Below are 71534 nucleotides of genomic sequence, written 5' to 3'. Positions count from 1 at the left end.
CCCAATCTAAAAATCCAGGTCACAGGACGTAAAAAAAAAAGGAATGGAACAGAGACAGACAGACAGAAAAAATACTTTAATTCCCCTTTCCGGCTTCCTCAGGATATCCTGTCAGATGATTTGGTCGCTATTTAACCCTTTCGTTCTCGGTGGCCATATCAAACCACTACACATGCTAGAAAATAGCTTCACAGCAGTTGGAGGGGTAAAGCATACATTAAAAAAAAAAAAAATTAAACCGGGGGCGGAGGACGCTTCCCATGGAGATCAGTGGACGCGAACTCCCAGCCAGGGAAGCGTGCCCAGGAGCGCTCCGACACAGAGCGAGCCGACGCCTTCTCGCGAATTGTGCTGCGTAGGATCGCCCCCCTGTCCGATCTCGTTTCCCCTAAAACGAGTCCCGCCAGACAGTGGCGCTTGCGCTAGGCGGGCGCTCACGGCTCTGCCAACGTGCATCACGAGCTTTCTGCACGGGCCTTCCCCCACCACGTCCTCCCAAAATAGACGAGCTGGCACCACCCATAATTCCCAGGGATGCGAATTACAGGACTTGTAGTACGACGTAGGAGTTATGGGAGTTGAAGTGCGACGCGGGACTTAAGCGAGCCTTAATCCAAAGCATTTTCAGGGCCTTAAGTTGCAGGAAAGCAGTTTTGCACAATTCCTCGTAAATCAGCGTTTAGTAGTATTTGCAGCTTTGCACTCCACGCCAGGTGTGCTTTCTCATAAGTCCGTGAATATGCACAGCGGGACTCCAAAGCATGCAAGCCTAATCTTCACCCAGTTTTTGTTTTTGCAAATGGAGCCTTCCAAACTTCCGCCTTGAGTTTTTGTCCGCTGTGGCAGCAAGTGAGTTAATCAGATTATACTTTTTTAAAAAAGGCAGCCTTGCAATGTGCATTTTCCATTATTGGGATTCACGTCGATTCTTGCACCCCGATCGTAAATACCACCTCGTTGGAACTTTTTGCAAAGTGCAAAAGAAATCGTCATGAGAATCTTGCAGGAGACCGCGGCCGCCTCGCAATCTACCCGCCGCGCTTTGCTCGTCCGACGGCTGAACTGCGGGGAGGATTCAAACAAAGGGAAGGGGCCTTGCGGGGCGACTCCACACTGAGCGAGCTAATTGCAGACGTGTTGCGCTGTGCAACCATGTGTTAAGAGGTTCCCCCTTCCCCCTGTGCACAATGCTAGGTTGACTCGCTTGCTTAAAGCGCGTAAACGCCGCTGGATACAACGCGGGTCCTTCTCAGCCGAGCGGGACAAGTTGGATCGGGCATGTCTCGCGGTCGCAGACAAATAAAAGCATGGCTTCAGTACTCACCTGTTGCATTTCGTTGGTGAAATAAATGAAAGTGATCGCCACGCATATGGACTGCAGCAGGACCGCGAAGATGAGAACAAGCCCGCAAGTCTGCCCCGTGCTGGGCCCGCTGGAGCTCAGCATCATACCCGCTTGCAAAGAAAGGAGGCTTCCCCGCACGAGCAACCCGAGCTGCGGACCCGGTTCTGTTTGTGCGTTGGTGTGAGATCGTGCAGCCAGGCAGAGGAAGGGCGGTTGTTATAGCCTGGGAGGTTTTTTGAAAGGTGGAGCTACAGCCGAGCTCCGTGTTTTCAAACCAGGCCACTTCCTCTTTCTCCACTTCACGAGCCCCCGTCCGAGTATTTAAATAGGATTTTATCAAAGGCTAGCAATTTGACCATCGGAAGAGCGACCACCCACACGCATGCACCCCCTGACTAGCCATTAGCTGCTCCAACTCGTTCTTTTGTTTCCCCTTTCTCCTAAAAAGAGATCGTCCCCCATGCAAGGAAGAGCTTTCCTGAAAGGGGCGCAAGCCTACACAAGTTCACAGGGGGAGAAGGCCTGCAACGCCCAGGATGCGCCAGACGCCTGGGCGGAGAAAAGGAGACAAAGAGGGCACTCCAAGCATGAAACACGCAATATTGCACCACTGGCTCTCAGTTGCTTCCAAGTTTTGTTTGCTTAAGCAGGAGCCTTTGGAAATGCACCAAAGGAGTGTTCAGCACCTTCAAGCGTAACAATTGTGCGTGCAATCCTGTGCACATTTAGGCAGATACAAAGGTCTTCAACTCCCAGCATTCCACAGCCATGTCTGGAATTTCCATTCTGTCTGAAAAATGCATAGGACTGTGTCCTTAGTTCTTAAAATGACTCAAACACTTGGTCTGTCTGGTGGCCTGTGGTGATTTTTGGTTATCAACTGCCATCATCCCCAGCCACCACGGCCAATGACCAGGAACACATCTGAAGAGCAACAGACTGGAGAAGTCTGCTCTGCTGTGTTGTTCCTGCAACTGACTAAATGAACTACTTTTTCAGTTTAAGACAGGTGGGTGAGCAGGGGTATGATAAAGGTGTGTAAAACAAGATGTGCTATGGAGAAAGGGGGATAGGGTGGGGTTTCCTCCCTCTCTATAACACTGGAACCCAAAGGGTTCATCTCCTGAAGCTGGGAGATTCAAGCCAAAAGGAAGGAAGTACAGCTTTGCACCAAGGGTGACCATGGCTGGCCTGGGATGCCCAGAGTTGTTGGATGTTTTTCTTGCATCAAAATGCTCATAAGCTGCATACGACTAACATCAACCTTTCTGAAAGGGAAGACATTATTTCTTTGTTAGAGGATGACAAGCATCTGCCACAGCCAACAATATCTTAGAGAATTTTCTCTTCTGTGGAAAAGAGATGTCTCTTCTAAAATTAGACTTGCCATCTGCAGATAATCCTCACTATTTTTAACAAAACTACTTCCAGTTCCCCAGGGCACCATTTTAGCCAGTTAACATGGTTTTACATCATTGAATTTAATAGATTCATCAATTAAACAATGCAGCCCCATCTGTTTAAACTCCAGATTTTTCTGACTGGCAATATTGTGCATTGACACATGCTTTGGATCCATCCACAACTCTCTATTCAAATCAATAGCTCTTCCCTATCAAATAGACACATTTGCACCCTCCAGAAGTCCCTACTCTCCATGCTAGGTCCTTTAAGTTTCTATATCAGGTATCTGTAGGAATTCTTGAACACGATGGAAGAAACCAGATCATGATTTGATCCAAATTATATATGGCAGAGATGGTTACCTTGTTTCTAAGAAGACAGGTAAAGATTGTGCTCTTAAACATATTTAGGACTGTGTGGAGTTAGCAGGTATCTCTAGCGTAGGTCATCATCAAAGCCCATCTTATATGTCCCACCACCTATAGAGGCTACATTAGAGGGTACATTTGGCGAGGTCTTTTTTATGGCACCCCAGTTGTGGACCTCCTAAGCGCTAAGTGTGTTGGAATGGGGCTTGGGGAATCTGGATTCTAGCTCCTGCTCAGCCATGAAGCTCATAGGGAGACTTCAGGCCAGCCACTAATCTTCAGCCTAACCTACGTCTCAAAGCTGTTGCAAAGATCAAATGGAGAGGAGATTTATTGGTGCCCTTGGGAAAAAGGCAGGCCATAATGTGACACATTTGAACAGATATAGATAGGAGGCCATTTATGCATCATTAAAATGTCTAGTTCTACCACAAGGATGTGTCTGGACTTGAGTTTGCCCTGAAAACAACTGATGTGAACTCATCTCTTATGCCAGCCTAGTCTTGCTTAGAAGCTGGGTCAAACTTGTCAGTGAGTGGCTTATGAATGTACCATGATTCAGGCATGGAGATTTTTTTTTTTTAAATGCACCTGCTTATTTTGCTCAGCATTCTCCATTCCTCAGCAGTCAAATGGATTTAGTCAGAAGTTGGCCCAAAGAAGTTGTTTAAAGACACTGGGTGAAATGGGGAAACAGAAATGCAGGTTTTGAAGAGAAGAATCCTTCAAGATAAAGTGGGACCATTTAAAAATACAGGAATTCTGTTCCATTAAAGTAGCCCTACTCACTGACAATAGTCATAGGAATGTCAGCAGTTGTCTTTGGTCCATCTAGTTCAGTACTACCTACTCTGGTTGGTAGTGGCTGTCCAAGGTTCCAGGCAGCAAGCAGCTTTGTATTTCTTCTAAGAGCAGAAAATGAGATATATTTTCCAGGGGCCTGGAAAGGGGGACACAGTGCAGAGAGGACACTGTTTCCAATGCTTCATAAATTCCTAGTGGGTTTCCAGAAAAATGAAGCTGTTGACAAGAACAGCTCTAGAAAATAGAAACAAAAGTCAAGCATTTCCAGAAAAATGAAACTATGTTGACAAGAACAGCTCGAGAAAATAGAAACAAAAGTCAAGCAAGAGTACTGAACTAGAAACTGAAAGTAAAGGCATTATCGGCTTCACCATTAGTCACTGATTTTATCCTGTTAGCGACTGTGTTTTGTTTTTTGCTCTTTTTAAATCTTTATCTCAAGATTATTCTTGAGATTCTTTAGATTTTACATGTATCTATCATATTTCAACACTCATGTCTTTTGTCAGCAACAGAAGAATGTACCTGATGCATGCAACATAAAATCAAAACATACACAAACACTTCTTTTGTAGTCCAATACTGGGAGAGCACTGAGTCCAGACAGCACAATAATCTACACTCAGAGGTTGAGTATAGATTGGGTGTAGTTGTGTGTTTTCTGGGCCCAGTTGTGACAACAAGCTGTGTGGCACAGAGGAGGGCCAAGATCTCTTCTTAACCTTCCCAGAGTGCAGGACATGGAATAAAAAGCCAAGCTACAGGAAGCCAGATTCTGACTGGACATCAAGAAAAATTTCCTGGCTGTTAAAGCAATATGGCAAAGGAAACAATTCTCTAGGCAGGTTGTGAGATTTACCACACGGGATGCCATTCAGCATGCAGCTGGACAGCCATATGTTAGGGCAGGGGACCCTGACCCCTGGGCTATGGACCCCCCCTGGGCTATGGCCTGTTAGGAACCAGGCTGCACAGCAGGAGGTGAGCAGTGGGCGAATCAGTGAAGTTTCACCTGTGTGCGTATCTTCCACAATTCCCTTCCTCCTTTCGCTCGCGGGTTGCCAGTGCCAAGGTGCAAGAGAAGGAGGTGGGATGTCAAGAGTCCTCTGAACAGCCAGATCCAATCTTTTTGAGATGGGCTAAAGCGCATCTGACAGACACCTTGTTTGTCCAGTAAGATGACGATGCAAGCTGCCTTTCAGCCAACAGTTTCCAATAGCACGTGTGGACCGTGACTCAGGCATGGGGCAGGCACTCCAATAAAAAGGGTGGAACAACTGAGTCTTAGACCAATGGGAGCAGGCAGATTGAAGGTGAGGTGGTGGAGCAGACCTATCCATTTTTTTCAGGTTTTTCCTATGAGAGCACAAACCCTACAATAGCCCATGCTTCAATGACAACCCATGATTCAGTGGCAACCTTGATTATGGCTTATTAGCTGTCTAAACCTAGCCTGGATGTGAAAACAGCCTTGTACTTTGTTTTTTTCTGGCCTGGGCAAACTTATCATGGTCTCACCACAAAATGTGCATCCCTGGAGGGCTGACTTCTGAATTCAGGACATTGCTGCTGCTTTCATTCCCCGCTTTGTATGTTAGAGGTGCATTAGGACAGGATGGGATTAAGTTGTGATGAGTGCATGCATGTGCACTTGCAGAAAGCCATGGTTAAGAATGGGGCAAATCTTCCTTCTCGCTCAGTATACAATTGGATTGGAAGAAAAGGTGACCGATAAATCATGTCAAGTGTCTCAAGGAAATCCAGCGGTGTCCTGGAATCACACCCTCCAATTCAATGTAGTGCAGTTCATCACAGAGGTGTATCTGAGCTTGGTGGTATATGCTAAATGTCTATCAAGTATTACAGCCTATATTTAGAAGTAATTATTTGAATGGCTTATCCTAGATATTTTGTTTGCATTTATAATCAGTGGAGAATGTTGGCTGAAGAAAATGAGTGATTAATGAGGAAGTCCTCTGCAGAAATTCTACAATAGGCATGAACTGATTTGTCATTTACTTTACTAAAGCTTACTGTGGTCACCTATGCATTGCAGGGCAAGAGGGAGGGGAGGAAATGTATCACCAAAAAAGGATATGAATGGATTTCCCCAAATATTTGAATGCACCAATTCATATTTTACAGAAATGTTTAGAATAATTAGTATAAGTTGGAATCAGACATAGTCATCCTGAGAGAAGAACTACTGAAATGAAAGTTTGCTGCGTTTCTTCCTGAATCTGGGACTTTTTATATTAACTTGCTACATTCTGTATTACCTAGCCTGATTAAGAGTTCTAGAGAACTCAGAAATGTGCACAGATCTGTGGAATATTGGTTGGTCCCCTTAATACAGGTTCCTACAAATTCCCTCTTTCTCCTGCCACTTTCAGCACTGCCTCTCATGCTGTTGCAAAGGATCCCTGGGAACAGATTTGGGTGTGCAGCAGGATGCCTAGGGAACAGAGAATCAGCAGAAATGGCTTTTCTCCCCAGCATCCTGCTTCCATTCATGGAAGGCAAAACATTATCAGAGAGCTTCCTGGGACTGGAGGATCATGGTGTGGATTGTTTATTTTAGACCACGGACTTAACAGTCTCAAGGGGGGTGTCTGTTTAGATGGCCCATGTACATTATGTCAGTTGTGAACATTTCTCCACCACCACTTAGTCAGCTGTTCCATACTTCCACACTGCTTCTGAATTTCTGATATGTTAGAGCAACAACCACAACACTATTTTCCAACCCTGATTTAAGAAATAAAATTAAACTCTGAGCAGGTGCAGTTTGCTTCAGATGCCCTTCTCACGTCCAGTTGTTGGGGTGATGTTTGCCACTGCCCTGGGCTGTGGGGCCCCAGATTTGGCCTCAAGGTCCAGTTCTAATAGCACTGCTAGTGGAGAGACCTAACTAGGCATGCACTATCAATGCCAAACTTGCAGAAACGCCTTTACTCTTTCCCACAGTTCTCCACAGACCCTAAAAACTGCTCCGTGTCCAGCAGACCCAAACCTCTGTTTTCTTAAGATTGTGAGACACTGCAAACATCACGTCTTTCATGTTCTCTCCTTGTGAACACTCAGCAAGGTTGTGTTAAGCTCATTAGCACTATCTGTATTGTAGTCTCAGGGTTTACCATCCCCACCCCCACCCCGAGTCCAGACATTTGAGAACCAGTGTGACATACTGGTTAGAGTGTTGTGTAAGTTGTCTTGGGTTCCTTGCAGGAAAAAACAGTGGGATATAAGGTTAACTCAGCATGCACCTGATGGAGTGGAATGTGTTCACAAAAGATGATCCATATTAAATGTTTTAGTTTTTAAGTTGTCACAGGACTCTTGCATTAATTGGAATAAGATGCAAGGTGCAGAAGTGTATTGTTCTCTACAGTCTTTCCTTGTCTGAAATAAAACATTTTTATTCCTATGCAATGCACCTTTTCAAATGTTTGTGAAAAAATATGTTAATATAAGCCTTCTCCCATGCAGATTTTTTAGACTTCAACTCCCATCCAAACCCATTTAGTCAATTGTCAGGAATCCTTGGCATTGTAGTCCAAAGCAACTGGAAGGCTAAACTGCTCCCACACGCACACATACACACCCTGTGGTTACAAAGGGACCCGGGGTGAGCAGTTAGAATACATACAAGAGTAATACATTTAGATGAAGGGTCTTTTTTTCTTTATCCTCCTATACTGAATCCACAATGTCTATGGAAAATGCATTTCAAAGTTTCTTTTCTGTGCTGCTCATTGCATCCTGGACATGTTTTTGCAAGGCACATGGCCCAAAAGGATGAGTCACTGCATGAGTTTATATTGGTGGAGTAATTTGTGCTTATGTTGTTAAATGACAAGGGATTTTTGCAGCTGCTTGAAAAACTCTGCCAAATGAAGCAAAGATGCCCGCCTACCACAGCAATGAGGGCTGACCTACATTTTGAAGGCTCTATTAGGGATTTGGGTTCCTCGGTTGCTTTCTGTTGTCATAATAGCCCAGTTCACACCAAGAGCTGATGAGGTAGCGAAAGGTAGTACTCCTTTGGGTACTACTTCAGAGTGAATGAAGTTAGGAAATGGCATTATTATTCTATTCCTATGCTGCTGAATAGCTGGAGCTCACTGGGCACATTAAATACAATGAGAATGTGAAATAAAAATACAAATAATGGTAAAACAACATCAAAATGTAAAAGTTGGATTTCATAGAGTCATAGAATAGTAGAGTTGGAAGAGGCCAGAAGGCCATTGGGTCCAATCCCCCGCAGGACACTAAATTACACCATCCCCTTTAGATGACTGTCCAAATGCTTTTTGAATGTCTCCAGCAAGGAAGAGCCCACAACTTCTCCAGGTGATAGGTTCCATCACCATACTGCTCTGACAGCCAGGAAGTTCTTCCAGGTATCTAGTCTAAATGTGGTTTTTTTAAACTTAAGTCCATTATTCCATGTTCTGCACTCTGGAATGAACTAGAAGAGATCTTGTCTTTCCTCTTTCTGACAGCCTTTCAGGTACTTGTGGAGTGCTATCATATCACCCCCTCAGTCTTCTTCTCTTGGAGCTAAACATGCCCAGTTCTCTTAATCTTTCCTCATAGTGCTTTGCTTCCAGTCCCTGTGTTGCCCTTCTCTGTACCTTCTCTAGTTTTCCCGCATCTCTTTAAAACTCAGGTGCCCAGAACTGGACACAGTACTCCCGGTGAGGTTTAACTGGTGCTGACTATAGTGGAACTAGTACTTCACTTGAAAACTGAATATAAACAAGTACAATAACTAGTACAGATTAAGACACGGAACCTATTAGATACCCTAATGCTCCAATATACTTTATGGGCTGATTGAATGGCCGTTCAAAGAGGATAATCTTAACCCAGTGTGAAGATGATAGCAGAGCTGGAGGCAGGTGGGACTCACTGGGAAACTTGTTCCATACCTACAGGGCCACCACCAAGAAGGCCCTCCTCTTAGGTTTCACCAACTGAGCCTCTCTCAGAGGTGGCAGCTGGAGGCAGGCCCCAAATCTTGCCTGTAGCATCAGGGTGGACTGAGGCTGGGAGAAGCATTCCAGCAAGTAATGCAGCCCCAACCCCTGCACAGCTTTAATGATTAAATGGCCTTCCATGAACAAGTGCTCCCTGCAGGTACCTACCAAATAGCTGGAAGAAGAATTCTAGCCTAACCATCTCCCTTGTCAGGACAATCAAGTGCTGAAGCACACCATTGTCTTTTATACAAAAATCTGATATGATTTTGGAGATACAAAGCAATGCATGGCAGTTTGGTCAATCTAGCCCAACCTTGGTGACTCTGACCAAGAGCTGCTTTCCAGGGTTCAATTCTTCCTAGCCCTACTTGGAGATACTGGGCAATTGACCAGAGAGTTTCATATGCAGAGTTAGTTCTCTAACATTGAGCTATGGCAAACCCGTGTTCTGTTCTTGGGGTGGGTGGAGTACACATTTCCTTCTTTTAGTGATACCTAAGCGGCCACTTCAGCCAGCATCAAATAACCTGGTCCCACATTGCCTTTGTGTTTTCAGGGTCATTGCCAGAAATTCGAAATGGCAGGTAGTTTGCTAGCTTCGGCTGTTGCCAGATATGAGCACAGTTGTGGCCCCAAACAAGCATTCATTTAGACTAGAGTTACGCCTAGCACAAATGCCTCTACTAGTGGGAAAATCAGGTCAGAGAAAAGGACATACCTCTTCACATAGCATTTATGGAAATTATGCAATTCACTTCCACAAGGTGTGGAATCAATTTCAGTGGTTTTTTTTTTAAAGGGATTGGGCAAATTCATGAAGGATAAATCTATCAGTGGCCACTAGTCCTGATGATAATAATCTATCTCCAGTATCAGAAGCAGTAAGTCCATGTATAGCAGTTGCTGGAGAACAGGGACAGGAGGGTGGTGTTGCACTTGTATCTTGCTTGTGGACTTCCTGCTGGCGACTGGTTGGCCCTGCTGTGAACAGAACACTGGACCAGATGGACTGCCGTCTGATCAGCGGGGCCCTTCTTAAGTTGTTACAGAGCCCTTTACAGCTATCTGCTCACCTCAAAGAAGTGTTTGGCATCTTCCAGACCATCCCACAGGGTTGTTCTTCCAAGCCTACAATAAACATGCAGATATTACTCATTTTCTGAGAAGTGTATCTCACAATTGCTGTGTTTTTCGAACTGTGTTTCGAGTAAACTTCAGCAAGAAACAGATTATACCTTCATGGCATGCGGGGGGTGGCAGTTCAGTTTTCTGAGAAGGAGCCCAGTAGAGATAAAAGCAATATTTACACTCATGTAGACAGGGTGAACAGTAAGGCTGGAATTCAGAGCCAACAGATTAATTCCCCATGAGATTTCTAGGGGGGTAGAGAGTTGCATAGAATTTTCTGTGGGAAGAAAAGATTTCTGTATCCTTTTCTGTTCCTGAATAGAAATGATTTCCTGCTATATACCTTGACATTGCTTGCCCTGTTGAACAAAGGCTGGGAAAATGTCCTCTTCACCCATTCAGAAAGATGATAACAAGGCAGCAGAGTGCAAAGCATTAATGGTTTCAACAGTTATGGCTGCACAATGGTGCAGGCTAGAAAGGTGGCTCTTCAAAAATTAAATAATGCAAGCCAGTATTTGGAACATGAATGGAAGCAGGGTGCTTCTGTGTTTTGTTCCAAATTCCAGCTGTGCAGCAAATTGACATCTCTGATTACAGAAAAGTCTTATGCTCAGATGCTTTGCCAGAAGTGTGAGAGATCAGATGTGATGGATATTGATTGCATGCAAAGCGGGAGGCAGGGTATTGTAAGGAAGGGCAAAAAAACCTTTATGAACTGAGGCAGGAGGTCTGATTATACTCTTATCTGAGAGGAGAAGTCTCTGCCTTTCACCAACTAAAGAAACACTTATATTGTATAGAATTCCTGATAAAGCCAAAAAGATTAAATTCCTTGCTGCAACTTAAGACCTTTGCGGAAGATCAGTGGGACACAGGGGACTGTATAGACACAGCTGTTCCTTCTTCTGCAAGCCCAGAATATCTGCCCCTAGCTAGTCTGTTGCCCCTAGCTAATTTTTTCTCATAGCAATCAAGCTGCAAGGTATCTTTCAGGGCAACATGCATTGTCTGTGTCCTCACAGTCCACTGCATCACTTCCTAAGGTTGCCTTCAGGACAGGGCTGAAGTGTTAACTGGAACAGCAGGTGTCAGCTCAGATTTGCTATTCTTCTTCTGTATTTCGCTTGCACTGACTGCGTGTGGAGTTCCGAGCCCTAAATGCTTTGGGGCCGAGCCATCTGAAGGACTGCAAACACCTCTATGAGACTGCCCAACCATCTGTGGAAGGTGGTAGTTGCTCCAGTGTCAGTAAGGAGGTATAACCACTGTGGCTTGCAGATCTCTGTGATCTTCTGAGGTTGTTCTCTCCTACCATGTTTAAGCAAGCGGACAAAGAAGAGGATGTGCTTCTTGGCCCGTCCTTCTAGCATGTGTTTCTGCTGCTGGTACCACAGCCCTGACCTGAATACAGGGGAGCTGAATCAGCCTGCTCTAGTTGGTAATTTAGAACTCCAGTCTTCTCAAATCCATAGTTAGGGAATATCTTTACTGGGGTCAACTGAAATTCCACAAAACTGCAAGATTCCAAGTTCTCCTGAACTTTAATTCAGGCTAGGAGACATCAGAAGCAGGGGATGGGAAAAGAAATGGAAAGGTCAAATGTTTGGACCAGTGTTGTAGCCATGAGGTCTGCAGTTTAAACAAACCCCATCTCAAAAAAGGAGATTAGAGATCTCAGTGAATTAATCAGGGGTTGGTAGTATCAGGTGCTGGTATCAAATTACACACCTTGTCTGATAAAGAGTTCTGGAGAACCCAAAAGCCTGGAACTTCTGTAGAATTCTAGTTGGTCCTGAGAGAACTATTGCTAAACTCTGATTTTCTGTTCTTGCAGACCAGCTTGGCTGCCTTCTTTTAAAAATACTTTAGAAAATGCTTATCTTCTAAGGCTTTCAAGGTCTGGGGACCCTGCACCAATACAGCAGGGTCTGCACTGCCAATGTTACTCCTCCGGCACATGGAGAACAGTGAAGCTTGTGAAGGAATCATGGGCCGGATGGGAGAGAAGTTTGTCCCAGCTTTACTGCTTACCTGATTGATTGTGCAGTGGGAAGGCTCCTGCTCCGTTTCATTTTAAACATTTTGTTACTGAATAGCTAATACCGAAGTCAAGCCCTGAGTAACCTGGGAGCTTGTCACTTTTAAAGGCTGCGTGGTTCCCTGCCTCAAAGTCAGCTTTTATCTTTTCTTCTCAGGAACCCCTGGATCTCTTTGGACTGTTTTTGGAGTGATCTTCCCACAGCCACCCAAGGGATGACTAATGGTGGAAGCATTGCTCTGAAAGATGGGCATCTGTCTAGCATGGATGTCGCTGTAGTGCAAGTTGGATGCTTTAGGTTGCCCTCTGTCATACAATGGGGAATGGGACAGGATAGCTAACTTCTGATACTCCAGATTTTTTGTGCCTACGACTCCCATCAACCCTCACCACTGGCTATACTGACTGGGTTGATAGGAATTGTAGTCTAAAACATTTAGAGGGCCACAAGCTGCCTTTCCTCAGTCTAGGCCCTAGGTACCTCAAAAACCATTATTCTATGAATCAAGATCAGATTCACACATCTACCGTGCTTGTGACATAGAAGCCATGCTGCCATGGGAGAAGCCAGCCTACATTAATCTTGCACTGGCTCCCTCTGTTAGCCATGTGGGTTGATAGGTGTAATGGAGGGTCAGGGTAGATGAGCAGACACTCAGACATACGCACAGTCCAGAAGAATCCTGTCAACACAGCAGCGGTGTGTTGCTTGGGGTGTAATCCTATGCATATTAGATGGAAAAAGGTCTACCAACTCCCAGCATGCCCCCAGAGTCAGGCAACTCCCAGCACATCTCACGGTTGGGGTATGCTGGGAACTGAATGGCCTCTGCTGTGTCAAAATGCGTAGGATTGCACCTTTAATATCCTTTGGAATGGTGCTCTGCCAAGCTTGTGTTGGGAAGATTCAGAAAGATCCTGGCAGAGAAGGTTGCTTGTGTGCCTTTGTGTTATAAAATGCCTGCACCGCTTTCTCAGGAACCACCAAAATTCCAGGCCAGGTTGCTGCTTAGCATTTGCTGTTATTTAATAACTGGGACCTGATGTCTTCCCCAAGAAGCTGCCATGACTATTGTTTTTGCCGATCAGTAAGAAGTGATAATGCTTAAGGTTAACAGGGTTAACAACCCTCATCTGCATGCCAAGACCCACAGTAATCCCTGTGTCTCAGTGATGGTTATGTTAATCTCCTGAAACTAAATGCCATTGTATTGAGCCCCCTCAGCAGACCTCTCACCTTCTTCTGACTGTGATTACCTTATTTCATCATCAATGGGCCCATGAGACTCAGAATCTATAAAACACTCTGTGTATGTTCTAAAAGCTTGTAGTTGGCAGTGGAGACCACTACCAGATAGCATGCTGCCCTAAGTAACTGCAGGCGCCTGGACGATCTCACCAGTAAGAACGCTGATGTTTGAGGTGATTCAGTCTTCCCTGCAGGTCCTGGTAATTCGTTCTTGCCAAGTCTGACACTTGCAAGTTGCATGTGCACCTGAGTAGCCAGGTGCTCTACTTTGCAGAGGAAAGTCCCCTATCTTGGACAGGTGGTGGATGACCATCTTTTACTGGGAAGTGTCCTCTTTGAAGAATTGTCTGGCTCAAATATGATTTCGAGTCAAAGATCTACAAAGGATGCAGGGGTCTTAAAGCTGTCCAGCTACACTTAGCACCAGGGCAGCAAATGAGTGGGCATGCAGGTGAGAAAGCAAATGAGTGAGAAAGGCCTCTCCCGCCAATCTCAGGGGGCGGGAGGGCATATATGGACGCAAGCGTTCCTTTAGATAACCAGGTCCCAAGCCGTTGAGGGCTTTATAGGTGATGACCAACACCTTGAATTGTGCCCGGACTTCAATGGGAAGCCAGTGAAGCTGACGGAGGACTGGGGTTATATGAGAACAATGCCCAGTCCCCGTCAGCAACCTGGCAGCTCTCTTTTGCACCAATTGAAGTATCCGGACCGTCTTCAAGGACAGCCCCACGTAGAGCGCGTTACAGAAGTCAAATCGGGAAGTTACCAATGCATGTGTCACTGTCACCAGGCAATCATTCTCCAGGTAGGAGCACAGCTGATGGATCAGCCGAAGCTGAAGGAAAGCGCTCCTCACCACCGCTGTCACCTGAGCTTCAAGTGAAAGCTCTGGGTCGAGGAGCACTCCCAAGCTGCGAACCCTGTCCCTAAGAGGGAGTGCAACCCCATTCAGGACAAGGTCCAAGTCCCCCATCCCGAAGCCCGACCCACCTACCAACAGGACCTCCTTCTTGTCTGGATTGAGCTTCAGTTTATTGGCCCTCTTCCAGCTCATTTATCCACACAACAACCCTGTGAGGTAGGTTAGGCTGAGAGGCAGTGACTGGCCCAGAGTCATCCAATGAGTTTCATGACTGAATAGGGACTAGAACCCAAATCTTCCAAGTCCCAGTCTTAACTAGAACTCTTAACCACTTCACCACACTGGGTCCCAATGAGTGTGAGTGTGATATTGTGAGTGCATATAGGGAGTGCATGCCACAAAGATTTTAGCTGTTTTCAGCATATCTCTCAACCGTTTCAACAATTACGTCCTGCGTTGGGCCAGCAAGACTACAGGAACAAACAAGTTACTACAAAACACGCACATTACAAGCCAGGTGTCTGGTGGCAAGCTGGATATTCTATGCTGAACTCCTTGAAAGACAAGGAGGCATGTAAATGAAATGTAATTCATAACTGCAATTAACAAACAGCTCCCTGAGTATGAACTCAGGTACTTCTAGTCTAGACATGCACAATAAATCTGCAGCTAAACTGGTATGGGAAAAAATTCTGGAAAGCATACTTGAAAATAAGATGCTGGCATTTTTGACCTAATGAAGTTTTCTGGATGTCTGTGGGTTAATAAATTAATAAATAACCGCTAGAGTAGATCAAGGCTTTCAGAACATATGAACTTGGGTACATTCAGACAGACATGTCAATTAATCTATAACCTAGGATAATATTTGAATAAAAACTTGGAGGATGTATTTGAAAACAGATGCTGGCATTTTTTATTCAGAATCTGAACTATATTAACCTTCATTTTCCTTCTTGTGTTGGTTTCTTCTTGTGTTTTTCTCCCACTTTTCCCCCCTCTTTAAACAGAAAACTTCACAGGATAAGATTAACCATCCCAAAACGACAAAACTTGAGGATGTAATAACAAAAACAGACCCAACCTCATCTTGTTCCAAACAGGGTTTCCTTATTCAGCAAGCCACTGTGCGGGGAACAAACATAACAGAGAATTATCTGTGTTTTGTGTGGGACAAAGCAAATTATCAGTATTTTGTGTGGGGCAAAGCAAAAACAAATAGCTGCTGCTGTGAAACTCAAGATCCTCCCAATGTACTCATTGACTTGGCTGAGGAATCCGTATTTACACAGGGGTCCAACGGGCATGTTTTTGATGTGCATGTCCATAGGACACTCACCAAAACTTCACAGGGAAAAATACAGTCTCCTGTGTCCTTCCACCCTGGTGGTGGATTGAAGGTAGATTAGGGTTTATAAATACAAAATGCTTTGCAGTAAATCAGCAAACGGGTGCTGAGTCACAAGTGTTGAATTATGATAACAGCAGCCAAATCTGCTGCTATCCCCACCTAAGTTAAGCAACAGAAATGAAGGGAGTTTAGGATATCTTCTTTCCAGATGTTGGACTAAAACACTCAGTGTCCCTTATCAGCATCACAGTCTGTTGTGTTGTTATGCGAGATCAGACAAGAGTATGAGAGCAACACTTGTAAAAGGCATAACTGGTGGGAGATGACAGAAGCTGTCCAAAGGTATATGTGGAGAGTGTCAGGTTGGGCAAGGCTGAGTTAGTGTCACCCGAAAAGACTTCTGTAAAAAGAAAAAGGTGGGGAGGGCTGTGAGTTCAGGAACTAGAAACAAATTACTCAGTTCAGAATACTTTCAGAGTCCATTAAATGGCTGCTCGCTCTCCGAGTATGTTCTATGCATCCATCTTGGGATTCTACCCATTGAAGTCAACCTAACAAGTCTGATGTCTGTCTGCTCTAGTTTTACCTCCCCCGCCCCGCCTTCTCCAACCAAAGGAAATTGCCTAAGCATACCCCGGTACCCCAGTCACCCCAGATTACTGAAAGCCAGTGGCCTAACATAGACAAGATCCCAGATGCATACCTTTGCTTTCCCAGCATGAAAGCCAGTGTGGTGTAGTGGTGAAGAGCATGGGACTGGGACTCAGAGGATCTGGGTTCTAGTCCCCGCTCAGCCATGGAGCCAACTGGGTGACTTTGGGCCAGTCACAGACTCTCAGCCCAACCTACCTCACAGGGTTGTTGTTGTGGGGATAAGATGGAGGAGGAGAATGATGTAAGCTGCCTTGAGCCCTTTGTAGGAAAAAGGCAGGATATAAATCACAATATAAATAAATAAAGCATGGGAGCCTGACTGGGCCAGCTGTGGAACCTCAGTTCATCATTCACTGTGGGGCATCAGGCCTGCTCAGGGGGCACAGGGCAGGCCGTGGGGCACAGACCTCTGGTGCCATGTGCCACGACTTGCTCGCTGCTTCCATTCCCTGCTCAAACAAGTCCTGCAGTGTGGTACCAGAGGCGCTGGCATGCACAGCTGAAGCAGAGCAATGCATGAGCATGCAAAACGCACTGCGGGATGCATGCCCTGGACTGGCAGACTGCCAGATTGGGTGGGCCTTTCCCAGTAGTGCCGCCTCACCCTTTGGGCAACAGTTAGGCAGCCCAGGGCAGTGCAGAGTAAGCACTGCCTCAGCAGGGTGCTGGCTCAGGAGGGGGGAATCACTGGGGCCGGGGAGGAAGAGCCAGGGACTGCTCCCTCCCCAGGAGCAGCCAAACCTGCAGAGATGCCTTATTCCACCGACTGATAGAGCTGCTAAACAGTACATTTCTCCATTCTGCAGCATCCTGTCCTATTCCAGCATCACAAGCAGGGTGTATGGAAGATTTTTACACAGCCTTAACGGTATTAAAATGATCTCATCTTGCAGGATACTCAGACTTCTTGTAGGAGAACTGCAATTCAAACACATTCAGATAGGTAAGGTAGTGAATCGTTCTGGTCTTTTGATTCTAGTGCTGCATTTATAAGCCTGTGCACCAGAGTTATGCAGAGGTTAAAGCTCTAAGGTGGGGTTTGTCTGTACATTTTGACTTTTAACCGAAGCAGCCTGTAACATAGCCAGGCTTGGAAGAGCGTAAAATAACACTTACGTCCCATTTGAATTCCAGGATGTTCGTTTATTTCCCTGTTTGGCCCCTCTTTTCCATCAACAGGATACCGCCTTTGGGTGATGTGCCAAAGTTAAATAACTTTGTTTTTTCCCTTCAAATGCACCAAAACAAATAGGCCAAGGACTTCACTCAGTGTTTTAAAGCAGAGGGTCAATCTTCTCATTACTAATCTAGAGACAAGTGCCACTCTAGAGAATTGGCACTCCTGCTCCACAAGGGAAATGTTGAAATACAGGACACAGTCCTACAACTGAGACCCTCGGTGCCACCTTTGAAGCCTGATTTCTCACATTTATTGTGGACCTGCCAAGTTGCACCCCAGAAATCGACCCTGTATCTTCAGGCGTACAGACGTGCAAGGAGACGTAGCTTCTGCTATTCCTTCTTTCCCAAGTCCTGGAAATATTCTGCATGCTTCAGCAGAAAAGAAACAAGGTTGAGCAGCAGCAGCAGCGATCAGTTCACAGTGCCAACCTTGGTTGTTGTAAGTAGGTTGCTAGCAGTAGGTTCTCTGGATTGCAAAGAGAACCCTAGACCTGGATCTGTAAGCAAAGTCTTTGCCATCTCATTTTCCTGCAAAGGAGAGTCGTTCGTGTGTAGGATTGCCAGGCTGCAATCCAGAGAACCTAATTTTAGCAAGAGCAGTGAAGAATGCAGTGGGATATGGCACAGCTGCAGCGTGTCCTTGGTCTTCCATTCACTTCTCACCAGCCCGCTCTGGGGCAATAGTAGAAGCCCATTGGCTTCAACAGCAAGTAAGGGAGATGGGTTGAAGAGCCAGCTATAGTGCATGGTATCTGATCAATCCACTGCTGCAGCCTTAACATTCAGGATCAAGCCTATTGCCCTGGATTGTAGAAACCTGCAAACCTATTTCTGTGGGTAATTTCTACATGGAAAAGCACCAAGTGCCAATTTTATTTATTTTATTTATTTCCTGGCATGGCACACTGTCTGTTTGCAGTTTTTGACTGTTTACAAACTTTACCACTTCAAATAAAACAGGTGAACCAGGCCTAACTGAGAGATACCTTTAATTTGTGACTTCGTTTTACAAAATTTTCACAAAATGGTACTGGAACTTTGGTACTCCCATAACGATGTCTTGTTGCTATATTGTACAGCAAAGGAGGGCAGAATGTAGAACTGAACCTCTGGTGATCTATGGTAGCTCTGCAAGGTTTTATGACTCTACATCATTGAGCAATAAGAGCATCAGAATGACTCCCCTCCCCTTATATCAGGCAAAAGTCACCGTATTTAGCCAGGGGGATGGGCCCATCAAACTATCAAAACTCAGTCTTCCTTTTAAAGTGGCATTTTCACAGGAGTAATCAAGTTTTTTTTCTACCTATGTGCATATGCCCCTGACCAAATCCATGGAGGAACACTGAGAAAGCCAGATGGGGCAGCACATTTTAAGCTCCAGAAGTATGCAGATTTCAGGGAAGTAATACCAGCCCAGTAAAACAGAAGGCGGAGGGAAGAAGTAGCAGCATCAAGTTACAGCATTTCTGATAATCCCTGGTACAGGCCCTGCTGCTGATGGATAATGGGAGTTGTAGTACAATGGAGAAAATGGGAGCCGAAGAACAATGTATATGAAGGTCATTAGATTTTGAAAGGCCGAAAGAAATGCAAGGGGTGGTGGTGGTGGTGGTGGTGGTGGTGGTGGTGATGACGGGTTACCAATTAAAAAGCAGGAAGGGAAAAGTTGATACTCTCATCCATTTCTCTACTGCAAACTGAACTCTCTTCAGCTGGTTTGCTTTCTTTTCCTGAGCGATCTCAGTTTGGTTCCCAGCTCCTTGCAAAACATGTCATTTTTGGAGAATTTATGGAGCATACACTCATTCTAGCTATTTTCTGGCAAACTTGAATTCATAGTCTCCACCCACAGTCCTAAGTTTTGCAACTCCAACATGTGCTTGGAAGACAAGTCTGTTTTGCCTTGTGGTTTTCTCCTGTCTCTTCCCATAACATGCTATTTGGGTAAGGAAAGATAAATATAAATGCAGCTTTCAGCCCACCATACTCTAAATATCTCCTTAGGCCAACTCCCTTTGTGTATCTGTCTGGGCCTTTGATATGCGAACATCCACAGTCCCTGTGCCTCCCCTGCTCTCAGTTTGGTGTTTTGTATCTCTGCTCCGGCTTTCCACTTTATCCTGCGGGAAACCTGCCTAGCATTGTTGATGTGGTTCTTGCTGCCAGGTCCAGAATTAAGGGCAGTTTCAAGAGAGAGTGAACCCAGATATGCCGGGAGTGTGCAATCAAAAGAACATTATGCTTATTCGGCCATACAGGGAATGCATGTGTTAGGTAGCCCCGCAATGGAGGATGAAGAAGGATCACTCCAGGATGCCTTTAAAATCTGTGAGTTATGTAGACAGATTGGAGGAGGGTGGGCATCAGGTAGGCAGTTTCCAAGGGGCACATGAGAGTGGAAACGTGTGGGTGGAACGGAGAAGGGGACAAGCGCTTGGAGGAAAAAGTTATCTGCCCTGACAGAGAGAAGAGCCCCAACAGTGCCCCCAGACAGTCTTCCCAATAACTGAGGGAAGAAGCCAAACCAGAAAACACATGGGCTTCAATGTCTATATGCCAATGCCCAGGGAAACACACAGAATGAATTTTAACTCTTAATATCTGAAGGCGAATATGACTTGATGGTGTTACTGAAACTTGCTTGGACAACTCCATGACTAGGGCTAGTCTTGAAGCTCCACAGTTGTTCCGAAGTTGCTACCATCAGACCGGCTTTTGCTCCAGCTCTTCCTCAACACCACCACTCAGCATCCTTCACCCCAGTCCTAACCAGACTGAGGCCTGACCTCCTGCAGAATCCTTTCCATGCAGAGTAATGAATACTGTGTTGCCTGGACAAATTCCAGCCCTAGCTGTGTCTTCTCCTCGTACATCAGTTAAGCAGCTAGAGCTGATCCAGACCGGGAGCTGTGGTGATAAGGAAAGTTTTCCTTTCCTGATTGTCCTACACTTCTAAATACTCACACATCCTGCCAGAAAACCAGCTGGCACCCTGTTTTTTCTCCTTCACCTGCATACTGACGCCATTCCTTTTTACTGCAACGTCTTACAAAAGCGCCCCTCCAATCCACCTGAGGAACATTTGGTCAAGTGCTCCTTCCCAGGCTCGTCTGAGACCTTTTCCACTCAGCTGTTTTATAGTTGCTTCTTCACCTTTTCAGAAGCTTTTACTGAAATTACACATGCAAGGTGCACCTCTCTCTCCTTGCAATCCCCTTCCTTTGTCTGCTGCCTTTCTTGTCTAAGAGAGAGAGAACTGCCCTCCCCTTTGGGCAGGTTCATCTTTTAAATTCTGTGCTTGTTCGGTGCCAGACATGCTGTTCATAGCGCGTTAGGGATAATAAATCACAGGGAGCACAAAAAGAGGCATCTGAAAGGCTAATAGATTTATTGGGGTATAAGATTTTGCAAAGCAGACTGTAAGGAGCCACAAGCTCTTCTGTTTTGGTATAACACACTAATATAGTCTCCCAGAATATGTATGGCCCTGAACTTGGGACCCTGGTGCTGCCCTGATGTTTTGGACTACAATTCCCAGCAGACCCAACCAGTATGGCCAAAGAGCAGGGATTCTGGGAATTACCATCCGAAAGCACCAAGTTGTCATAGAAGTCCCATGCATCTGACATCCTTGGCAATAGTGTTCTGTACGTCCATGGTGTGGCCATGTGTCCTTTTTTACCAGACAGTCCCCTGTCCAATTGCAGTTTAAAGATAAATTCCACTTTAAAGTGAAGGATCCCTAAGTAATGGACTGTATGGACAAGCACGTTGACCTGCTTGCAACATCCCATATTCCTAATGTAGCCATCTTACCATTATGCAGGTGCACTTGCCTGAAAACTGCTAGAACTGGCCCTGGATGTTCTGCTTCCGGCATCAAATTTTACAGATCTTCTTGAGTGGAGCCACTGGCCCATCTATACCCCCCTGGGATAGCAGCTGGATTTTTTTTTCATCCCACACTAAAAATGTCCCGATCTTTCTCAAGTAGGCTTAACCCTACCTGGTATCAGGTTGTTGAAGATGCTGACAACCATTGCCAGCTTCAGGTTTGGGGGTCCCCAGGCAAACACGCCCTCCCTCGAGCCATCTCGGTCTCACTGCCATTGTCACCAGTGGCTCTTGCTCATTGTCCTTTTTCTCATCACTTGCTTGGGCAGAAAGCAAGTTGGCCATGGCATTTGGAGCACCACCATGTTGCATGACTGAGAGTGATAGGCAATGTGGTATAGTGGTCAGGAGTGTGGGACTAGGGATCCAGGAGCTCCAGGTTCCAGTCCTCACTCAACCAAGGAGCTGACCAGGTGACTTTGGGCCAGTCACAGACTCTCAGCCCAACCTATCCAACAGGGTTGCTGTTGTGAGGATCAGTTTGAGAGGAGGAGGATTATGCAAACTGCCTTGAATTCCTTGGAAAGGAAAAATGGTGGGATATAAATATAATGAATGAATCTACTCTACTGTTTGGAACATAACACAAGAGGCTCTTGGTCCGCAAGCGAGTTGTTGGCTGCCTCTCCCCCTCAATGCCTACATTTATCCCAACAGAGAAACTTGGCAAAAGATGTTCGTTTTGGGTGTGTGTGGTTTCTGTTCCTCTGCAGTCTCTTCACTCCCAAGCGGTTTCATATTTATTTAATCTTCTGCCAGAAGATAGCAGGAGACAGACGGCATAGGGAGAGCCAGTGAACCGGATGCTCACAACAGCCTGTTGGGAAGAAAGTTGACTTCATCTTCAGCACCAGCACCAGCACCATCATTATCCAGGGTGGCTTTTATGTCCTGCTGTATGCAATTAATTTTGGCAAAGCCTTCAGCAAATGAAATGCCTTCCTGATGATCTCCTCGCTCAGGTCATATTTAAAGTGCATGCTTTCTTTGATTGATATTAAAAACAAAGGCATCCGACGGCAGCGCAATTATCTGAAGCCTTTGGCTTCCAGAATTGCATTAGAAAATCCCATTAAGGGAATAACTGTAGCAGACATACAAAACAAAACATTGTTAGAGGCCCACAATATTTCCCCCCAGCTCCCACTACAATGTCTCCCTCAGTTCTTTCAAATGCAGTTAGATTGGACGGATGGCTTACGTTTTCTCCTCAAGACACCATTTGGAAAAGAATATAGCCATCCACAGTGGGAAAATTTAAAGAGCAGAGAGTTCAAAATACAGGGCACCGAGAAAATGAATGTGCCCTGCTTTTGCACCAGGGTTATTAACTTTTACACCAGCTCCTGTTGAGCAGCCATTGGATCTGCAGCAAAGAGGCAGTGATTGTGTTTAGCTCCTTAGTCTGAACATTTTCGCCTCCTGATTTCTGCAAAGCAAACCACTATAAAAGACATGGACACTGCCCCACTAGGTCCCCCTCCTTTTGCTGGTGAGTTGGTAATACTTCTTGGAACTTTTAAAGAAGCAGCATCAAACAGAAACAGCCTAATATTCAGTCTGCCTGAACTTAGCTTAGCATGACCCTGGACCAATCATTCTCTCTTAAGCTGGCCCACCTCACAGGGTTTCTGTGACTATAACAATTGAAGGGAATCACATTTACCTCTCTGAAAGTCTTGGCAAAAAGCAGGATAAAAATGCTATCAGCTTAGCGAAGGGGTAATCAGATCCATGAGGTGTTGTTCCAAATTACAGGTCAATACACATGTTTTTAGGGCAGGAGATGGTAAACACTGAGGTCAGAAGGAAATGAAATAGAGACAGGACAGATAGTGACCATCATGTTACTATGTTTGGCTATTTGCAAACAGCATGGAAATGGATAAGCCATTTAATAAATATCTTGACATTGCAAAAGCCAATTAACACATGTAGTGTTAACTGGATTAAAAACACTTTATCCAGTTACAGGCCAGGAGAGATTTATTCCCTTGTTATTCCCTTGCTCTCATTCACAACTCTGTTGGAGTTTCTTTGCTCAGGAACAGACTCTTTGGCCTTCATTTTGTATAGATACTGGTCTGTTTGTCCCATGCAGAACACAGAAGGGTTTTGCTTGCAGTTGAAAGCATTAGTTGTAGGAAGGGGGAACCCTGAGGTTTTGGGTGGAAAATGAGACCTTCTAATAGTGTCACTGGAGTAAATGTGAGGAAAGGGGTTGGCAATGATGGGGCTAAAGAAGTCACTGCTTTTAAGATCCCCCAAGTGAAAACAGCTGGTAGAAATTCATTTGGTGTATTCTGCAGCTACTAGAAAATTAGAGGAAATCCTTACCCCTATAAATTTCTTTTTGAAATTTCATCAACTCAGAAAATGCTTACATGATACTGACATGAACGTGCTGACATGTCATGAGCAGTGAGAAACTCAAACAGATTGGCTCTTTGTTAGGGACTTCTGTAAATCCACAGCCTTGAAAGCCAGGAATGACCCTCATCTTAAGCAATGTTGTTTTATGTAATCTAAGCAAACAAAAAGTTCACTCAGCAAACTCTTTTTCTAAATTATATAGCTTTCCCCAAAGTGGTGTAGAAACAAGATAGTTAAGGTTGGAGCTTTTGTTGGTTTTAAGAGGAAGGTGTTAAAAGACACCTTAGTGAGCTGATCCTATTGAAGGATTTCACTGATGCCAGAAGCATGTATTAGGAAATTAAAGAGGATGATGTCATACTTAAAATAGTGACTCCAATAAAATACCAGATTGAGATTATTTCTCTCTCCTGAGAGCCATTGTGGCTCAGTGAACAGTTAGTTGGGCTAGACAGGAGGACATGCGTCAGATCCTGCCTTTGAGCTTCTCTACATAAGGCTGCTAATCACACGTTCATTTGTTATACCTGCTGTCACTTTTGTGTCAGAACTGAGATTCCGGCACTCCAGAAGGAGGTTTCCCTTCCTCCATTCTCACTATGTAATCTCTAGGTGGCACTGTGGGCATAATGGAATAGCACAAATACTGGAGAGGAAATTGTGCCTTTTTTCTTTCACAAGTAAATGCCTCTTTTTCGCTGTTCTTAAAACAAGCTCCCTGAATATGCTAGTTAGATACAAAAGTGAACATGGAGGGTCAGAATGTCATCTAAAAAGTAAATGACCGTGAGTTGGGAATGATGAGTGCACAATGAACAAGTTGTGTAGAAAAGCCCCTTTTCAAAGAGCTCATGAGAAGACAGGACTCTCTGGAGAAGGAAATCATGCTAGGGAAGGCAGAAGAAGAAAAGGAAGACTGGAGATAGATGGATGGACTCCGTAAAGGAAGCCACACTCTTGAATTTACATGACTTGAGCGGGGCTGCCATGGATGGGACATTTTCATGGGCCTCATTCATAGGTTTGCCATGGGTTGGAGATGACTTGATGGCACCACAGAATCACAAAGTTGGTGCTAACCTGGTCTCTTTTTTGCCTTATTTGTTTGGGGTGTGCATGTGGCCACTGTAAAAAGATGTGTATGTGTGTGTATGCACATATGAATAGTTGTGCACAAATGGCCCACACATTCATATATGTACATATGACCCACATATGCGGCCACTCACATATAGCTGCATATCTGTGTAGGGTCATATGCAGAAAGGCCTGATTATGCATACATGGCTCTTCCGCATTCAGAGAAGTTCCTGTTTGGCTCAGGATTTCCTCCTCGCATGGATGAGGTCCACATATTGAATCATGACTCCATCATCCATCACAGACTGATAGGAGTTACAGTCCATCTTGAGGGCCATGCAGTTGTCACCCTGCTCTACAACTTTGTTGTGGACAAATGTATATTTTGAAAAGGAGTGTTCAGAACTTCATATTATTGTAATGGGTACCATTACATCTTCACTCTGGGGAGGTCAGAGTTTCATACTAAGTTATATAATGACTAAGTAGACAATGCAATAACCCACACTCAGGGACCGAGTATGACTTGTCATTGAACCATGGGCTTGCTATTGCAATCTGAGTTCCTAAATGGTTTGCATCCAGCAGAAAGAACAAATCATGGTGAACAACCCACAACAAATGTTGGGTTCTCTTCCTGGGTTGTTTGTGGTTAACAAGTCATGGCTTGCTAGGACAGCTGGGCTTGTTTCAACAAAAACCCATGGTTCATTTGGTCTCAGCCAAGGTGTGCATCATGCAGGAATGGACTGTGACTCAGTGCTACACAAGCAGAAGGTCCCATATTTGATTCTGAGCATCTGCAGCTAGATCTGGGAAGGACCCCTGCCTGAGATCTACTGCTAACTGGGTTTGACAATACTAAGCTGGATTTAATGGAGCTTCCAGTATTCCTATAGGCTGAAAGCTTCGATGGAAAAAATGCCCACAGTTTCCTTTGGTCTGTTATGCAAATGTCAGGAGCAAAGAACTACTGTCAATAAATGAGTTGCCAACTCTCTAGTTCAGGAGGTTGAATTATAAGCTTAAAGGTTACCACTAAATTCTGAATGTCAAGCTTTCCACTCAGTGCCCAGCTGTATTTAAGAATAGATCATTCCACTGAGCAAATTTCAGCATGGATTGAATATATGTTGGAATGTGCATCCCACAGGAAGCAATCAATTCAAGAGAAATGGCATTCATGCTTTGATGTACACACATCTGATGAACAACTGTGGTTCTCTTCTAGAAAGTGAAAACCTGCAAAGAAATGTCCATCAGTTTTGCTGCAGTGGAGTATTTCAGCCTTTTAGATATGATGTTGAACCATAGTTTGGTGGTATGTGGAGAAATGTTGCAGAACCTGGGGTTATCCCCCAACTGCACTGGTATTTCCCTCTTACTTTTCCTGGATTGCCTGCAGTTTCATCCAAACAAGGAAACCATGGTTTGCTTTACTGGTGTAAATGTTATCAAACCATGGTTTCTAATCCTGGTTAGTATAACAAGCACAAACTGTAACTTTCCTGCTCAGGAAGAATGGTAAATGATGGTTTGCCTTGAACCAGGAAGTGAGAGGGGGTTTCTCAGCATTCTGGGGAATGAAAAAGAGTTTGTAAGTCCTTGCATCCTTCAAATGTCAAATCAGCTGGTGTCAGAACTTTGGTGTTCTTGAAAGTTTAGGTATGCTTTAGGATCAATAAACATGGTTAACCAAAAGAACTTGGACCTATCATACTTGTGTAAGACTTGCCCAGAGGGATTAGGCAGAAAAACTGCTTAGCTCAAAAATTTTAATCTTCTGTCAAATAGTTTTGCCTTGAATTGCTTTTAAAAATTCCAGTTTGCTGATAAGTAACACTGGTAATATCTAAATTGTATAGAATGAATCATTTTAAAGGCTATTAAATAACTACAGGGAATCTTTGACATTTGATGCAGCAAAAGCAAAATTGAAAGCAAGGGGAGCATTCAGGAAATTCAAGCCTGTTTGAATTATTTTGTTTGACAAAGAGAACATGCTGGGGAGAGGGATTTCCACATTTCAACTGGTGGAAATGAGCTTATTGTCTACTGTGAATTTCCAGGTTATTTTTAAAACTTAGATGTGTGCTTATTAAACGGTGAAACAAAGTGCTTCTCCTCTCCTCTCCTCCCCTCTCCTCTCCTCCCATCTCCTCCATGAAAAAGCATGAGTCTCCTCTTCCTCTCTCCCTCCCTCTCTCAGAAAGGAGCACAAAGATGAGCTTCCTCCCTTGCCAAAACAATTTCTTTTATTTGGGAATGTGTCTCCTACCCAGGCTTCAAACGTATCCACACTTACATCAGAGTAAGCCTGACTGACCTTACTTCATTTCCCCAAAGCGTGTTTGATTCTCTCCCATCAGTGTTACCTGCACAAGAACCCCATAAAGGAGGCTAGGCTGTGAAGAGGTGATTAACCCTCGTGGGGCCAGCCTGACCATTGGGTGGAACAAAATGGCTACTCAGACGGCAGTGGCTGGCAAGTGGCAGTAGGGACCATGGAGCTGGACGACAGAGCTGCGTGTGCCCTGTGCAACCTGCCCTACGCACCCGAAATCTGTGATCAGACGCAGTGGAGGAGGTGCCCCGTCGCTAATGCTTGAATAAGATTCATCCAGTCCATCTGGATTCTGTATGTGGAATACTGTGCAGGAGGCATGGGCATACCCCCACCTTACTGCAAAATAATTTGGGCCGGACCAAGCCCCAAGATCACCCAGTGAACTCTGTGGGCAATTGTGAATTCAAACCAGAGTCTCCCCATTCTCCTCCAGCACTACAAACCAGCCTTCCCTAAATTGGTGCTCTCCAAATATGTTGGACAGCAATGCCCAGTCATGGCCACCATCCAAAATACTGAGAGGCACCAGCCTGGTGCTGTTGCTGCAATCATTACAATGCACCTTCCCCGTCCAACTCACCTCTAGGACAGGCCTGAGTCGGGAGAAAATTGCTTGGTGGGACGGGGCGTTCTGTTTGCTCCCCTAACTCACAAATGTTGTCCTGCAGGGCTGGCCCTTCCATGAGGTGAGGCGAATTTCCTGTCTTAGGTGGCAGAGTGGGAGGAGGGGTGAATTGTGCTCTCCCCCCCCCCCCCAGGAGGGCTCCTTGCTGTTCCTCACTGCAGAGCAGGGTGTCTTCCTCCTAGACCTGCTGGCTGCCGGGTGAATGCAGAGAACTGCGGGTGGAGCTCTGCAACCTGCTTACTTGCGCTCAAAAAACCCTCTCGGAGGGAGTCTGAGAGTGGATAGGCTTCTTGGAGAGCTGCCCAGAAGCAAATCCCTGGATCCAAGATGAATGGAGAGAGAGCTGAGCTCAGTTTCTTGCCCAGACACAGAACTCAGTGGGTTGAACCTGGGCAACCACAAATGTGGCATTACATAGCATGCAGTATCCTCCCTCTTTCCCCCCTTTCCCCTCTGACAATTTCTCACAAAAATTGTATCTCCTAGCTGCTTGTCTTCCTGTTTTTTTGGATCCTAGCCAGCCATTTTATATAATGGCTATTATGAACCCATTTTACTGAATAATAAACACACAGTCAATTCTTGATGGCATATCAATGTTAATCAGCAACAAAGAAATCAGTTGAAGTAAATATTTTTCACCTCCTTTGAACTAATGACCGAGATGCAGAAGCTGCATTTACTAGAGTGTTGGAAAATGCAAGTTATGCATTGCAAAACTCCTGTGAAGGAGCATTAATGTAATCAGACATATGCCTGATTCAGAAAGCAAGCATTGTTCTCATGCAGCAGGCAGAAATCTGCTATAATTTAAATTGTGGGACACAGAAATCTCATAAACCCCACCTTTACAGGTGGTGGAATTCCCCAAGCCTTCGAAAACAAGCAAAGTCCAAAGGGCTTTACAGCATGCCTAGATACTGCAAAACAAATGTTTGGTGCCAAGTTTCACTATCAAACTGCAGAAGATAAAAAGGCACCATGTCTACAGTATTCCTTTGGTTTGGAACTGTAAACCAGCATATCATGGATCGAAGCACTTCTACAAGGCTTAAATTTTAGCAGAATCAAAAGTGCCTTGCATGCCAGAATATGTTCACAGTGGAACTTGTTTTTCAGTGCCTGGCATCCTTCCTTCAGTCTTTGAAGCTTTGCTTATAGCCCTTTGCAAACATGAAACTTTGAAAAACCAAAGACAGATCTCAGATCCATATCTGCTCAGCCCTCCTGTCCTCAGATATGAACTTTACACCTAGACTGTATGGTTGTGCCTTGAGTGGTTGTTTGATCGGGTGCAGCGAGCAGATGATCATGTTTAGTTCTGCATCCCCAAAAGCATCATCTGCTGCTTTCTATAGCTTGACCTGCTGTTAAAGGGACCAAAGCAAACTAGGCTGCTGGACTGTTGTCAACAGTATATTTTTTAACTTAAGATGCAGTCCTGTAGATAAGCTGTGTGGCACTAAGCTTTAGCAAGGCTTACTTTTGAGCAGATGTGTAAGATTTCACTGCTTTAAAAAAAAAGGAAGCTTAAAACAGCACACTCATGGGCTGGTAACAACACGCACACTGAACATTGTACATGTTTTTGCAAACTGCTGTTGGAAGAGTTTTTAAGCCTGCTATTGATGATGAATAAAGGCTGTAAAGATAGCATACTGATACTGTCCCAGTTTGTTCTTCTCCATTTTTTTGTATAACAAGCCACGTCACCCTGTTTCACCTTACCTTCTCAACAGTGCATCTTTTCTTTGTGTGCATTGACAGACAGACAGACAGACAGACAGACAGACAGACAGACACAGACACACACACACACACCCCTTCTGTGTTTAATATTTCCCTAAAATCAGACACCACGATGGAGGGCAGCATAGAGAAAGGCAGCAATTGGCCCTTTTTCTTGTGTTCATCCTAACAGTACAAGTTATGGAATGAGTTCCCCATTGAGACCAGCCTGGCACCAACTTTACTATCTTTTCAGTGCCAGCTAAAGACTATACTGCAGGGCATTCAAGTAACTTATAAACATAGAAACAAAGCAAGTCAGAAGGGGCCTCCTGGACCATCTAGTCTGACCCCCAGCCGGCTCTGCTTACGACATGCCCACCATGTGCATGTCCAGCCTATCCTTGAACACCTGCACAGATGGGGCCTCAACGACCTCTCGTGGAAGCCCATTCCACACCCTCGGGGTCCTGACTGTCAGGAAGTGCTTCCTGGCATCCAAATGAAACCTTGGTTCCCTGAGCTTTGCTCCGTTGGAGCGCGTCCTGCCTTCCTCTGCAGGGGAGAACAGGTCTCTACCCACCTCCATGTGACATCCCCTCACATACCTGTATGTCACCAACAGATCCCCTCTGAGTCTCCTCTTCTCCAGGCTGGAGAGACCCAGTTCCCTCAGTCTCACCTCATACCCCCATCCCCTGCAAACCGGCCACCAACCTTGTGGCCCTTCGCTGCGCTGACTCTTACTGGGGCCTGCTAGCTGTTAAACAGGTCTGAAGATATTGGGTTTTCCCATCAAGTCATTATAAAATCTGTTTTAAATGTTTTTAACTTTGTATTGTAAACTTTTAATAATGTTCTAATATATTTTCATTATTATTTTATTTTTAGTTAAAGCTTTTATAGACCTTCCCATTACTAGCATCTCAGGACGGTTACAACAAGCACAGATAAAAATGGCACAGCATCCAGCAATTCACAATAAAATCACAATTAAAACCAATTAAACATTAAACTATCAGGAGAATAAAAAGGGTTTCGCCTGGTGCTGAAAAGAAAAAAGTGTTGGCACCAGGCGAACTTCTCTGGGGAATGTATTGCACAATCGGGGTGCCACCACAGAGAAGGCCCTCCTCTGGGTAGCCACCCTCCTACTCTCTTTCAAGGAGGGCTCCTGGAGGAGGGCCTCTGCCTCAGATCTCAAGGGGTGGGAGGGCTTATTGGGAAGAAGGTGCTCCTTCAGGTGTCCTGGAGCCCAGCCATTTAGGGCTTTATATGTCATCAACAGCACCTTAAATTGGTCCTGGACTTCAACTGTCAGCCAGTGTAAGCAATAGAGGACCGGCATTGTGTGAATGTGAATACCTGCTGGTCCCCATTAACATTCTGGCCACTCTATTCTGAACCAACTGAGGTATCCAGTTCATCTTCAAGGGCAGCCCCACGTAGAGCACATTACAATAATCCAGCCAGGAAGTTACCAAGCGTGGGTCACCAAATATTTTTAATATGATGTATCTTTTATTGTTATGTTGAATGTGCTTTGTGAACTGCCCAGTGAGCTTCGGCTGTTGGGCAGTATATACATAAATAAATGAGTCCAGGAAACTTATTTATTTGGCCTCTCTTCCAAGCAGCAAAAACTCTTGGGCTGACATGACCCAGAACTGCCATCTCCTCCGTCTAGCAAATGGTGATTAAGATCAGCTTTCAACTGTGAAGCAAGGGGTTATTTTCCAAAGCACAGTCAACATGGATAAGGTTTGCTCAGCAGTTTTGTTGCCACAGCACAAAGTCTGTGTCAGCACAGGGCATTCACAGTAAAGGCAACTGCGTTTCTGTTGGCCAGGCAGTTGTTCAAAACACAGGATCCCTGCCAGACAATGGCTAGCAAACATACAGGCCATAAACTCCGATTGCCCTAATAAAGAAACATTTGTTCAAGGTTCAGTTTGGATGCATCCAAAGGTTCAATTTGGATGCCAGGAAGTACTACCTGACAGTTAGGACCCCAGGGGTATGGAAAGGGCTTCCATAGGAGGTGGTTGAAGCCCCATCGGTGCAGGTGTTCAAGGATAGGCTGGACATGCAAATAGTAGGCATGTCATGAGCGGAGCCAGCTAGAGCCAGGGGTCAGACTAGATGGCCCGGGATGCCCCTTCTGATTTGCTCTGTTTCTACAATTCTGAGAGAACTGAGGCCACTTTTAAAATAAGTAGCTCTCTCATAACCATCTGTAGTTTCAATCTGGTTTTCCATGTGTCCAAGTTTGAACCAAGATGTTCACAGGTGGGCTCTGAAGAAAGATCCAAAGAGATAGGACACGTCTGTATTTCTTGGCTTGGTACTAATTTTGTGATTTTCTTACTGTTGGAATATGTGTGGTTGTTATGTCTAATGTTGTTATGACTACTGCTGTGATGGCCAATGGTGAAACAATACCACTTTTTACAAATAACAACACAAGAGCTGGAATATGCTCTACCAAAACAAATGGACCATTGCAGCACCCAGTCCTAGTGAAAGGTTAGGGCTTGTGAAAGGCCATAACTCTTTTTAAGCTGTTTCTTGTTTTCAGTTGCTGAGATACTGGAGTGACCCCGGTTCAATCCCCAAGCCTGCCATGAAGTTCCCGGAGATAGTGAGTAACTTAGCATGACTCACTTCACAAAGCTATGGAGAATCCACCTTCCTGCCTTTTCAATCTTCGCAAGAAAGGCTTGAACACAATAAGGAAGCAAACCAGCAGAAACATGTAGGCACAGATTTTCATACCAGGAAATACCTGGTTATTTGTTAAGCTGAAATATGGGAAAGGTGGAGTAGGGTGAAAGGGAACTGACAACACTAACCATAGTAAAGTGGCCAGTTTAAATTCTGGAACAACTCCTGTGCGTTAATAGTTAAGCGATTGTCAGTGGGTGGATAGCTCTGCCTTGGGTCAGAGCAGCAGGCCATGAAAGTAAAACAAAAATTGCATAGCCAATGAGTGTTGTAGACTGAAACATCTGGATGGTCACAAGAGGTCCACCCTTGGTCTACAGACAGGAGCAGATCCTATCTCTCCCCACCCACATTAGGTAGAAACCACAGGGAGGAGAGACCTCCTTCCATTTTCCCAGGCATAATTCTTGCTATTGCTCAAAGCTTTGCATGCCAAAATCTTCCTGATGAGCATCTCAAGGGGCATGCAAATCTGAACAGAGAAAATGTGGACGATTTCCTAATCCATACTCCCTGCCATAACGCCAGCTGTGTGCTGATACAGCATCTCTAAGCTGCATGAAGTGCTAAACCAAAACAGATGTAATACTTGGGATATCTGCAGTGCTAACAGATTCTTTTACTCTTTCCTACCCTTTAAAACTTCTGCAGGGAGCTCAAGTTTGGAGTGAAGCAGAAGGAAAGTTCTGTTTAACATCTCCAGCTGAACTGTTTCTTGATCCAAGTCACCCAGCGATGCTATTAGATATCCCCTTGAGATGCATTATCGTATTTCCCAATTGGGTGCTTTCCAGGTGTTTCAGGCTACCATTCCCAGGATCCTCAATCATTGGCCATCCGAGCTGGTGCTGATGGGAGGTCAAAGCATCTGGGGGGCACTGGTTGGAGATGAAGGTTGCTATATATGTAATATTCCCAAACAGGTACTTGAGGGGATGTCACACGGAGGTGGGTACAGACCTGTTCTCCCCTGCAGAGGAAGGCAGGATGTGCTCCAATGGAGCAAAGCTCAGGGAGCCAAGGTTCCATTTGGATGCCAGGAAGCACTTCCTAACAGTTAGGACCCTGAGGGTGTGGAATGGGCTTCCACGGGAGGTGGTTGAGGCCCCATCGGTGAGGGTGTTCAAAGATAGGCTGGACATATTATTCCATTTACTTCAAAATTTGCTAAGTTGCCGAGTAGCACCCTGGAAGTCTACCGCAAAATAACTCCCTCTAATGTGTGATCAGTCCTGGAGCTACAACATTATACAGACACAATAAACTTACCTGTATCTTCCTCACGCCTTCTCCCCACTGAGGCTAACATTAGTTTTTTGTGGGTGATACAACCTGGATCAGAAAAAGAGTGCAGGGGAAAAGGGTTGTTGTTATATTTCTTGACTACCTAATAGGCAAGGCTCTCTGGGTGATTTACAATTACATTTTCCTTGCTCAGTACAGCTTCTTTGATCAAAATTGAGGATATGCAAACATGCCTGTCATTTCCACTTAAGGGGAAGCAGTATCAGAGGAAGTGTGGTGCAGTGGTTAGTGCACTGGACAGGGATTTGGGAGATTCTGCTGCTAATCCATACTTGGCCATGAAGCTCACTGGGCAATTTTGGATTAGGAACTGACTCCCAGGCTAACTGATCTTACCGGGTTGTTATGAGGATAAAATGGAAAGGAGAACAACAACCATGTAAGCTGCTTGGGCTTCTTGTAAGAGAGAAAAAAGACTAGTTATAAACATGATAAACTGGTCAATTGGAGGATCAAACCCAGATTTGCAGCATGACCTGTTTTGACCCCTGTGTTCCTTTCCAGTCTCTATCATTTCTTCCTAGATCTGCTGCCTGCTTTGAGAAGCATCGTGAGGCTGAGGTCAACCCTATGTTTCCTATGAAAACATTTCCTATTTTTAAACTTGAAGACCTTGCATTAATCAGGTCAACAGTTTAGAAACTTGGTTATTTTTCAAGCACGCCATCTAGTGGCATCCTTGTTGCAGCTTTCCCCTTCCCATAGCCATAAATACCAACTTTCCTGAGCTATTTTGGAAGCAGACAAAGATAGCTGTATTTTGAAAAATAAGCTGCTTTTACCATTGGGCACTCCATCAGACAAAACAGTGCAATCGAAGAAAGGTCAGAATACTTTGCAGCCATTCTTTAGGGTGAGCTTCAGTCGCATCTGTAAGCTGATATGATTTTTAAAAATGCTAACAATAATGAAACGGAACATTCTTTCATGTCTTAGGGCAAATCCGGTGATGGAGATGCATTAAGATCCTGCCTGAGCAACAGAGGGGGGCGGGGTAATAGTCAGTTCACCAGGGCTTCCGACTTCCTTCTGATTTATCAGGGAGGAACGATTGAGGGCAAAAGGAGAAGGGGGCGACAGAGGTTGAGGTGGCCAGATGGGGTCACTGCGGCGGTGAGTGTGGGCTTGGGCGGATTCTGAGGGTTGGTGGAGAACAGGAGAACCTGGAGGAATGTTGTCCATGGGGTTGTGATGGGTCGGGCATGACTTTGCGACTCAACAAGTCTTCTTGAGCTGGGCAAACATGTTCAGATGGTGTAATGGCCTCAATCTAACACAAGGAGCCCTGGCATTGCCTGGGCAAGGGCTGTAGCTTGGTGGTGGAGAACAAGCTTGGCCAGCAGAAGGTCCAGGTTCAACCAACCTCTGGTTTCTACTGATGGGGCTAGGAAGTAATCCTTCCTGCCATTCTGGAGGTGAGACTACTGCCAGTCAAAGCCAACAACACCGGGCTAGAAGTTCCAGTGGTCTGACTCCATATCGGGCAGCCTCTGGTGTTCCTAAGTGCATGTATAGAGTATGTTCTCCATGACTCCAATCCTAGACCAGTTGAGGGACCCTTTTTATCTTTAAAGAGCTTCTGCTGCCACCTAGGACATCCCGATGGTGCAGTTCTCCAGAATGAATCACTCGTTTGGGAAAAGGGGAGGAAAGAGATCAGAACAGGTTCTTGGTTGTGAGGGTGGCACAAGTGGAAAAAGAGAGATGTGGAAAACAAGGAGAACAGAGCCTCAAGATGGTTTTTGGAGAATCTGGGTGAATGCAAAAAAGGCTTGTCCATTCATCCCTAACTGCATCTTTCCACATAGTTCAGGAACCTCCTCCCCTTGCTATTATAGAAGGAATATTCCATAGAATCATAGATTCATAAAATGATGGAATTGTAGAGTGGGAAGGGACCTATAAGGCCATCGAGTCCAACTCGTTGCTCAGTGCAGGACTTCCCTCTCAAGCGCCGGATGGTACATAATAAGGGGACAGGAAGCACTAGAAAGCAAGTCCCTTTTTGCACAGGCTCTGAGAATCAGCAAGGTGCAATGCTGTGCACATTATACAGGGAAGTGAGAAGGAAATGCACGTGCAAACTGAGAATATTCAAGCTATGTTGAGGGTGTGCTGTAGCTTGTCATTACATGGGAACCTGACCTGGGTGAGTTGTTGGGGTGCTTGACAAGCCATGCGCAACCCTGAAGTACCCCAACAACCCTCTCTTCTTGGCTTTGCACATGAAGGCAAGCTATGACTCAACCCCACTGCAGCTTGAATAGTCAGAATTGTGGCTGTCGCTTAAAGTAGTCAAGAAGCCACATGTGGAAATTCTTCCGTGGTGGTTTATTTGCAGAGGCCAATCATGATCCTGTATGTTTCTGAATGCTGGCAGCAAATTGGGGTCGGGGGAGGAGGTGATTCTACTCCAGCCCCATTTATGAACTTCCTGTAAGAGGCCAATTAACCACTCTGTGTGACCAGAAAGCTGTACTAACCAGACTCATGGTCTGATGTGCTATGGACCATCTTAAGTTCCTACATTTATGGAGACGCTTATTGTATTATCAATCCAGATTTTTCTTTATACTTGTGGAGGAATTTAAAAAAAAATCTTGTTAATTCATTTAAAAGTAGCACCACGGCTATATCCAAACAGCCACAATAGGAGGGTCTGTGTTACACTTTGCAAGCCAAATGCAGTCATTTCCTGTTACTACCACACAGGAAGTGTAGATGGACCCAGAAATTTATACGAATGTTGCTTCTCTTGAAGGAAGGCAGTTCCATTTTTCTGGTCTTTTCCTTATCTTTGAAAAAGAAGTAAAGTCTGTGATTTGCATATCAAGAGGCTCAAGAATCTGTAAAGGACTATGCAAAGCTACAAACAATGCATATTTTCCAACTCCCAGCAATTGACATTAGTCATTGGTGAGATGAGCAACTGAGAAAAGAAAATGAGTGGGGGATTGAAAAAGATTATCAATATAGCCTTACAATGCAACCTCATGTACATCTGTTGCCTGACATGCATCTCTGATGACCATTTGTGAACTGCCGAAAAGGCAGACATGCATCATCAAAACAAAAAGGAAAAAGGAGAACAGAAGAGGGTTGGTTTTGCATAATATTTGCAAAGGGCAGCCTTTTAAATAGAGGCTATTCTTCTGTAAAAAAGGGGGTGCACGACCACCCACTGAGGTGAATAGGATTGACCTCCAGGGAAGTGAGATGCAGTTGCTAGCTAGATCTTTAATGTGCTTTTGTTGTTATGTGCCCTCAAGTTGTCTCTGATGTGGGGCAACCCTTTCAATGAAAGCCCTCCAGAACGTCTTGTCCACGGCAGCCCTGCTTAGATGCTCTCAGCTCAAGGCTATGGCTTCCTCTATGGAGTCAATCCCTCTCATAGCTGGTCTTCCTCTTCCTCTGCCTTCGACTTTCTCTAGCACAATAGTCTTCTCCAGGGAGTCTTGCCTTCTCTTTAAAGAGCAGTTTGACCTAACATACAGATGGAACAGAAAGCCTGATACCACAAATTCCAAGCTTGCTCTTTCCTGCTAAGTGGGAATCATGTTAATGCCCATGAATATTTATTTATTTTTATTTATTTATTAAAACATTTCTATGCCGCCCCATTCGCCGAAGCCTCGGGGCGGCTTACAACAACAAGTTAAATAATCATAATCATAAATTAAAAATATAAACATTAGAGTAATATATAAACATACCATATAAAATAAGCCACCCTGGCCAGATAAAATTCAATAATATTAACATTTAAAATGCTGCTTAAATAAAAAGGTCTTCGCCTGATGCCGAAAAACAAATAACGACGGCGCCAGGAGGACCTCTCTGGGGAGCGCATTCCATAATATTACTTCAACATAAGCATGTGCATGATGGCATCCTTAAAAAAAGACAACCACTTTCAAAAATGAAACTATTTTAATTCATGTTTGATCTCCATACATTTTCCTTAATTATGTAATTTTTCACAGCACACAAACTGAGAGATTGAAGTGAACCTAGTGCAAGTTTTCCGATAAATTAGACTATTCTGTTGAGTGTTCAACCCTTCCAGCTACAAGGTAAAACTACCCAATTAGCTAGTATGGATTTCTTAGCAGTGAATCTTCTTTTTTCTTAGCACAGTTTCTCCACCCCTCCACCCCAGCTTTGTTCATATATAGAGTACTTAGGGTCCCATCTCCTAGAGGAGATCAACCCTGACTGCTCTTTAGAAGGCCAGATCCTGAAGATGAAACTCAAATCCTTTGGCCTCCTAATGAGAAGGAAGGACTCCCTGGAGAAGAGCCTAATGCTGGGCACAATAGATGGCAAAAGAAGAGGGGGGCAGCAGAGGATGAGGTGGCTGGATGGAGTCACTGAAGCAGTTGGCCTGAGCTTAAGTGGACTCTGGGGGATGGTGGAGGACAGGAAGGCCTGGAGTAGTGTTGTCCATGGGGTCACGATGGGTCGGACACGACTTTGCGACTAACAACAACAACAAAGGGCCCCATCCTATGCATGTTTACATAGAAAAAAGGCCTGCAGATCCCAGCATGTCCCAGCCAGACTGACTGGGGCATGCTGGGAATTGCCAGTCTTTTAACTCCCTAAATATGGATCTTACTGTGCTGTAAATCCCTACTTCTGTTTCCCACTAACCTATCTGGTTTGCATAGGAAGAGACAATTTTAACTGATGATGATATTGCACTTATATCCCACCCTTTTCCTCTTGTGAGGAACCAAAGGTGGCTTACATAGCTCCATTTTATCGTCACAACAACATCTCTATGAAGTAGGTTAGGCTGAGGGTGAGCGACTGGCCACTAGTTACCCAGTTCACTTCATGGCCAAGTGGGAACTAGAACCTGGATCTCTTGGTTCTAACCACACGCAGCACTGCCTCACTGAAAAACTGGAGTGTATGTTTTTAAAAACAGAGGGTCAAGAAATGTCTGTGGCTTTCTTCTTCCCAGTGGTCCTGGGCTCCTAGGATCACATCACCTGGAAGAGTCAGTGTTTGGCTGTGTTGACATCCTGAATGGAACTACCTGCCAGCCCTCCCCCACCCACAATTGTGCTTCTTATAATATTTTGCCTGATGAAGAAATCTGGAGATTGTGCAAGTCTGCACATTTTGGGTATGTATGTGAGATCTTTCAGTTGCCCCAGCAAATATGCCACTGAACATAGCAGTTTTTATTTCCAGACAGATGGCTTTAAAAATTATTCATTTCTTGTCCCTATTTTAGGATGGTGTGAATGGAACAGCATTTGCACCAGTTTTATAGTGCAAAGCACATGGTTGATTCCACCTCTGTATGCGAATTGACACATGTGCAAGTCTTTCCTCCTCCTTAGTTTGGGAACTGCTGACCAGCAGGTGGCATGGGACCTACACAAGAAGTGGTCCGGGTGAGCAGGCGTAGAGGGGAGGACTGACAAAGACAGACTCCTGAGCCAGGTAGCACCTTTCAGCCCTGGTGTAGGGGAGCTGAACAACCCCTGATCCTTCTAGCTAATGGTGGTTGCATGTCCTTCTTTCAGGAAACAGGCCACTCTTGGAAGGGTTGTCCAGTCCAAGTCCAGTTTAAAGAAAATGATCTATAAGGAGAGAGCAGAGCCCTTTATGTTGCCTACCAAAAGTTGGCCCAACATTTTGCTGCTTGAAGCAAAGGAAAAGATGCTTTCCACTCCATCCTGCATATGCAGAATGTAGAGATGAATTGGAACGGCAGTTGGATTTTACTTCAGTACTGGCACCTGGAAAGCATCCTCCACACCTGAAGACACCAAGCTAACTTAGGGAGTGCAGGAGAGATCGTATGGCTCGCACACAGCTCTGTCCCCATCAGAAGGGAAAGGCCAGGGAGCTCAGGAGAAATGGCCAGGAGGCTGTCACTGCTGCCCCTGGAATCTGCCGCCTGAGGCAGCTGCCTCACTCTGCCCATTGGTAGGGCTGGCCCTGTGCTCTGGACACAGACTGAATCCACACAGGCCACCTGGTCACAGCCTTTCCTCTATGGTGAAATGTATTGCATTTTTATTTAAACCATAGAATTATCTCTGAGGCTGGATCTACACATATGCATGAGCAGAGGCAAATATTATGCCAATCTGTTTTTTTCTGCCCTCTTTTTCCCATGATGAATAACTGGCCATCGTATCCTATTCCACAGCTACCCTCAGCAACCATTCCAGAATTTCAGGCAAACAGCCACTGAATCCCAAGTGGAGATGCTTCAGATGTTCTATAAGAACCTCCTTGCTACACTACCACGGGGCTGCAGTGGCTTGTAGAAGAACATCACTGGCCCTACCATGTAGTTGTGAAGCAATTTGTGTGTGTGTGTGTTTGTGTCCCAGTCTGTGCTCATGCTGGCCTGACAGGGATCGTTTCTTCCCTGTGAGTTGAGTTTCCCAGGAGAAGCACTTTGGAGAGCTTGCCAGGAAAAGCTCCTTCCTTCCTTCCTTCCTTCCTTCCTTCCTTCCTTCCTTCCTTCCTTCCTTCGCCTCCAGCTGGCCCATAGCCCAGGAAGGGCTTGTTATTGTTATGTGCCAAGTCTTGTCCCAGATGCCCTATCCATGACAACCCTGCTCAGCTCTTACACACTGAAAGCTGCGGCTTCCTTTACTGAGTCCATCCATCCCAGATTTGCACTTCTTCCTCCTCCGTCAGCGAAAGACTAGAAGGCTAGAAGGGGCTACACTTTCTGTGCCTCTGAATTTTTTTAAACAAGCAAATGATTAAAAGAGTTTATGACTTTGTCTTTAAAAGGTCTCCAAATGAGATGATCAGCCTTCCTATTTTTTGTACTGCCCCCTGGGCCAATGTTTAAGCTGCTTACGCGCCTTGCCATCCTTTTATTTATTTGTGTCAAAGGGACACTGCTATCAGGTCTCTCTTTCAGGTCCAGTCTTTTACTGAAAACATTTTAGCTACATAAATTGTTATGCACTCCCTATGTTAGAGATCTTGTTTTTATCATCTTGTACTATTATTATTTTTTCCTCAGAAAGTTTCCCCTAGAGGGCAGTAGAGGCCAGATAAGTTGTTATCGCCACTGCTGGGCTTGGGGATAACTGGCATTTGCTCCACTGGACTGGGCGCGGATGCTAGGCATGGGTGTTCTCGCATGCTCAGCTGCATTGCAGTGGAAGTGGAGGCGAGAAAGTGGGCCAGGCTTAAGAAATGGACTTGGTTTTGGCTTTGATCGCAAAGTGATCTAGACCATAAATGCACTGGAACTGCAGCACTTATCACTATGTGAAAAGTCATTAGTGCATTTTATACGACTTGAACAGAACTTCTAATTGGACAGAGATGTAAGCTGCAAAGGCAAGAGCACATCCAGCATCCTGGTTGGAAGGGAGCAGGAGGGGGCAGAACCAGCTCCAAGATGCTTTCTTAGAAGCAATGCAGGGCATGGAAGCAAAGTCATGTGGACTCTGGTGAGTTCCCAGAAGAGAAGGCAGCTATAGGACTGTGTGCTGAGCCACGTTCTTAAAGCAGACTAGCAGTATGACCCCACCACCTGGATTGGCCATAGCTGAATAGCGTGTCGGCCTACAGTCATTCAGTCGGTAAATAATCTATCAATGGCCAGTAGCAACTGCTGGATCCAGGGAACCTTGGAAAGGTTGTACAAAGATGTACAACATACATCTATGTTGTAAGCCGCCCCGAGGCTTTGGCGAATGGGGCGGCATAAAAATGTTTTAATAAATAAATAAATAAATAAATAAGGATGTCCCAGGTAGACCTCACGCCTCTCTGCATCAGAATGTTCCAAGTGATCCTAGCCCTATCCCAGTGGTTTCTGAATGTCTGAGAGCGACTGTTGTAGCCTAGCCCCCTCACACTTTCCAGTGCCCTCTCCTCATGGGCGAGGGGAACTTTCTGAAGAAAGTCTGGCATACTGGTGGGAAATAAGCCATTGTGCAGCGCTTCCATGCAGACACTGGAAGCTCTCTTCAGAGAGCTGCTTTCCAGAAGTAGAAACTGCTGGGAATGCATTAGGAGGAAGCGGGGAAACAGTGGTTCCTCTCCGCATTTGCTAGTGAGCAGAGAAAAGAGAAAACAAACAAATCCTGAAAAGGGCCTCTCTTCTTACAGCAGGGGTGCAGAAACTCTTTCAGCCTAAAGAACAAATCTGAATTTGGAGCAGTTCTCAAGGGCACATTCCAGTGCTGGATGCAGCTGAAGACCAAAGGGTTGGGGCAAAAATGACCAACGTATTTCAGCTTAAAGCTTACTTACTGCCAGTAACAACCCTTAGGAAAGGCAGTAACCTTTATCAGATGAGGGGATATGCACAAATGGTAGGAAACCACCAAATGAATGATGGTTCATGTGGGGGAGGGCGGGGCGGAGAGAAGGTGGGGCGAACAGGGACCAGCTCTGCCTGTCTCATATGGGAATCAGATACATATCTCAGCATTCCATGGGACTCTCTCCAGGCTAAGTGTGTACAGAATTCTTTTAAAACAGCCATTAGAATGGCCTTCTCTAGTTCAGTGCCCCCAGACACATTGGACTACAAATCCCATTATCTGACCAATGGGAAAGGTCATGTTGGACTGATGGTCAGTCAGTCCTGCTCAAAAGAGGAAGGGTAGCTGCTATCCCATGCACACATACATAGCCACCTTAGTTCAGCAGGGCGGGGAGTAGAGAGAGACACCCTAGAAGAGGACATCCTGCGCCCATCTCCTGAGGAGGCAATTGGCTGGCCGCTGGGGAGGGAATGGGATGCTGCACTTGACAGGCTTTGGATCTGACGCCCCAGGGCTCCTGTACTTTTGTGGGAGTCCATCCCACTGAACTCTGACTTGCCTCCAAGAAAAGATGGGATAGGATGGGACAGTCAAGAGGATCAAATTGAGGACTGGGAACCTAAGGATGGGATGGGCCAAGGTAATAAGGGCCATTTCCAGTGAAGAAATTACTGGGTGTGTACAGGTGAACGTATGCATCTGTTTGTGAGCTTGTGAGTAGCTGTGTGTGTGTCTGTCTTCCCAAGGACAACCCCCATTTGTCTTGCAAACTGTTCAAATAAAGAGCTCACCCTTTCACAGCAGCAGCACAATGTTTTAAATACCGGTGCAAAGTTAAAAGACAAAGTACAGATCAACACATGAGCAGACAAAGACATAACCAACATCCTAGAGCTTGCTGGGAGAAGGCTTGGAAGCCCAACCAGGGTGCCTGTTGCATCTTCAGACAAAATGTGGCGACAAGACAATCACCCTCGACTTTGTACAATGCCAGGTCCTTTACTTCTGTGGCTCAGTACTGTCTTCAGTAAGGGCAGGTAGCCTGGTGCCCTCCAGGCATTTTGGACTAAGACCTCCAGAAGCCTTGAGCATTGGCTGTGCTGACTGGGGCTAAGGAGAGCTGTAACCCAAAACACCTAGAAGGTACTTGTGCTAACAGGATCCACTCCTTGCATAACAAGAAGTAGCAGTAACAGCAGAAACAAGTGGAAACACCTGTGTCAGCAGAGGCCTCTTCTGAGAGATCCACTGACCTGCCTATTCTGGAACCTGGAGTTTCATTCCCTTTTGATCACTGCAGGTTCGGCCGGCTTCCTGTTGCAGTAGCCTGTGCCCGGCTAGCTGGACAATGCCTTTGCTTGCCCAGCACCAATCTACAATGACTGGGTTTCAGACAGACATTTTCCAACGTTTTGGGCCTGTGGGTGCATTTAGAGTTATGGAAAGGGGCCCTGGGCACAACCACAAATTGTGTCTACCCCACGTAGTCTGGCTGGCTGGCTTCCTTCTTCCTTTCTGCCCCCACCCCCAGATCCTCTGTCTCTCTCCCGATTTCTGTGCAAATAAAGGGATCTTTCCCTCCTGAAACCTGGCTGGCAGGGGAACTGAAGCCCACCATCTGCACTAAGGAGCCTGCTGCCCCAGGTGTCTTTTGAAGGGAGGTGGGCTTTTCCCTTCATCCAGTTTTCGGCAGGAAGGGGTTCTTCCTCTCCCTCTGTAAGTTAATGAAGCAATTCTTCTGCTGACTTTCACCCAGTCAGAAAAAGCACCCCCCCCCCGCCCAAGAAAAATCAGCGGCAGGGCTGTGATGTCCACCCACCTGCTGTTGCAAGGGTCACCTGTGAGGGGTGCATTTCACATACACCTTCCAGCCAGTTTTTGGAAGGACGACTTCCTTCTCCCACTCTGCTCCATAAAAGAGAAAGGAGGAGCAGCTTTTGGCAGGCAACAATCCATGAATCATGGGTCACATTTAGCTAAATAGATGGTAAGCTATGGAGATTGATGGATAAGCAGCTTCCCCTAGTCCTGCTTACTGACTATGGGGTTTAAACATGGCATCCCTTATTCAAAAGTGGCCAACATTCGATGTTCAGGATCCATGACAGCAAGTTCAGCATGGTGACAGTTCAGTACATTAGGGAAAGTGACAAAGGTTAGCTGTCCAGCACCTCCATCCTGAATGCACATATTCTGTGCTTAGGGGCCATGGCCCTGAATGGAACCCTGGCCAGGTCTTTAGATGCAGAAGAAAGGAATGTACCATTTCACACTGTAGGTGGGAGATATTTATGAATCTTTCCCTGCATTTGAAACACCGCCCCCCCAACACACCCATCCTTGTAAATGGAACACTGCCACAGTCGACAGAAAGGTTGGACAGAAGCTCCTGCTGATGGGCAATTACGCGCAACTATTCAAAGACAGCATCCCCCCCCACACACACTTTGCAGTGTGAATATGGTACAGCCTGGCCCACCAACTCTTTCTGCTGTTTGTGGATCACAAGCAGCAGACCTGAGTTCCTTGTGATGCATTTTAGGAGCAGGGTTGAAGATTGCATGAAGACTTTCCCCACCAAACAGTAAAGTCCACTTAAGTCAGACGAAGACACAAGTGGCGCACAGTAAGAGACGTTCTCCAGGGAAGTCTTTTGACAGATGGCACAAGGTGGCATAAGTACACATCATTTTGGAACCAGTTAGTTGCTTGTTCATTTTTTAGTTTTTAGGGGTTTTTTTTGGGGGGGGGGAATCTTTTTTCACAGGTTTTGATGAAGCCACTTCAGATAGCTGTCTCTGGTGTTTCGCCCTGCAGAAAAATTGGTCGGCCAAATGGTGAAGATCATGCAGCCATGAAAACAGTCTTCAAAGTGATCGACCATCACTTCCACCCCGGCTTTCTCCAGCCGCTTGGCATACATGAGCCCATCATCTCTCAGCACATCAATCTCACACGTCAAGATGTATGTCTTTGGCTGCAGGTGCAAGACCTCTTTTTCAGCTAGCAAGGGGGCAGCGCAAACGTCCAGCAATGAAGGCATATCCTGGAGAATTTCTACCTTTCCTGTGGTCTGCATGACAGGTTTGTAGTTTTTCCTGAACCTCGATGGCAGAAGGAAAGTCCAGTCCAGCCGTTCTCGGAAGGGTTCAGCCTGACTCACGTCAAGGGATGTGTGATTGTTAATCACCATGGAGTGGGCAAAATCATAGTTTCCATTAAAATAGTCAATCCAGAACTTCGCCATGACAAAGCGGGGAAGCACAGGTGCGGCTTCGTTCTGTTGGTATGAGGGTGTATTGAAATCATAGGGCTGGAGAACTGGATAAATCAATGCCTGCAGTTTAAACCTGTTGGTTACATTCTCCTCTTGACTCATCTGTAGAAGGAAGAAGGCAGAAAACAGGGCACCAGATGCTTGTACAGTGCATAACCGTTTAATTTGCTTCATTTTCTCTATTCTTGCCCCTCTCCAAAAGGGTTAGGTTCTCTTTCAATAAAGTCAGCTCTCATTAATGAGTGGCTATGGCAAAATGGATGACATGGGGACTTACAAGCTTCTTGTAAGAAGATACATGTAAAAAAATTTTTTTAAATATGTTTCAGAATAAAGCCTAAACAACAACAGTGGGATAAGGCTAAAAAAAGAAAAAAAACTTGCTAACAGATTTCTTACATAAAATTAGGAAATTCCATGACACTAAATAAATATGATATATATTCCTGTATTTTTATATGTAGCAACCTTTTTAAAAAGGCAATTATGCATAAATGTCAACAAAGGCAGCCCAAATAACCATGTACTTGTCCCTTTGTAATTACACCAAAGGACCACCTGTTCAAAAATCAGAAGTTTCATTAAGTCTTCAGATGAGTTTTGTAATGTATTGGAAACATCTATACTACTTCACACTTACACAACAAAGCTAATGTAGGTTTACGCTGAAGTCAATCCTATTACACTCAAGGTAAGGCTTCGTGGGATTGCCGTTAAGAGGCTCTTACTCTTATCTCAATTATCCCTGAGGAGAGTTGGGCTCCCTTCCAAGTCCACTGCACATTTAGAAACCCTCCATAAGGTGTGTGACTCCTGGCAGTAATAGATTTAAGTGCTGAGCCTATGCACTGGCTTGATGGAGCCTTCAGTGCTTGGGAATAAACCCGTCATCCATGCTTGGTGGCAGGATGGGAGAGACGAACAGGCATATGGTGAACTGAGGCGCTACGTGTTGCAGTTTGCAGTTCTCTACCTGAGGGGCTGTTTAATGTAAGCCTGGTTTACAGGTAGAGGTCCAGCGGAAGGTACATTACAGAACTGTCCCCTGTTTGAAGGCACTGTCTGCTTTCAGGATAGGAACCTCTTTCAGTCTGTAGGCAAAAAGCAGTTTTGGAGAAGCTCTCAGGGGGCTAATTTCCAGTGATAGCAAAGCGCTCGGGTTCCAAATGCAACTAAATAAATTAATAAAAACCAGCCTATCTTAGTGCTCTTCCTGCTGCTAACAAAGCCTTGGGAGAATAATTTCAACCTTGAAGAATTGGGAAAAACTGCACAAGAGCCAGGGAACCACTGAACAATAGGTGGGGAAGGAGGCGTGGCCCTCCAGGGAACCCCGGAAGGCTAGACTGGGACCTTGCAACAGCCAGATCCAGAGTTTCCCATTGCAGTTTGAATCTGCATGAACGATAAAGGACCATCAGAAGGAAACATAGCCCCAGTGGCTGCACCTGGACAGAGGTTATCTGGTCAGTCCTTCCCCACTAGGGTGAGATGTGCTGCTTTTCCATTTCCATTATAATATTAATCCTAAATGTGCATCAGAACATATGGATGAGGAAGGCAGCAATGCATTTTCAGCCTCAATTTCAGTTCAAGGGTTCAGTTTCAGACAAGCTGTCTAAAGCTGCATTCCCATGATGGGTGGGGACAAAGAGGAAAGGGGCAAGGTCACAATACCAGACATTCCGGTGCATCTTAGCAGAGAGGTCTTGCTGCCAGTAACTAAGCTGCGACTGAAGTGTTCTGAGCTTGCAGAATGGGGAAAGTCTTGCACAAAAGGCAGGAGATGCCCCACCTGTTGATGGCTGGGATCAGGGGATGGGCCATGTTCATCGGGCAAACAAAAGATGGACAGACGACATTCCAAGTAACAGACTGCAAACATTTGCGGCTTTAGAAGGACAACAAATGTGAACTAATGTCCTTTGGGGGTGTTCAAATTCAGTTGCTTTGTTGGGCAGGAATCAGCATAGGAAGCTTGCCTTATACTAGTGTGAGACCATTTGAAACTTGGCAGCACCTCTCCTGATCCGCATCAGATGCTCCCAGGACCTTTCAAGAGAAGATGCTAGGACTGAACCTGGGACTTTCTCTGGGAATATATTTTGCCTCTGAAGTTTGGGATCTCTGCGTGTCCTGCGTGGTTGAAGATGGCTCCACACACATGCCACTGGCACCCCCACATGCTTCTTACCTCTTGGCACACAGCAGCCGCCAAGTTTCCTCCTGCACTGTCCCCAGAGATGGCGACTCGGGTAGGATCAACTGAATAACGAGCCAGGACCTCGGGAAGCATGAAGTGCTTTGTGGCCCGCAAAACATCCTGGAACTGCACAGGGAAATGGAAGTCGGGCACTAGCCTGTACCTGCAAAAGAAGCCGCACCACATTTTGGGCAATGTTTTTATTTTTATTTATTTATTTATATTGTGATTTATACCCTGCCTTTTTCCTACAAAGGGCTCAAGGCAGCTTACATCATCTCTCCTCCATCTTATCCCCACAACAACAACCCTGTGAGGTAGGTTGGGCTGAGAGTCTGTGACTGGCCCAAAGTCACCTAGTTGGCTCCATGGCTGAGTGGGGACTAGAACCCAGATCGTCTGAGTCCCAGTCCCATGCTCTTAACCACTACACCACACTGGCTCTCCGTTTCTGTGAGAGGAGAAGGATGCATTGCTGGGCTTGTTGGAAAGCTGCTCTAGGTTCAGAGGTGCAGCAAGAGCCTGATGGCCCAGCAGTGGGAGAAACGACTGTCACTACTTCTGGTGTTTGTTGTGGATGTCCTCGCAAGAGGGGCAGGGGACCTTCAGAGCCTGCTGGTGCATTCTGAAATGCATGTTTTGGTGGTGGGTGGGAAACTGTAGCTCTTCAGACAGTGGTGGGCAGTGTAATTTCAGACCCTGGACCACATGCTTTTCTGGGGCTGTCTTCAGATGGCCACATGGATGAATTCTGAAAACACCCAACCAATGTGGGTGGTTCTGAAACACACAACCAATGTGTCTCTTCAGAGCACTGGACCTGATGGCCTTCATGGCCCCGTCCAACTCTACTATTCGATGGCCTTCATGGCTCCTTCCAACTCTACTATTCGATGGCCTTCATGGCCCCGTCCAACTCTACTATTCGATGGCCTTCATGGCTCCTTCCAACTCTACTTGTCTATGATTCTTCCCCACTGTAAAGCCACACAGAGCTTTACAGATGCTGCAACATTTCTGACCAGCTAAAACAGCAGCAAAGCTGCTTGCCAGCAATTTGGAGCATGGTTTCCATTTTCAACCTGTTTAAATCCTAGGGCCATCATGACCGCAGGAATACAACGGAGTTTGCTTCTGCTGCACTGACACCCTGGTCAGTGGCTGGTCTCCAGGTGGTCATTGGGGAGGCAGCATTTTGGCCCCAAGGTCTGGCCCTGCTTGCAGCACTGCTGCCTGATGCTGCTGGAACCCATCAACCCCAGCCAGCATGGCCAGGGATGATGGATGTTGTTGCCCAACATCAGGAGGGCCTCTGATTCCCCTCCCCCAGTTTCAGGTTTTGCGGGACTCCCTGTTGCTCCTTCCAAATGGCTGGAAAGAAAGAGTGCACAGAAAGAAGAGAATGCACAAAAGCAGTGGGGGGGATTCTGGGAAGGTGGTCCTTTTGTCCCTAGATCTAAGGGAACAGTTCTGGGGGAGCAAGTTGGCATGTAAAACTCCCAGCATGTCTGACCATTAGCCCTGATGACTGAGGCTGATGGGAGTTGTAATCCAACCTGTCCTATTGCATCCTTCACTGGAGCCATGGATGCCACATTAAAGACGGCAGGGGCAGGCAAACCGACTACCTATTATTGAGTCAACTGCTGTTGCAAAAAAGTCTTTCCGTCTGCTGACATTAAGCTGAATATGGAGGAATCTGGTTGCCGGTTCGAGGGGCCTTTTCCCACTCTGCTCTCCAGATGCTACTGGAATATGAATGCCATCAGCCCTAAGCACTGGCTGTGATACTTAGGGAATACGGGAGCTGTAGTCCAACAAGGATCTGGAGCTCCAAGGACAGGAAAAGCAACTTGAGAGCATAGACATTTCTCTATCTATCATTCGGACGTTGCCGTCTCGATGAAATTGCACCCTCTCGCCACCATGGTGGCAATGAATAACAAGAACATCAGATCAAACGCAGGGCACCCTGTCCAGTCTTGCCTTCGGTGTCTGCTTCCTCTCGGTACAGCGAAGCAATACGGCAAAATCGGCTTGCCGGAAAGAGTCTGTCATGAAAAAGTAAAGCCACTAGATGGCAACGTCTGCAAAGGTCTTCTTCAAGCTGAACTGCATGACTTGTGGAAGGGAAACCAGACAATCCAGCCTACACATTGTTAAGACATTTAGGTTGAACTGGAGGGTCCCAGCCCTTGAATGCACGGGAGCCTTGTGAGCCTTCACAGCTGCAAGCCCTGATGTTCACGTAGATGTAAAGGCCATCTAGATAAAGCGCTGGGGAGGGAAGGAGGCAGGGCCTTGGGCAGGAACAGGCATAAGGCGACAGCCCCAGCCTCCTCTCCTCCCCAGCCCCTGCCATGCCCTCTGGTCTTCCCCGAGGCCTAGTGGCATTCTCAGAGAGGCAGCCAGAGTTGTCCTTTTGGTGCTGGCTGTGATGAGGGCAAGAAGGTTACAGGAGCTTGGAGCTGCGGTCCTGAACAAGCTTATGGCCCTGCAGACCAGGTCTAGTAGAGAAAAAGTTCTACAGAGGCCAGCATGTCTCAGCCAGGGCAGCCTCTGAGAACGTTGCAGGGTTCCAGGACTTTTTCCTGCCTAAAGAATTGTGCCCTTAACCTGACAACCTTGGACCGGTCCTTTCCCAAGAATGTGCTATTGAGCCAGAGAAAGGAATCTGCTGCTGAGTTGGTTTAAGGTTTGCGCATTAACCTGTAAAGCCTTGAGCTGACTGAGACCGGGATGCTGAGAGAGCAACACCTTCAGTACAGATCTGCAGGACCGCTGCCATCACTAGAGGCCCTCCTGTTGTCCCACTCTGCAGCTGCCCATCCAGCAGCAACCAGAAAAGGGGCCTCTCCTGTGCTGGCCCCCACTTCCCTCCCCCCGGAAATAAAACATGCACTGACCCCAGTCCAGATTCAGCACATGCTGAGGAATGCTTTATTTGCCTCAGTGTGTTTGGAGTCCTGATGGCTGTGCTGTGGCTTGTTAGTTCACGGCCTGCTAATTATGTTTGCGTACCTTGGAAGTAAGTTCTAAGGTGTATTATTAGCACACTATGCCGTTAAACATGAAAGGCAGTACAGAAAGAGTTTTACACAAAGAAATAAATTAAAAATTGCCTCAGTTGGCCATTGTCCCATTCTGCAGATGGTACATGTTTTATTTGAATTCTACTGAAATCCAAGACACATCTATGACTTGATTACACGCTCTCTGTGCAATCTACTTACTCAATAGAGATAATTACTGCATCCAGCGATTCAGCCATAGCCAAGCAGAGATTGTTGTAGTAGCTTCCTCCTAGAATTAGAGATATACACAGTCAAATTAATTTCACACAATCTCAACCAATCTTTATCCCAAGTGCCTGGGGAGGGGGGCGTCACCGCACTGTTTTGGCCTACATCTCCCATCAGTGTCAGTTAGGACAGATGACGGTGAAGGATGATAGGAATTGGAAGCTTGAGTGCCATCACGTGAGTAGCCAAAATGGCACCATCCATGCACAACGGGGAGTTAGCAGTAGGTCTGGGGGCCCCAAAACATTGCAAAATGCAACAAATCCTTGGGGGAAGACACCATAGGTAGGGGTACTCTGAAAAACCATCTGGACTGAGCATATTCAGTGGCTACAGAAGGCTGACTGGCTGGAGAAAATGGAAGCCTGAAGATGGAAGAGAATGAAACAGAGTATCTTAGTGTGGGGACATGACTGACTGGAATGGTAAACAAGGGCGTTTCATAGAAACATAGAAACAGAGCGAGCCAGAAGGGGTCCCCTGGGCCATCTAGTCTGACCTCTGGCACCAGCCAGCTCCGCTCATGACATGCACATGGTGGGCCTATTTTTGAACACCCTCACCGTTTTGTGCTGCAACGTTTTATTGTTGCATAAGTCAAGGGCAGTCTCCTCCAACTTGATGCCCTCCGGAGGAGTTGGACCTCCTCTCCTCTCGAACTGGCTGATGGTGAGATTTGTCAACCCACAACATCAAGTCACTGAGGGCTGGCCTGGATTCTAAGCCCTTCAAGGTTGCAGTGCTAGCTTGCTTGGATGTAGCTATCAACTGGTGGCTTAGAATGAAGCACTCTTGGCTATCCTCAACTATCTATGTGCCTGAAGCATAAAATCATGCATGGTGCGGGGACGATTGGAAAGAGAACATTTTCTCCCTTTGCTATCCCACTTTTGCTTGGATCACCCAACTAAACTGATTGGTGGTTTATTTAGGAGAGATGGAGGAGAGGCCTTCCTCAAACAGATGCACTAAGACCTTACAGAACTGCCTGCCTCAAGTTGTGTGGAGGACAGCTTTACTTTTAAAGGGGGATTAAATGCATTCACGGAGAACAGAACTGCCTGCCATGGGATGGGCCTTTGATCGGATACCGGCCAGGCTCTTCTTCTCTGAACCATAGAAGGACCTGCAGCAATTTCCATTCCCAGTGGCACATCTTCCAGCAACCATCATGACACTTGCTTCTTCTGACAAATCTGTCAGCATTCACAAATCATATCTCCAGACATGCTTGCTTGCAAGGATCTTTCACGTGTCAGAATTGGACTAGGCAAACTACAGAGTCTGCCCCCGCTGGGCAGAATGTAGCAATTGCCGCAGGTGGCAGATGCTGGAAGGCAACATCCAGGTGATGGAGAGAAGAGCTGTGGGCCACGTCACCTGCCATATGCCCCCTACACTAGCCTGCTGCCTTCAGGTGCACCGGAGGGAGCTGTGCCATTGCCAGTAAGGAGAAAGATTCAACTACCGGCCCAGTTCACTTTTGTAGATGGCATGCAAAGGGTGCCGTCTGGTTCTTTCCTTCAAGCACCAACATGTCTTGGAGCTACCCTGGGGTAGTACTTTGCTCCTCTCCAGAGGATGGGGACTTTAGAACATGGGTGGGTACACTTTGTCTGTTTCCACTAGAACTTTCAGGTCTACTGACCTGCACCCAGGTGCAAGATAGTGGCCTTCTTGGGCAAGACTAAAAATGAAGGAATAAGAATTGCTCAGTCTGGAATCTGTGCTCAGTTCCACAACCAGCCCACAAATCCTCTCCCATAAAAACCCAGTCTTGGTTTTCCCTGAGCATTCTCTCTCAGCAACCCAATCTAACTGGATCCTTCCGTCCGTCCGTCCGTCCTTCCTGTTTTTTGCTTTTTTTTCTTTGCTTCTGTCATTAGACCATTAGGAGTCAGAAACCTTTGTGAACCTACTGCAAATCTCCCAAAGATTCCAACCCACATTGTGACCACCCCTGCTTTGGTAAAACCGTGGTAACTTCTCTAAGGGTGCAAAATAGGAGTGGGAAAACTGGAGTAAAAGGGAGCTTGAAGGGGCACGTACTTGCACTTGCCAATGCCCAGCCTCCTCCATGGATGTAGACCACACTGCGCCTCAGCGTTTTCTCCTGTTCTGCAGAAGGTTCATACACTCTGACCTCCACACCATCAAACTGTGTATCTGTTATCTTCACATGCTCCGAGGAGTGTGGGTTATTTAGTGTCTCAAAGACACTTATGACAAAGTTGAGAACCCGCAGGTGATGGCCGAGTCCCAGGAAATGAGCTAGGTTACACTGGAAAAAAGCAGAAGCAAAAAAGGAGAAGGACTTGAAAGATGCCAAACACACCAATGCAAACATTAACTCTGCTGTTTGCTCTAGGATAGGCTTTGACTTTTTACTTTTTCTAATACAGCTCTCCCAAAGTTGGTGGCCTTGTGACTGCAACTCTTAACAGCAGCTGTGCTGGATCAGACAAAAGGTCCCTTCTGTTCAGTATTCTGTTCACACAGTGGCTAACAAGTGGAACACAAGCACAGTATCACACCTAGCTGTGTTCTCCAGCAACTGGTATACACTGACATTCTGTCTCTGATACCAGAGGTATGAATCTACAGATTTTTTTAAACTCCATTCTGTGTGCCATAGATTGTCAGACATATTTTATTTCATCATCTGCTCACTGACAAAGTCAGAATTTTGAAAAACAGAATGTTGTTATGATTGTGCATAGGCCCCAATTTGCATCAGTTAATGCATATTAGCATGAAGGGTTATTAACTAATGTGGATCAATGCATTTCCACAGATCTGCATTAGGTCAATTCCCCTCCAAAGTGAAAAACTGATATGCAAGTCCACCAAATCCACATGATTTGGAAAAAAACCGCTTCGCTTAGGAATTCACAGGTTGGATTCACAGCAACTTGAACTCATTTGAACCTACTGGGAATTTAACAGGACTAGTAGCCACGGATGGCCTCATCCTCCATCTCTTTTGACCAATCTCCTTTAAAAGCCATCTGAGTGTCCATTGCATCTTGCAGCATCCAATTCCATAGTTTTAACTATGTACCGTATACTTCACTTATCTGTCCTTAATGTCCAGCTAATCAGGTTCTTGGGATGATCCCTTTGGATTCTGGTATTATATGAGCAGAAGAAAAAATGCCTTCCTTTCTGTTTTCCCCATACCAATGATTATGCTTGTGAGAATGATGGGAGCTGTAATCCACTGCATTCCAATAGCACTAGACTGGAGACAGCTGAAGTAACAGAACTGCATAAGTTCAAAAGCTGAAACTCATTCGTAGGTGCTACGTTTTTATTTCCTCTAGCGTTCTTCATTTTCTCTTGCCCTGTGATAGCGTGAGGTACAACATAAACCCTTCTCACATTTCCCACATGTGCAGAAGACTGGCAGCAGTTTCTCCAAGGGTGGCACATGAAGGGACAGAGCTTAATGCACATACAAAATATATACATGTAACCATGTTGCAACAAGCTTCCAGGTGTAGCTATGGAGGCCACTTGAAAGGTTGGCAATGTGACTTCCAGGACTTGAAAGTTAGGTGCTGGCTGTGCTGCGGGGACTGAACTGATGAAATGCAAGTTTTGAGACTGAAAACATTACAGGGTGTCTGAAAGTTTAAAAGGAGAACACAGAACACCAAGAGGATGCAGGGGGTGGGGAGAAAAACCTTTGGCAGGGATTTTGTAACTGATCAGAGGAATAACAACTAGCAGTTGCAAAACAGTTACATTTTCTAAAAAAAAGGGTATTGAAAACAGGCTGATTACATTCAAACCAGATCCCCCCCCCCCCCGTGTGTGTGTGTGTGTGTTTTAATATGGATCTGAACAACTAATGCAGCTCTTCTACCCTATGGCCAACTTGCGCAAACACTTCTGGGCTCTTTGAGTTGGGTTCGCTCCAACTCAGCACAGAGGAAATGTGGCAAAAAGACTGTCTGGAAGCTCTGCTAAGGCCAAAGGGCCAGTTTGGGACTGTGCAATAAATGCTGTGGAATCTTCCGTTGCTGGTAGCAGCACCCAAACTTAAGAACAGCCAGTTGCCAGACTCTCACTACTCCATCGTGGGAAGTAAAGGTGTGGTGTATACGATAGAGCAGCCTTCCCCAACCTGGTGACCTTCAGAGGCATTTGGAGTGCAACTCCCAGAATTCCCATCCAGCAAGGCGATTGACTGGGAATTCTGGGTGCTGCAGTCCAAATGTATCTGGAAGGCACAAGGTTGGGGAAGGCTGATATGGAGAAAACGAGAATTGCCACCTGTGCATAGGCAGCTTGGAGTCCATGTTGCTGAACACGTTGGCGCTTGCTTCTGCTTAAAAATGCATACAACTGGGGTACAAAATCAAACCAGGAATGTATGTCTGTGGCCTATATATTGTCCAATGTACATTTTGCCTATGTAAGATACTGATTGCATTCAGATGGAACGCAAAACCATGGTTTCTTGTTATGAAAAATCTCCTTGGGCTTGTGAATTCCTCGCTCCTACAACTGCAAGGGGTAGACTGGAAAATCTCACTTCTCTTTTCAGTTAGTCTTAGTGTCACATTCAAACCCTAAACTGTAGTTAAACTTAACTACTGTTCATTGAACCAAGGTAACTGCATAAGCCACCCCTGCACAAACCAGGGACAACTTTTTCAGCCCTGGGGTCATATGTGGAGTTGGCAGGGAGTGCACATGCATGTGTAAGCACAAACACATATGCAGGGGTAGAAGGCAAGCACAACCACACTCTCACAAACTTGCACACACATGCTGGTGGAGAGGCATGCATGCATTTTGAGGTGGTAAGGAGATACACAGAGACAATGGAGAACACACACACTGCCTTGAGCTTCTTGAAGGAAAAAGCAGGATAAAAATGCAATTATTACAAAACATTTGGGAGACATACACTTCCCCCCAAGCTCTACTACATTAGAATTGTGCATTATCACATCCTGCTCTTTGAACCACAGCCTTTCAGACCATTGTGTGAAAGGGCAGCTTTATCATAGAGCAGTATTGTTTTCATTTATGGGTGAAAAAAGTGTGCAACTTGTATAGTGTGATGACTTGTGTCCTGAAACAAACCACAAAGGGGAATATACTGAGACAAACATAGCAAGCTGAAAATACATTCAGAAATAGGGGAAAGTTCACTGGCCACATTCCAAGCAATATAAAACCAGCTGGTGCTGCCCAAGGGCACAGAGAAAGGGAGTCACACTGTACAGAACCATCTATCTTTTGCAAGGTGGCTACTTAAAAGAGTGTCGCCATGCAGCAGCTGCCTCCGAATGGAACCCTAGACACTTGCAGCCAAAAGAAGAGACCAATAAAGCTTTCTTCCAGGTATAGGACTGCACATTAAAATCTTCTTTTTAAAGCTGATTTTAGACATTAGACCATAAGAGAACTTGGTGGAAGCCGTCTAACCTGAAATTCTTGACAAGCCAATTTGGATCTATTTCCTGGTCAAGAAAACTAGGAGAAGCTAGTCCACCCACTAGTTTCTTTTTTATTGCTTCTTCTGAGCCATTTCTAGCTTTTCCCCCCACTTATACTATCTGTCATGCAAAGGTATCACTTGGGAGAGGGAAGATAATGTTCCCCTTCCTCTATCCCCCACCCCCCAATCAAATCCTGGCGTTTTAGACTGCTTTTCTATGGAAAAATGGAAATGTTAGTGAACTTATCAGTTCTATATGGCTACTGTTATAACACAAGAATGGATCTAGGCACCAGTTGTCCCCATGCTTTAAAAGGGTGATTGACCGATGTTGGACTCATCTGTAGCACGAGTCAAGAATTCCAGCAGCTTCTGCCAACAGAGCCAATCCAGTCCATGGTGCCTCCTGATCTGGCATGTGCTACCTCTTGGGGTTGCTCCAGGGGACAAGGCTTTGGTCCCAGGCCTCACCCTCGGGAAGCACCCCTTCAGAAGGCATCATCCCACTGCTATCTCTGATCTCAGGTAGCAGGGATTCCCCTGCAGCCACACACCAGCCTCCAAATTGTATGCAACTGAGGATAAACCCTGGTTGGGACTCAGCCACCCGTGAGACGGAGACAGTGCAGTCAGCATGCTGGAATGGTTATGAGTGAGGGGTTAGGGGAGGAAATTGCTGGGCTCACAACCTCATTCAGCCACTGACTCACTGCTCACCTTGGATCATATTCCCTCCCACACTTGGGGGAAGAAAAGAACCCTCCTGCTTACAACATCGAAAAGACCATGAATGATTTGCTGCTGGCCTGAAGTGTCAAAGCGCTTTCAGAGTCAACAAGTAGAAGCGAGAAATGGCAATTCAGCTTTTCTCTCCCTCTCCTTTCCGAGTGAGCTAGTAGTTGCTTAAGTCAGTGGTTTCAGAGAGAGTTTTTTCTCAGCCCCATCTGGAGATGCTGGGGATGGAACCGGGGACCTTTTGCGCACAAAGCACATGATCTACCACTGAGATGCAGCTACATCGCTGGCGAAACTTTATCCTTCCCTTACTGCCTTAATAAAGCAAATGCAAGATGTGGAGGCAACCATGTCGTCCGTGAGACTTCAAACCCCCGCCACGCCAGCTTACCCTTGAACAAAATAGATCAAGGCTGCTACCTTCTAACGAAGCCAACCCGGCTTATTGTTGCCGAGCTCATCAGCTAGGAAGATGTTCTGTTCTGGGACTGGATTGGATTAGGCGGGTGATGGAAAGCAGAAATCCAATTTCAGAAGCTGATATGCTGCCCGTTTGGGAAGATGGATCTGACAGCTGTACAGAGGCAATGCTGGGGTTTCCAGTGGTGGCCTCTTGGCAGTTTATATCAGTCACATGCCTTGTGCAGTCAAAAACAGGGAAGCTGCACCCACAATGAGACACTTCTAGCTGAAGTGTCACGATCCATTTTTCTAGGATCCATGTGCTAAGTCAAGGCAGAGGTCAAGAAAGGTTAAGAAAGGGATGGGACTTGCTAACCTGCCCTTCTTCTGGACTTCCTGGGGACATCAGGCTGGCCGTGGGTGCAGACAGATCACCAACTCAATGGATCTTCCTCATCCCTGAGCTCATCACTTGTCAGCTCAATTAATTTTAACTTCCTGTTGACTGTATCATGCAAATGAATGAAACTAAATCAGTTCCAGTAATGATGCAACAGGAACCAACTGTATAAACAGCAATTCTGTGGCACTTGGTTCGAAACACTACATACCTTTAATTCTTGCAACAACCCTGCATGGTAGGCTAATATTTGCATCCCTACACTCAGGATATCAATGCAGTGGGGAGGAGAACAGTAGCTTTTGTTTAAATATAGGCTGGCCCTTTGCATATTTACTCAGAGGTAAACCCTATTGAGAAAAAGAAACAGGTGTGTCCTAGATCGAAACAAGCCAGAGTTTTCCCTAGAAGCAAAAATGAGATAATGAGAAGGCAAGACTCCCCAGAGAAGACAATCATGCTAGGAACAGTGGAAGGCCGAAGAAGAAAAGGGACACCAACTACGAGATGGAGCAAGTCCACAAAGGAAGCCACAGCCTTGAGAAAGGACATTTTGGAGGGCTTTAATTCAAAGGATTGCTGTTAGTCAGAGATGAATTGATGGCACATAACAACCACAAGCCTTACTGAAGCCAATGGAAATTACTCCTCTTGGGAGGATCCTTTGCTTGGTGGCAAAGGGTACAGGTAGAAAAGTCCCAGGTTCAGTCTGTGGCATCTTCAGTGAAAGGAACTCAGAAAGCAGGTGATGAGAAAGAGCAGCCCACAGGCAGCTGGATGGACAAACCGTCTCACAGAACCACACAATACTAAGTGGTTCTCCAAAAGAGAGGCTAAAGCCCAGCTTTCCCTAACTTGGTACCTTCTGGAGGTAAGGGGCTGGGAACCACAGGGGCTGGAGGTTGGGGGTGGCTGCAGCAAGTGCTCTAAGCGCAAATAAGCACTATATATGTGCAGACCAGTGTGCCAACTTCACCCTCTCCTCTGGCATTCTCATCACCCTCCACAAATAGAGGGTGCTTCTTTGCAGCAGAAGGATAATCAGGGAAATTGGGTTTCTAAATTGCAAGGGCAGCCTCCGCAGAGAGAGGAGGCCTTCTCTTGCAGACAGTCGCCCTCTGTAGGTGGCTTGCCAGTCCAGACTGAGAATGGCAGCAAGTGCGGGGCAGAAATAGTGCGCTCGTTACTACTCCTGCTTCTCACTTCTAGGGGTTACTTAGAACATCTGTACAAGGTTATATGCGGGCCCCGAAGTACGTGCAACACAGCAGCCCTGGTAAATCTGGGGGCTAGGAGTGAGCAAATACCTGACTCACAGCTCATAAGCATGGCTACTGTTACGGCTGTATGGCCTTTGTAAAATCCGCTCTGCGTTACAGAATTGTCAGGCATTTTTTGTTCCATCAACCTTTCACTGATAGATTTGGATTCTTTTAAAAGTAGGATTTCTTCCTCTTGCACCAATGCACATTAGCAGTAATATGTGCTTGTGCTAATGCCCATCATTAAAGTGCAAAGCAACCTCCCACAACTGGAAAACCAGTCACCAGGTTTGCAAGTGAATGGGCAAAGCCTGGCCTGCCACAGAATCCATAGAAATCTGGACGCATGTGCACCTGTTGCAGATTTCTCTGTCATCCTGAGCTCTGCTGATGTGCTGCCTCACCTGCCATGATGAACAAGACTCCCAGTGCAGTTGAAGGGGAAAGCAAGGGGATGAATGAGGGGGGAGGGACAAGATGCCCCTTTCTCCCCGAAAAACCCCTAGTCGTGCCCTGTCCAGAAGACTCCTCTCTGGAAGGCGTCTGGGAATGTCCTTCTGCACCCTGAGCCAAGTATCACAGAGATGCTGGCTGAGGCTTGAGACTCTGAGGTGGATCAGGAGAACTCAGGGCCACTGGCCCTTCCTCATAGTTACCCCCTCCCAAACTCAGTGGCATAAAGGCTACCTTGTCCCAAAGAGTGCAGGTGCCCAAACATCAGAGCACAGTCAGCTTCCAAACATGAGGAAGCTGAAGAAAGGCGTGTTCATGAAGGATGCTCTGCACATGAGCACACCTTTCCTGAAGTGACACAAACGGACTGCAGCTGGGCTCCTCTGGGGGTACTGAAAGTGTAGGCTTGAACGCCCCTCAGTTCCAAACAATTTCATGTTGGTTTTTGAGTGGATGGTGGGGTAGATAAGCCCTGGGCCAAGGACCAGAGGTAGTTGTTTCAGTACATTCTCCAGCCCTGAGAAGAACACAAGGGACTCTTTATTTGGCTTAACATATCAAAAGAAAAACTTAACTTAAAAACAAAACAAAACAAAATAGAGGTTTTGTCATTGGGCCAAAGTGCCTCATGTGCCAAGATAAAAAGCAGTCGAAGTAAAGCTCTTAAGCCCCTTGTTCAGAAATGAAAGGCGTTCAAGCCTCCCCTTTCTATTTGTATATTTTTGTAGGGTTACATGTTTTGCTAAACTGGTCCAACAGGGTGAGCCTTTGGCAGAATCCAAACCAGATACAATGTTGCCATCCATGGTAACTTACTCCCAGAATAGCTTGGAGCGCTGCAGCCGACTTCAAATTATTTAACTGCTTCTTCATACATGGACGGATGTGCAGACCCGCAGAATGTGATCAGGACCATGGCACGGGGGAGGAACCCTGTGGTGCAACTCTTGGGTTACCTTTGCACTCAGCATAGGAAGGATTTTCAGAAACCGTTCTGTTTTTCAGGTCTGCAGCCCAGTTCTACCACTTCAATTATTAAGGCAGATAGGAAAGATGCAGTGCATTTGGATATTTGTTTTAATTTTTGGCTATTACAGCTAGTGGTGCTATCGGTGTAGGACTTTGAGGAGAGCTCCAAGGTTCCACACAGCAAACTGTGCAGGAGGGACCGCAAAGCATCAGGGTCGCCTTATCGTAGTTTGAAGCACTCCCTCTAACGAATCCCCTGCTGCTGCCATAAAACCATTATAGAGATTTAAGGTGCTCCAGATGAAGTACTATTCAGGCTTTTCTTCCTTAACAAATTTGTTGAGTGGTAATCCTCACATTATTTCAAACTGTTTCATCATTATTGTACTTGTTATGATGATCTGTCATCAGTGATCTTTGATGTTAGTCTAGGAACTGTTTTGGGCTACGAGAAACCACACCCATGTAAGTTGGGGAACTTAACTGATAACTGTTAAATGAACTTAATGCTGCTCCAGTGACCAGCAGTTGGCCCCATCTCTCTCCCTCTCCTCAGGACTCCCAATTCCCTGAGACACAACAATGCCGACATGAGGCTGATTAGCAACCCCGCAATGGCCTCTAAGTCACGGGTCCTCAAACTAAGGACAGCGGGATGGATCTGGCCCACCATGGCCATCCATCCGGCCTGCGCCACTGTTCGCCGCCCGCGTGCACGCTTGCTGGGTGGCCAGGGAGGTGGTGGCTCGCTCGCTCCGAGATGGTCTCCAAGTGAGCGAGCCGCCGCCGCCACCTGCCTCCCGCAGCTGCCTCCCACCTCACTGGCCCAGGCCACAGCCTTTCAACTGGCCCCCTATTCAAAAAGCTTGAGGACCCCTGCTCTAAGTGTTCAAGTGAAAGGAAGAGCTGCCATAGATAGTGAGTCCTCTGATGGTCTGGGCAAGGTAAACTGAAAACCTTCTGGAAAGGATTCACCATTCTAGATGCCCTTAAGAACATTCGTGATTCATGGGAAGGGGTTAAAATATGAACGTTGGCAAGAGTTTGGAAGAAGTTGATTCCAACCCAAATGGATGATTTTGAGGGGGTCAAGACTTCAGTGGAGGAAGCAACCGCAGATGTGCTGGAAACAGCAAGAGAACTAGAATTAGAAGTAAAGTCTGAAGATGTAGCTGAATTGCTGCAAGCTCATGATAAAACTTCAATGGATGCGGAGTTGCTTCTTATGGATGAGCAAAGAAAGTGGCTTCTTGAGATGGCATCTGCTCCTAGTGAAGATGCTGTGAAGACTGTTGAAATGACAACAAAGGATTTGGAATATTATATAAACTTAATTGATAAAGCAGGGGCAGGGTTTGAGAGGACTGATTCCAATTCTGAAAGAAGTTCTACTGTGGATAGAATGTTATCAAATAGCATCACATGCCACAGAGAAATCTTTTGTGAAAGAAAGAGTCAATCGATGTGGCAAACTTCACTGTTGTCTTATTTTAAGAAATGGCCAAAGATAGCCCAGCCTTCAGCAACCACCACCCTGATCAGTCATTAGACATCAACACTGAGGCAAGATCCTTCACCAGGAAACAGATATGACTTCCTGAAAGCTCAGATGACGGTTAGCATTTTTTTTAGCAATGGAATTATTTTTAATTAAGGTATGCACTTTTTTTAGATATAATGATATTGCACACTTAACAGACTACAGTATAATATAAAAATAACTTGTATGTGCACTGGGAACCAAAATAATCATGTGACTCATCTTATTGTGATATTTGCTTTATTGCAGTGATCTGGAACTGAACCTGCAATACCTCTGAGGTATCTCCATGCAAGTTGTACCAAGTCTGCTGTGGAACCTTGAAGAGAATTGTGCAAAGTATCCAAGGAAATTACCCAGAGGGACTGAGAATGGAACATGCACAGCCTTTATGTGCAAGGAAATCTCTCATCATGGTGCCCCTGAGATGCTTATCTGATCCTCCTACTCAAGAATCCTTGGCGAATATCCAAAGAACTCCAGCACTCCTCCAGAGTTTTGCTTTAAAAAAAAAAAGTAAAAGTATTGGAGTAAAAGCCAGTCCATATTTTAAAAGAATGGGCTGGTATTTCAAGCTTTGCACATTGCTCCCTGTCACATCCATTTCTAAGGAGGCCAGGAAGCAAGCAAAATATATTTGTTATCCATAAAACAGCTTTATGTTTTGCCTTGTGTCTGTAGTTATTTATTGTGTTTGTAGGGTTGAGCACTAGGAAAGGCAGGATATAAAGATCTCAAATACATAAATAGCACTCCAGTACCCAAAGCAAAGCCTCTCAAACTAATGCACTTTACTAACATCAGGCTGCAATCCTGTACCCATTTCCTCGAGAGAACCTTCTACTGAATCTAATGAGACTCCCTTCCTTACACTGGGGCTTGTTTACTTCCGTGCAGGCACAGATGGCATTTCTCTACAAATCCAAAATAAAATCGTGTTGGGAGAGGGGTGCAGGATGACAAAAATCCTTGTTGTTGTTGTTGTTAGTCGCGAAGTCGTGTCCCACCCATCGCAACCCCATGGACAACACTCCTCCAGGCCTTCCTGTCCTCCACCATTCCCCGGAGTCCACTCAAGCTCACACCGACTGCTTCAGTGACTCCATCCAGCCACCTCATTCTCTGTCGTCCCCTTCTTCTTTTGCCATCTATTGTTCCCTACAGGTGGCCTAAAAGTCATTTTCAGTAGAATAAAAGCAGATCAGTATAGACCTTTTTGTGTATGCAACTTAACAAAGCTGGCCATCATTCACAAAAATACAAAGAAGGTCATGGAAGGTCAGTTCTCCACCCGAGCCTCAACACAAGCATTAGGAAATCATTTCAAAGCATGTAGAATACAGAAGAGCCCTTATCTTAAACATGGGTTCAGAGCCTCTATGGGTGCAATAAGTCCTACAATTCCCGGCATTCACCAGCCAGTAAATTCCCCTCTGTCTAAACGTCCATAGGATTGTCCAAAAGTACTTCCTTCAACTCCGGTGCTGCAGCTGATTCGAAAGAGAAAAAAAAAAGAGGGAGGTCGGAGGGAAGGAAAGCTAATGCTGCGAAGGCAGATGAGAGAGAGCGATGCCGAGGCTGGCTGGCAGTTTGAAGGGCAGGACGCTTCGGGGTCTCCTTTCCAGCTCTCGCCGTGCAACAGTGGCGTGGCTTTTGCAGAAGGAAGAGCTCCGCGGGCGGGTGGAAGCGCTGAACACTCAGTGCGTGACGGAGGGCGGGGGGACACGGGAAGTGAGGCGCGTTACCGAACCCACCCCACGGGAAGCGCCGCTTTTGTGGGCTTCCCGCAGGGGGGTGCGCAGGGCCGGAGGCGTGAGACCATGGGGCTGGATCAGAGGGGGCCTTGGCGCGCGCCGGCGGGGTCCTCCTTCGGGTCCCCCCCGCCCCGTGTCCCGCAAGAGGCGCGCCGCGCGTGCATGCACGCATCTTGCAGCCGCGCGAGAGCACAGCTTGGAGCGCAAGACGAACCTGTCCCCGAGCGACGCCGGCGACGCCTATGGGAGCGAGGCTCGCCATTGACATAGTGGGAAATGAATCAGTCGAGGCCATTTCCGCGGGGCAGCCCGGCAGGCGAAACCGGGCCCGCGAGCGGGACCATTCATTCGCCCTCGGCGGGCTGCCGCGGTTTTCCCAGGGATGGCGGGAGGGACGCGAGGCGCTCCGCTGCGGCGGGCGCTCTGCTTACCGTTTGCTGCGCGACCCTGAAAGACGCATCCAGCAGCATGAGCCGCCACGGCTCCGAGACGGTGCCGGGCAAGGGCAGGTAGACATAATAGGCAGTCAGTGCCAGGAGCCCGGCGAGCAGGACAGCGGCGGACTTCATCCCGAGCGAGGAGGAGGAGGAGGAGGATGCCGCCGTCGCCCGTAGCGCCGCCTGTCTCGCCCTCCCTCCCGCAGCGCTGCTGGGTCGGGCTTGGTTAGGTTTGTAAGGAGCGACTGTGGTGCGGCAAAGGTTGCTCGCGGCCCCCATTCATGGGTTTCATAACCTCCGCAAGCCAATCAGAGGGGCAGAGGCAAGAGGAAGTCCAGGCTCTTCCGTCCCCCGGGGAGCCGCGTGCCCTTGCGACTGTTTTCATTTCGGGTCGCCGCCGCCGCCGCCCGCCGCCGCCGCGCGCGGAGACGCCTAGGGGTCGAGGAGGCGCTGCGCGCCACCCCGGGGACGCTTTCGCCCGGCAGCTCCGCCCTTCGGTTATCTTTACTCTACATCAGCTGTGTAATTTTGCACCCTGAACTGAAGGCCTGGTGGGCCGTCCTTCCCACTTAGGGGGCATCTGATAGATCCATCGATCCCTTGATCGATCGCTTGTATTTCTGTACCGCCCAGCAGCCGAAGCTCTCTGGGCGGTTCTCGACAGTTGAAACCAGAAAATGCAAGATAAAATTATCTGTAAACTGCAGCACAGCATATTGCATTTCGATAGAGCTTGATAGGCGAAGTTCTTTAAGAGGTTCCTGACAGTTAAGGCCATGCAATACAAATGGGACGGTATATAAAAGCTTTTAAAAAATACAACATACAACACACCATAAAAGAGTAAAAGGTTTAAAATACAGTATAAAATAGAAGAGTTTAAAAATGGTTTCAGTTCTATACTGTCCAAAAGCAGACGCTCTCTGGGCAGAAATTTACAAAACCTGGGTCCCTGGAATTCATACTTGGCATCTCAACCGAGCTGCACCGCTCTTCTGGAGCAGATACAGGGCTCCTTACTTTGACCAGGACCTAACGTGGAGCCGAGGAGGCCTCTAAGAGCAGTGCTGCAGTCTCTTTGCCTAGCCTTGAGCAGACATGAGCAAAAGACGTAGCTGCTAGGTACAAATGTAAGTAATGCCTATTTTGAGCCTGAGCTTGTTCTGTGACATGGTGTCCTGACGAAGGAAGCCCTCCAAAATGTCCTCTCCATGACAGCCCTGCTCAGCTCCTGCAAACTCAAGGTTGGGCCTTCCATTAGGAAGTATTCCATCTCATAGTTGGCCTTCTTCTTTCTTCAGCTTTCCTGGATGACTGTCTTCTCCAGGGAGTCCTGTCTTCTCATGATGTATCCAAAGTACGGCAGCCTCCCTTTGGTCAATGTTTGCTTCTAGGAAAAGCTGTGGCTTGATTTGATCTATGACCTCCTTGTTCATCTTTCTCCCCCTAAGCTTACTTACCTAGACTGTCCTGTGACCATGCGTCATTCTTAGAATTTTAATGAGGTGGGTTCAGACAACAGATGCTTCTAGCTGGAGGGGCCCTAGCCCTACCCAGAAAAGAAATTGTGCAGCTATTCCAGCTTTTCATTCTTAAGCTATTTCTCAGCTACGGAAAAAGGCAATCGAAGGGAAAAGAGAGAAGGAAGATGACAACATGAAGAGATTGCCTTCCCTCTGTAAAGTTTGGTGAATGAGACAGAAGGCTTGACCTATAAAAGCCTCTTTTGGAAGTATGTTTGGACTCATTGCTCCATAACCAATGGTATGAACTTGATGGCAGCTCAGATCCTTCTGCACTTGAGACTTTACAATTTAACATCAATGAAATTTGATCCCCTACAGGGTTTGGTTTTGTTTTAAAAGGAAAAGAAGCACTTCAAATTTGGGAGGTTCTATTGGGTCATCCTCTCAAATCAGGCCAAAACCAACAGGTAGTCTGATTATAAGATATCAACACCACTGTGGAATTGGAGGTTTCTTTTAGCTTTCACCTGCTCACTAGATGAAGCAGGGTTACAAGCACAAGCAATAAAGCCTTTTAAACGTTCCTTCTTTCTTTGCTCCTGAAGAGCCACCTCACCATATTTACCTGTTCGGTAAAGAAACGACATTAACTGGAGAATGTGGGAATTAATATAGCCATATGTTCATCATTGTCAGATTTGCACAAGGTTTCATATGGAAGTTGCTTAATTCTTCTGGGGAGGGCAGTCAAACCAGAACAGGTGTGAAAGATTCATCTTTATTCTTTTTTATGAGCATCAGTTGCATCCAGTCTCTTGACAGTCACCAATTTACAGACTTTATTTATTTACTGAAATGTTTCAACAAATAGGTCATTTTGCACCTACTGAGGACTGCCTACATAATACTGCTTTCTTCCTTTTTTTCTGGAGATTTTGACTAACAATTTTTCTGTGTGAGGCTGTTAATTGACTGTTCTTGCTTGTTTCTGTTGCACAACTGAACAACAGTTCAGGAAAGCTCTGTATGGGGAATTTTCCTTCATGAAAAAGCCACGTGGGTTGCAACCTTAATGGGTGTGTGCACACAACACAAAGGAGTAAAGTTCCTCAACCCCAGACATTAGGGTCCTGATCCAGATAACCCACTCCGCATGCCTGCATTTTTCTTGCAAAAAGCCAGCCATGTATCCAGAGCTGGCATAAGACAGTTTATGGCACCTGTTCCCATTCCATGCACCCAAGTTCCAGTATCTGCCTCACAGCTGTCATTTATGCATTTCTCTTTTGGTTTCCACATATACTGCTGTGCACATCTGCTCTGCAATTAGGAGACCCTTGTCAGATGCCACCAAATATATCATGAAGTCTCCTGCTGCATGCTTTTAGGAGAAGAGAGCCAGTTTGTGCTGCAAAACACCCTCGCAGTCCAGAATCCCAGCTTCCAGGCTTGGCTTTCATTGTATAAATTGGAAGCCCCATTCATGGACTATTATGGGTGGTGAATACATATGTTGCCATCTCCAGTTAATACCCCCCACTTGTTCCTTTGTTTCTTCCTTTGTTTGTTTTGAATTTTAGAAAGAATAATTTTCCTGCTCAGGGATCCCCATTTTTCTTACAAGGATTTTATCCCCCAAAGAACTAATGATAATGACACTCAGATGAACCTTCAGGAGAAGGAAACCCTTTTGGGTAGTCCAGTCTGTCCAGGGATTGGGGAATTTCCTGGCCCTCCTGCCATGGTTCCCTTAGGTCCAGCTTTAGGAAAAAGAGAAAGATGTTTAGATAGATTTGCACAAACTCAGAATGTAGAATTAGCAAAAGGTTTTGTGAAAATCCTAAAAATGCAAATGGTAGTTGTATAACTATGCTGCCCTTTGCATGGTGAGGAGAATTTCCTTTTAAAAATGTCCAATATAAAATTCTCTGCCCCTTTATTTTGGGGCAGAGAATTTAAAAAAAAATGGAGTGGGGGAGACAAAGGAGACATGGATACATAGAATTTCAAATTGAAAAGTCACTCTAACTTATCTCATTGCACATCAGCTTCTTGGGTTCTGGAGCTTATACAAAATTCATTGCAGGGAACATTTGAAAAAAAGCATATCCTCCAGTTAGATCATATGAGGAAGGCCTACCAGGAATGAACAAAGTCTTCATTTGGTGGAAATCTGAGTGCTGTAGAAGCTGCTCCCATAAAGAACAGATTCTTGCTTACTGACACAGACAGAACTTCAATTTTTCATGACCTTTATTGCATGGGAAGGACCTGAGGCCGTCCTCATTCTCATAATGCTGGCTTCACATGACACAACAACCCAACAACCCATTGTTGTTGTGTTTTACGAATTCAGATTGCTACCAACTCATGTCTCACTTTAGTGGTTGCTGTACCCAGATTGGGTTGCAGTGTCATCTGAACCCAGAAAGCAACCCTATTGCCAATAAAGAGAAGTGGCAAGCAAACAGCTTGGCAAAAGCAGCCAAACCCCCTGGTTACTGCTGCTCAGGTTACATCCAGTGACAGCAGCTCCACCAAATGGCGAAACAAAGCTTTGCAGGAACTGGCACTGGCTTGCTTGCCCCTGCGTTGACTGTGTCCTCTTTTTTGGTAGCCACAGTTCCCCACTGCTTGTTCTGGAGATGACTTTTTGTGATCCCTGAAATCAATGCTGCGGAAAGTGCCCAAGGAACAGAAGAATCTTTGTCATGTGCCTTGAATTGATACATTGTTCATGTTTTAACAAACAGGTTGCTTTTTTGGAGTTGTGCAAGTATGCAATGCTGATTCTCCCAAATCATGGATAGTCTTGCCTTGTCCATGTCCTGGATGATGTCACAATTTCATGGTTGCATGTTTTTCCTTAAAAAAAATCCAGATGTGTCCTGACAAAACCCCAATTTTATAAGCAAGTTTGTGAATGGGGTGCACTTTTCCACTTTGCTGAGTGCTTAGAGTCTCAGGAAAGGGTGAAAAAGGTAGAAGACACTGAAAATCGTAAGGTCCAAACAGACACTCCCACCCCCAAAAAACCCCCTGGAGAATCTCACTGCGAAGATGAACTACTTGCCAGATCATTTTGCAAGATAAAATCCCACACAGCTTTGCTTCTCATTTGGCAGCTCACTGTTAAACAGCTGTCAAGTGAAGCACAACGCAAGATACAACCTATTGCTTTGTCAATGTTCATGGATGGCCCTACTTGAATTTGGCAGGGCAAACCAGGCAGGGCATTGATGAGACAAGGCTACAGCACACTGGTGCAACTGCCAAAATCCAACAACAATGCAAAACGAAGTGAAAAATACACAATTTCTGGAGCAAAAAGAGAGAGAGAGAGGGAGGGAGGGAGGGAGGGAGGGAGGGAGGGAGGGAGGAACAAGGGATAGTCTGCACTGTCAGTGGCCATCAGGGGCAGTTGCTTCAGAGACTGCAAAAATTATATTCAAAAAGAAAGGTAAGGGGGGGAAGGTGAAGCAACTGGAAAAGGGGTGCAGTTGCAATGGAGAGATAAGATGCAATGGATTCTGCAGTAGAGGTCTCTGGGATACCCATGGGAGGACCAAGTCAGAAGTTGGGGGAAACACACTGAGCCTAACTGCATGTTGGGTACACTCTGGATTGTTGTACAAAGAATACACATTGTGCAGCTTATTTGCGGGGTGGGTTGTCACTTGAGCATAACCTATAGCAGTTTCTCTTAATAGTTATGTGCCGAAGCTTTTGAGTGCATAAAGAACATACGCAGTTCTGTGAACCTGCCTTCAGTTAGAAAAATTGGCACTGCGATATGTTGAAAAGAAGTGTTAAAAATCCTTCTTAGATAAATTGAGAAATTCTGAGTGCTAAAAAGGTTTCTTTGGAAGAAGTTTCCATGTAGCATCAAAGGTGTGGAAGATGTCCTTGCACAATTGGAAGGCAGATGGTGTTGGAAGCATGAATCACAATCAGTGCAATGAAGCCAGAGAGAAACCAAACTAAATGAGTAAAAAACATTATAGGCATCTTACGGAAACTAAGATGGCTGTAAATGAGATAAACAAGAAACAATGGGACAGAAGCGAAGCATCATAAAAAGATAAACATGGTCCTTTTCAATATTGGGATAGCCACTTGTCTGCAAGTGATAGGCATCTGTACTTTATTTCATGTTTTAAGACAAGAAGATTAATTCTGGAAGGTAAAGGCTAACTGCAGCAACCCCATCAGATCGGTAGTTTTGGTTCTGAGTCCAGCCCAGGCAGACATAGTTGATCCTGTGTGATTCTGGTAAAAGTTAAAGGCAGAGGAAGTATGCGAGAAAACTTGCCAGGAGATCATGAACTGCGGCATAGAAGCTGGATCCAGACTGACAGTTGAATCTTATGTCAGTACAGGCCCCTGGAAAAAATCCTCCACACAGCAATGCCTTCCAAATATTGTTGCCACTCCCTGCTATTTGGCATGTGCCCATTGGTAGGGCTGGCCTGCAGGTATAGAAACGGACATGCGTGGCCAAGGAAATGGGGGGAGGATGCTCTAAATCTAAAAGAGGAGGTCCACAAACAGTACTACAAAACCAAGCATTCTTTGCATGTTTTAAAGTGGGGAAGGGAATGTCTGGCCTTCTCAGTGCCGTTGGACTACTCCTAGCCCAGTGGTGGGGAAAGATGGGAGCTTAGGCCAACAACATACGGAGGGTCCCCAGTTGCCATCCCTGCCTTCAAGTCCCACTTGAAACCAGGAGTTGGAGTCTACAAGCCTTGCATGTTCTCCCACGGAGTGTGAGCCTATTCAGCCAGATGGAATATAATTCAGGTTTTAAGACTGAGAGTGGCCGGCACATGAGAAGGGGACTAGGACCAGGGCCACGGTACTGAGCCACAGCATGGTTAATGGTTTCCACCGGACTGCTGTCCTGATTTAAAATTTCCAGCACCAAATGGTTATTCTACCCCCTTTTGAAAGCTGGTATTATACATTGGACCTGAATGTTAGAGCTGTTTCAGAAAGAGGGAAAGATGGCAAGCAGTTGGAATATTCTCATGGGCTTAGCAATCCCTGCAGGAATCCCAGATTCAGTGTTGTGAGTGAGAAGGTTGGCTGTTTTGGGCAATCGTTCTCACGGACTGCTGGCTGCATCCCAGATGATTTGGAATCTGAACGTGAAACAAATTGCACTGGGATTGTGCAGGATTCTGAGATGAAACAGGCAGAGGTGCTTCTCTCAAGGCCAGATGTTTCACCAAGCTAGGCAGTTCCTGGGAACTGGGAAGGACCAAGGTGTACAGCCAGTGGGAGGAGTCTCTGAGGATTTCCCAGATGCAGTTCACCGCCCGCCCCAAGCTCTTGACCCCATGGAGGACCAATTGAATGAACAGGATGGGGAGAGAGGTGTGCTCACTTTCAGAAAGTCCCTCCTGAAGAGATGGCCCAAGCAGAGTTCTTGGAGGTAAACACTGGACTGGGTTCAACAAAATGCTCTGTGCATGCTCAGAGATTCATTTTGGGGATTCACAATTGGGAGCAATAAAGAATGGTTGCAAAGAAAATGGTCTGTGGATTTTGACTCCTAGAAGGGAGGAACCTTGCCTCCTGACCTTTAAGGGGCATAAAATGTTCCTGTCTCATAGGCTGCATTCACACAACATGACGAACAATGCTACATGGTTATCAAGACTTGCAGTGTGTTTGTTTTTCACACTGAACTACCTGACAGACAATCAAGTGGTTTCTATGTTATCACAGTTTCCGACCTCCCTGCTCTGTCTCCCCGCTGTTGGCACATATCCCATGAGCCACTGTGCCTAAAATTCAATCCTAAGGTGCATTGCTCCCTGCCTGTGACACTTGCCTCTGCTTCATTGGTCCACACGTACAGCCTGGATGGCTGGAACAGCCCCTGCACATACTGCTCGTTCCAGGGGACTCTGTGTGGTTGCATACCAGGACCATGGAAACCGCGATCCTGGGTTCAGACAACATGACAAGTCACGTGGCATGGAGAAACCATAGATAAACCATTGTTTCTTATTGTGGTTTCTAAAAGCCAAACTCAGCATGGCTTGTTGTGTTCCTTGACTCCATCCATGCTGCCCAAAAGTGGTTCTTTGTAAGCTGAGTTACTAGACATCATGGAGAGCTACTGCTTTCTGCTTGTCCTACTACT

General features: G+C 45.9%; 2 protein-coding genes across 4 annotated transcripts in view; both read right to left on the bottom strand.

Moving 5' to 3' along the window:
• The window catches only part of TNFSF10 (TNF superfamily member 10), a 19765-nt gene extending 18018 nt beyond the window's left edge, over positions 1-1747 (bottom strand). The window contains exon 1 of the mRNA XM_044434559.1: positions 1325-1747. Coding sequence (XP_044290494.1) covers positions 1325-1450 — 126 coding nt within the window. The 5' untranslated portion in view covers positions 1451-1747. The remainder of the gene's footprint in view (positions 1-1324) is intronic.
• Positions 1748-42521: 40774 nt separating this feature from the next.
• On the bottom strand, positions 42522-64300 carry NCEH1 (neutral cholesterol ester hydrolase 1). Of its 3 annotated transcripts, none has more exons than XM_044434545.1 (6): positions 63912-64299; positions 57479-63216; positions 52560-52791; positions 50442-50511; positions 47200-47371; positions 42522-45107 (listed from the first exon to the last, which is right to left on the bottom strand). In XM_044434545.1, exons 2-6 carry the CDS (start codon positions 57506-57508, stop codon positions 44490-44492), a joined length of 1122 nt encoding a protein of 373 aa, XP_044290480.1. In that variant the 5' UTR covers positions 57509-63216; positions 63912-64299; the 3' UTR covers positions 42522-44489. The 3 variants fall into 3 exon arrangements, with proteins under 3 accessions (XP_044290480.1, XP_044290481.1, XP_044290479.1); XM_044434546.1 differs by having other exon boundaries at positions 62083-63216; XM_044434544.1 differs by lacking the exon at positions 57479-63216 and having other exon boundaries at positions 63912-64300.
• Positions 64301-71534: the final 7234 nt, after the last annotated feature.

The sequence above is a fragment of the Varanus komodoensis genome, unplaced genomic scaffold, assembly GCF_004798865.1.
Source record: "Varanus komodoensis strain SLA01 unplaced genomic scaffold, ASM479886v1 scaffold28, whole genome shotgun sequence".
Taxonomy (NCBI): Eukaryota; Metazoa; Chordata; class Lepidosauria; order Squamata; family Varanidae; genus Varanus; species Varanus komodoensis.
Note: the sequence above shows the minus strand (reverse complement) of the source record. Positions and strands in the feature narration are given on the sequence as shown.

Coding starts and splice junctions, on each gene's coding strand:
- NCEH1 (XM_044434544.1), bottom strand. CDS start 64,196: ATGGGGGCCGCGAGCAACCTTTGCCGCACCACAGTCGCTCCTTACAAA. Junction 52,792..63,911: donor TCAGGGTCGCGCAGCAAACG/GTAAGCAGAGCG, acceptor GCTTTTTTCCAG/TGTAACCTAGCTCATTTCCT. Junction 47,372..50,441: donor GCAGTAATTATCTCTATTGA/GTAAGTAGATTG, acceptor CTTCTTTTGCAG/GTACAGGCTAGTGCCCGACT.